Here is a 72,089-nt window from a genome sequence, read left to right as displayed (position 1 = left end):
CTTGTGCGACGTCACGATGGCACTGCTATACAGCCGAGCTAAATACCGAGCTCGAAACCCAAATTGATGGTTAAGGATTATTGACTGGGACTATTGGATAGGATGAGGTTTTAAGGGGAGGGTGTTTTTCAAGAATTTTGCCTTGAACGGATAATACCTCCAAACTAGTCATGGCCATAGGAATGAATTTAAGACATTTCACTGTCACAGAAATTTCTGTCAATAACAATAATGGATTTAAATAAAATGTGAAAATCGTAACGACTTTTATTAAACTGAATGCAGTAATTACATCAGAGCCTTGTTCTATTTATTACTGTGTGCGAGTATGGCCTTAAATTTCAATAAAAATTATAAAATTATAGGGAGCAAAAATTATTAGTTGGAAAGTTGTAAAGAATACAATTTCTTTAGAAAGACAAAACATTTTAAGCATCTAATAGCAAAAACTTTCATTCATCCAAATAAAATAATTTCAAAGTATGTATAATGTATCACCATAATTTCTTTTCGTATTTTTAAGTTTGAAATTTACAAGAAAGAGAGAATTTGTTATATTCTGATTCCGTGAATTTTTTTTTTTTTAAATCGCCGATTAATATTCAGAAGAATTCAAGTTTAAATCTCAGAATATGTTTTTTTCAATTAAAACTTTTATTCGTATAGCTGAATTGAGCATTAAACGAAATGCCGGTACTTTAATCCCGTAATAGATGTGCCTCCCTGCCTGGCAAATATTTCAGTACATGAAATGGACGCTTCCAGTTAAATAGGGTGCGAGAGAGAGAGAGAGAGTGCGAGAGAGAGAGAGAGAGTGAGGGAGAGGGAGACGGAGAGAGAGGGAGAGGGAGAGGGAGAGGGAGAGGGAGAGAGAGAGAAAGAGAGAGAGAGAGAGAGAGAGAGAGAGAGAGAGAGAGAGAGAGAGAGTGAATGTAAAAAGAGGAATTATAATGGAAACTTGTGAATATTTTTAAATATTCCAAACCAGTTTAGTATCAGTGAGATGGACATTGCAACCTTGGTACTCAATGACTTCGGAGGTCGTTTTTTCCATGTGTTTTTTTTTCATTTTTAGTCTTTTTTTATAATACCCATCGGAAAATACTGCAGACGGTAATGCAGTTAGCGGGTGGACAGGACGGATTCAAAACGGTTGCTCGGAAATAAATTAAATTAGCCAGCAATTGAATATGATGCAACCGAAAGCGGGGCCAGGGCGGAAATTAGTTTTAAACTGAGGACGGCCGAGTACCAGTTGGTTCAGCCTGTATCCGACAGATAGCTCGTAATGTCACCAAAGAAATTTTTTTCAGGAAACGTTCAATTTGGTTTCAGTTGTCTGCGATTTAATTCGTATCCTGGTCTGCCTGCTACTCCTTTAACTTTGGCCCAGACGCGTCTCGCCATTTTAACACATTAAGTTTCGTGTGGAATTAAAAAAATTGAGGCTTCAGTAATTTTTGAATTCCCTCTCCCATACACAAAGAAATAAAATAAAGAGTTAATTTAAATGAAGCTAAATTACCTACCCAGCCGTATAAGAATAGATGAACACTGTTTGAATGCTTGATTAATCAGAGGATATTCGTCGAACAATTCACAAGAAAAAACATCATTGTTTTGAAAATGTTAAATTTTCATTATTACAATTTATACAGTTTTTAATAAAAAAGATAAGCATCCAAGATTTTGGCTGATAGTGTTTTAAATTAAAATATATCTATTGCGGTAGGGTAATATGGAGAATTACACCACCCTAATTGAGTTAAAAGTAAGAAATTATGTATTTAGGAGTGAGTGCGTCAAGGTTTAAAAACTATATGAGTTGGAAGCTGAAATATCGTAGCCTCCCGAGCTTAACCACGGTGGCAGTACGGATAAGATCGAGGTCTATCAGATAAGATTGAAGAATGATCAATAATAGAAATCTAGAAAATATAAAAAAAGATAAAAGAAGTGGAGAGGGGAAATAGAAAGAGGGAAAAAGAAGAGAGAGTGAAAGAAAAAGAGGGAGAGAAAGAAAGAGAGAGAAAATGATAAATAGAATGAGAGAATGTGATAGGGGAAGAGGGCGACAAAGGGGGAGAAGAGACAAGATGATTAGAACGGCAAACTACAAGTCAAAAATGGTTTAACTTTAAACTAGTTACTACTTATAAATGATGTTCCTTAAAAAAAAGAAAGAAAGAAAAAAACTATGACCCAAATACGATAAATAGCAAGTACGAATAAAAACTTAATCATATACTGGTATTCTCAATACTGTTTACTAACAATAACTAAAAGTCAATGTAAAATGAAATGAACTGTTTAAATATTATTATTTTATAACACTAATTATAATTAAATTATATTATAATTATAATATAATTATTTAATAGTATTATAACTATTTATTAACTATTTAATTCATTTTTACATCTGGACCAATTTTTTGCAAGCCGATTGTGTTCTCGAAAATTTTATTTGAACGTAGTATTTATCGTTTTACATCAATGTATGATGATATCTAGATATAATACAGCAAAACCAGATGAAGTAGATAGGAAGTGAAATCATTCATTAATCAACACGTTGAAGCTTTTTAATATTTTGGAATACAAATTTATTTATTGATTTATATAAGGTCAACTTTGCACATATATGTGCACTTACATAAATCTATGTAGAGAATTAAGTTTATGATTTATGATTATTTGAAGATCGTGAGATGCTGTCTGGTGGTTCACAAAAACATTTTCTTTATCACGCCAACGTTTCGATCTTTCTTGAGATCATCTTCAGGTCTAGGATTTATAAACATTATTTAAATATACAAATACATGTAGGATGTGAAAAAATGAATTTATACAATGATAGAAATTTTAGACTCTATCAAAGTATTTATACTCACCCAAAGTGTTTGTTTTCTGTGTAGATGTGTCATTATTGTGTGTCGTTTTGTGAGTGCAAGTGAGATATTGATGTTTTATTTTTTTATATACGTTGGATTTTGAAGGAAGTGGGATAGAAATTCATTTTTATATGAGGAGTCGGCTTCTTTGAGATGAAAGGAGCCGACAATGGGAAAAAATGGATAATGGTTTGGCCAGATTATCCTTTCAGGATTAAGTAAACGGGGTTAATTAGGGAAAGGAAAGACAAATTGATGAAGATTTACACTATGTAAAAATGTTTAATGTGTGGAATCTAATGATTGTTTTATATGTTGTATTATATGTTTTGTGTGATGTGATGATGATATATGTAAGTTATCGATTTGATTAATGATATTAGCGTAGTGTGGCTGAGTTTACATCTCTCCGTTGTCTAATTGATGCTGTGCTTATCTCTGTTGATGTAAACCATTTCTAAAAAGTTACGTGTATGTTTGGTTTATTCTGTGTGTTTTATTTTTGGATTGTTGAAGTCAAAATTGTGTTGGTGTTCAAAATTGTGGGTAGCCAGTGCTGTAGGTTTTTTGCAATCATAGATATGTTGCGTTACCCTTTATCAAGATAATGGTATGTAATTCCGATGTAAGTTGCCGGATTTTAAACAATTGATTTTGTAAATTACATCAGACTTATTTGTGGGATCTTTAATTTGGGAAAAAAGTGTGTGAATTGTTTTATAGTTTTTGAAGGCTATTTTAAAGTTATCGGAAAAGAGAAATGTGTTTAATCTATGTGATAGGCCGTGAATGAATGGCATGGATATGTATGTTGGTTGTCAGTAGTTGATACATTTGGTGTAGTACTAGTAGTAGATGATTTATGATTTATCCCCTAATTGTATTTTGGCAGTCCGGGGTACTCGTTCTTATCCTTTTTATCTTATATCTTCCTGGCCTAAACACTTTTCTATACTATTTTATAATTTTTTATTGCATAAAGGTCTGTAAACACTAAAAGTTCGAAGTGGGTTTTTGCCAGTACTATTAAAAGTAGTAATATTGCATGCAATAATTTGTTTTAGCAGTCAAAAGTCACTAGTGTAAAGAAATTTCATTATGGAATTTCGCTCATTATAAAAGACAGTTTTTAAGAAATTAGTTCATAAAGTTGTGAAAATTGTAATTAAATACATATTTTTAGTTTAAATTTGCATTATAGTTAAATTCAAATTGTTGCTCTTTTATTAAATTTGATATTCTTGTATGTTCTGGTCAGATTTCGAACTTGATTGTTTCAGTTATACTGTGTTTTTAAAGACTTGTGCATAAATCAAAACATGGCCAAATGGATTGGTACAACTCGTTCTGTGTAATATATAATGTATGGAGTTTAGTGACCGTTAGTTAATGATTAGTCGGAGATCGTGAGTGCGGTCTGATGTGACGTAGGTTCAGAAAAACATTTTCTTTATAACGCCAACGTTTCGATCTTTATTGAGATCATCTTCAGGGCCTGGGATTTATAAACAATGTTTGCATTTTACAAAAAAGAATTGTATAAATTCATAATTTTTTTCCACATCCTACATGTATTTGTAAAATTCAAACAATGTTTATAAATCCCAGGCCCTGAAGATGATCTCAACAAAGATTGAAACGTTGGCAGGATAAAGAAAATGTTTTTCTAAAACCTACGTCCCACCAGACCGCATCTCACGATCTCCGAATAGTAATATAAAATAACTAAATGATTTAGATTTATCAAAAGTATTTTAATCAAATAAGGAAGATAGAAGTAGTATACTACTACACTGAAAAAATTCTTAGTAATGTATGATTCCATAATTCTTTACTTTAAAAAATCTCACAGTAAGGTAAAAACTAATTTAAAAAGTACAAAGTAGAATTTAAATTCTTGTTACAGGTTAATTTTACGGAATGATGACAATATTATCGGTTATAATAACAAAACAAAAAGTTGGCTTAACAATAATTTATCTTATCTCTTTGTTTGAACAATTATCATTAATCAAAATGATACTAGTACTTAATAATGCAATTTTGTAATTGTTTCTGATATACAATAACATTCATAATTGAATTCACGTCTACGGCTATTATTAATTTTCAATTTTCTTTCTTATTATCTATTATTTAATGTCCATTCGTACGGAGAGATGTGATTTTGAGACTTCAGAGTCCAAATTAGTGGCGAACGTCGGGTGATCAATTAACCATTGCGTTTAATAAAGGCGAGGCTCAGTTCCTTTAGAGTTTAGGTAATGAGAAGGATAATTAATGATGTGAACACCATTTATCACGAGCTCAGATGTAGTGATTAGAATTAGTAACATTTCTCTCAAACCGGGAGAGACTCATTACTCGCAATTATTACAAAAGCCGGTAAGTAACCGTTGTTAAGTTATTCCCCCACCACCTTAATTTATTTAGTTCTCGGTGGCTGTATGTTGCTGTTATTTGTATGTTTCCTTGTACTGTTAATACGCCAAATGAAAGGCACTTCCCCATCTTTATATTCATACTATCTTTATTATGTTTCATTTTACAAGAAAAAGTCATTATAAGATTTGGAAAAACCAAATTTATTTACAGAAAAACCATACAATGGTACTTCAAACTTCAAATTTAAAAGCATTTTTTACGATTAATTTGAAAAATAAAGAGGTTTTCGTCGAATTTAGCGTAATTGAACAGTATGTAGCAATGATCGTTTAATAATTAATTAAAAACCATAATACTAAAAAAAAGAAGGGAAAATGTGAAAGGGGCAGAATACTGATTATCCATTTTCGTGTAAAGGTGGAAGGGAAGTAATCAAGGTATCTTTTGGTTTAGTTGTTCTCCTCTATTCACGAGCCTCTTTAAATTAAAACTTCTTGTCCTCGAGTGTATTTAGCGTGTTTAGAGTACTAACTAGAACCGTGTTGATAAGATAGGGGCGGGGTAAAGAGAAGACGGACATTCATTAGTTTGTCCAGGTAGGCAGCACAGCTGAGTTTAGATTAAAGCAGAGACTCGTCCGCTTTGTACATTCCTTGCCCTAATTGCCCTACAGGCGGGTGAATAATTTAATTCATCTTATCTGCAGCGGGTTTGAGAGGATCGCTAATTGCAGAAGAGCCCGTACATCTGTTCGTTAATTAGTTAGATTGACCGACGAGGCAGCACTAGGATCCATTAGCCGTTCCCTTTAACCCCTAATCGCATTTTTATAGCAACTCCAATGCTAAATCAGGTGAAACACACTCGGATTACCGGCGCTTTATCCTCCAAAGCTCCGAAACTTCTATCGTAGTCTAAACTGACCTAATGTAATTAGCGCTCCACAATTCTCTAGTGTTCTATTAATTTTGTATTTGATATATTTTAGTAATGTGATTTTCATGCTAAAATAATCATCATAGTCGTACAAGATGTCGAAGGCTAATAGGACACGCTCAATTTTAAGGACTATATCGGAATTTCTGTATGGATAAATGAATGATGTGTTTCAGGTTTAGAGTTTACAATGCTTTCAAAAAACATTTTTGGTCAGAAAGCATTTTGTAAATTTAAAGTTACATGCATAAAAGTTTGTGGTCTATTGAACCAATCTGAAGACTGTACCATAATTGCATCGTACGATATACATTTAATAAAAAGTACAGTAAAGAACCACTTTCAGAATTGTCCAAATTTATCGTAAATAAAATTCCCAGTGCTATGCCAATATTGTGCATATTTCAGTCGGATCTCTACCATTTTTTCACTTGTAAGAAACATATGAACTACAAAGAAAGTTGTGCGATGTTTTTCATCGTAAACAGAATTATCAAGTCAAGTTACACAATGGGTAGATGAAAGTTTAAAATCTATAGACCCCTTTTATTTTAAATTTTTTTTGATTATTAATAAAGCATATAATAATTATGTATATAATCCTTTTCAATTAATTAATCTTTAATTAAGTTTTTAGATGAGATAAAAAAGTCAGTGTCACAAGCGGGATTCGAACCCACGACTTTCTGCTATTTAGCGTATTTACGCCGCTCCTCTACCACTTGAGCTATCGTGACTTCGATCCACTCGGACACCAATTTCCCATCTCAACCCCACTTTTGAATTTTCCATTCTTTTTGCCGTTTTTCGAATCCCGCTCGTGACACTGACTTTTTTTATCTCAACTAAAACCTTAATTAAAGATTAATTAATTGAAAAGAATTTATTTGGCCAATCGGACCACGAAACCTAATAGATGTATTATATAATATTAATGCCCCACTTTAACCCCCTCCCACATGAATCAGTATTTCTAAATTAAACAAAATCGGTTTTTATAATTGTCGCATCTAAGTTCGCTCTAAACAAAACAACCCAATTTTAACCCCTCCCTCCAAGAATAAATGTTTCCCACAGTGTTACCCAAAATACTGGTTGGAGGGAAAACGGTGCCAATCTAAAGAATTAATAAATATTTTGGTCAAACGTCAAGTGGTAAATTAATGTGGCAATTTATAGCCTTTTTCGGGCATGTATAATACAAAATATAAAATAACGTGATTTTGAGAATATAATTTTTTAATATACAATATAGGTAATAAACTCTTATCAAGGCTCTCAGTATATCGATGAAATGTTATTTCTGGCTCCATTCAAAGAAATATCAATGTTGTTGTTATTGTTAACAATGGAACATAATGGTCAACCTTAATAAATCAAAGGGATGGTAGATTGAGCTCAAAAGAAAAACTATACTTCAAGGAACAGCTAGTGGACGTTGCAAAGTAACAGAAATAGTTTTAATAACTCCGCAGTTTTCTCTTCATAACCATTTCAAACAGACAGTCTCTGTGGTAAAATTTGCCCTGAACAGACTTTGGTCAGAATTCACATCTGCATCATATGACTGCTTGGTTATGCTGGTCAAATTTGGAGCTTTTAAGGAGCTTTTAATTTGGACTAGGCCAGTCCGTCGAAAAACTCCTGAGGTTTTTATTAAAAAAATTTGTCCTTAACTTCCGTGTCTTCAAGATACATAGTTTACCAGAACTTATCGTCATCAGAGCTGAGCTTGAATATAAGGCCTAGAACGCACTGGGATTCTTTGAATCTCCGGAGAGTCTCGGCTGCGTGTAGCTTGAGTCCGGGCTGCCCCGACTCAATGTTGCGATGAATCTGGTGTGCTGCGGGCTAGCATTTTCAGACTCTTTTGAATCCCATCCGATATGGGATTCATTGAATCAATGTTGCGCAACATTTGGCAGTGCGGACGTGAATCGGAACAAGCGCTCTTGCTTGATTTATTTAGTTGACTTTGTAGTGTTTTCTTGAAGATTTTGACAGTGTCTTACCTAAAGTTTTCAATATGTTATTTCGAAACATACTTGATTCTTTGTGATTTGGGTTAATTTGGTTTATTATTGGGTTTTATTTTTACCTTTTTATCTACACTTTTATTACTTACTTACAGCAATATATAATTTCCAAACATAAAAATATTTGATTATTTGCTTGCAATTCTTTACTTACCTTGATATATTCTCTCAAACGATGAATGCACACTTCTGGAACGAAATCTGATATTGATTGTTTTGAAATCCTGAAGGTGTACATGAGGCTTGTATACGAGTTTCTACTCGCTAGGAACCGGGGAGTGGCAGCTAATCTGTTGGCCGGAGAGATAGCTTCCCGAAAGTTGGTATCTTTTTTGGAAATTTGACCGCCAACTTTCATTAAAATGGTTTCGAAATCGGTTGGGGACATCTCAAAAAATTTCTGGACCCTAGGCCATCATTTAATCGCAACGTGTCCAAAAGATTTTTCCCGTGCTGATTCCCGCCGAAAAATATTTGTCGAACCCACTATCTTTTTGGGCGTTTTTTAATGCACCTCCGATTGGATTCACTACGTACAATGCCAAAACGAGCAAGGGAAATCCTGAAAGAGCTAGTTCCTCCGTCATTTTCGCAGGCACTGATGTATGTGAACTGAATCTTGGTCTGGACACGATTCTTTGTCGCGGAGCAGAGTCGAGGCTGCGTCGCAACAATGAATCTACGCAGCCCCGACTCTACCCCGCAACATGAATCGACTCAAAGAATCCCAGTGCGTACTAGGCTTAAGATTGAAGTGTGATCTCCTTGGTTAATCCTTCTTCTTATCAGAGCTTTGTTACAGATTTGTTAATTTCAACCACCTCGATGTTTACCTAGATAAATTTGAACCACGAAGGTTCACTCTTTAATTTTGACGTGAAACCGAATTCGAATTATCTCACATGACCATTCATTAGATTTTTGCAGTGAGAGGTTAGCAAATTCCTTTCAACAGTAGCCCTACTTTAAGAAGAGATACATTTAGATAACGCCCACGCTAATGAAAATATGTTTAGTTGATGGTAAGCTCCTCTTTCTAAAGTTCGCGTGGCAGTACTCCCAGCTCGCAGCAAAGGCTAGTAAAGGATCTAGTTCTGAACGCACCCTCATAATAGAGCCTATGACGCTTCCCAAGATGCGTTTTCCAGGTCGAAAAATAGTCCATACAACTATAAAACAGTCTCGAGCAAATCACCCCTCCGAATATTTTTAGTAGGGTCTCGGCAGGCCACAGGTATTTCTGCAATGGACTTCGACGGCTTCGATGCCATCTCAGATTTTCGTCAAAAATGAAGCTAAGGTACTATAACCCTCTCCAATGTACCCCTTCGATGCCAATCCTAATGCAGAGTTGAGGAGGGCTGTAGGCCTTATTCAATCTGTAAAGTGGACGTTTACAGTTTTTAACAGGGAGAAGATCCAGGATCCTTAAGGCGCATGCACTCACAACATTTATCATTCTACCGATCTCTCCTATATTTTACCAGAGAGGCCAAATCAGAGGTTGATGTCAGAGTTCTCATTATGTATTGTTTTAATTATTATAGTAAATACAAAATATGTAAACTAATTATTGTTAAATTAGGTTTTAATAAGAAATCGTAAATGTGTTAATTAACGTTTTCGAAAAATTAAATGTAGAAACAATAGATTTCCGATTATTCATATTGGTATGGAAATACAACAATGCTGTTGTTGTGAAAGTAAACAAATGAATAATGTTGTAGGTTTGTTCGAAACATTTTCTACTAAGTAATCAGAGCAACGGGGTAACGAAATATATATATGTATATTGTTGATTTATCTGCAGTGCTATCTGAATGTAAAATGAATATGGAATTCGACGTTGATTTTCATAAACGGTTGTTGGCGTTACTTGTGTCCTAAATATGTTATTGTCGGGGAAAACGTAGACACGGCGTGTGCGACCCTTCCGTCATAACGCGTCTGCGATGATGTTTAGTATCTCCCGTCCCGTACTTTGCCTTCTAACCTTGAACAGTAGCAAATCGTTAATATCCTCCGTTAATAGAAACAAATAGAGTAGAACCATCGTTTTTTCTCCATAAATTGATAATTTAAAAACCTAATAACTGTTCAACCGTAAAGGTTTTCTTTAGGTTCAACAACAATTATAATTTGTATGCTGTGTGTATTGTGAATTATGCCTACATTGTTAAAAATAAGTAGAGCAATTTATTGTTGACATTACTTGTGTCCTAAATATGTTATTGTCGGGAAAACGTAGACACGTCGTTGCGACCCTTCCGTCATAACGCGTCTGCGATGATGTTTAGTCTCTCCCGTCCCGTACTTTGCCTTCTAACCTTGAACAGTAGCAAATCGTTAATATCCACCGTTAATAGAAACAAATAGAGTAGAACCACCGTTTTTCTCAGTAAATTGATAATTTAAAAACCTATTAACTGTTGAACCGTAAAGGTTTTCTTTAGGTTCAACAACAATTTTAATTTGTATGCTGCGTGCATTGTGAATTATGCCTCTATTGTTAAAAATAAGTAGAGCAATTTTTGTCAAACAAAACGGCTTAACTTCTAACTACCCTTTGGCTGCCGCGGACGGGGCGTCAATCAACTGTATAACACTTTTTTAAAATTAACTCAAATAAAATTCCAAGGGACATACCCACATTCAAACCCAGAACCTCTAGCTTGGCAAATATCAATCAAAGCAACAATGATTCCTATTTCTCTCAACATCTCATAATAAGGGTAAATTGAAACAAAAGAAACAAAAATTATTGGATTTAAAAAAAAATAAGGAGAGTACGGGAGAGAAGATAAAGATATAGATAGATAGATAGAGAATTAGAGAGGAGAGAGCGATAGATAGATTAGATAGATAGATAGCTAGATAGATAGAGAGAGAGTGAGTGAGAGTGAGTGAGTGAGTGAGAGTGAGTGAGAGAGAGAGAGAGAGAGAGAGATAATGAGCGAGGGACGGAGTGAGAGAGAAAGGGGTCGAGAGGGGGTGAGGGGGAGAGAGAGAGAGAAAGAGAACAGACACAAATACAGAGACGCAGTATCGGTAACTAATATGGTCGAACGACACGATAGTCAAAACAGTCAAGAGAGTATTAAGAGTATTGAGCAAAGCGTTCAGTCAATTAAATTTGTTTAAATGTCAATTAAGAAAAACTGTTATTATGATCCGCATTTTATTATTTCTGCCGAACTTCGTTTTAATTTGCAAGGATTTAATAACGCTCGGCGATAAGGTTTTGATTGAGACTAAGGGATGTAAGAGGCCGGCCCGTTAACCCCAGAAATATGTCATTTGGAGAGGGGTGGAGTAGGGCACAATTAGGGGGTCGTTAGGTCATCCCCTAATCCTAGTGGACGGCGGAGCATTCAATTAAAAGACCGTCCATTGATAAGAGGGCCTCGAGTTTCTTTACTGCTAATCCCACAGGGCCTGGGGTATAGCAATTAGCGATTAATTGGAAATAACAGCGTCAATTAGGTTGGCCCCTGCTATTTACCTGTTTTAATCTAGCACTCCACCCTCCGCTTCACCCCCCGCAGAACCCCGCTATCCTAATGAACCTTACACGGCAAATTGCTTTCTCGCTCATTTCGCCTCCCTCAAAGCGAGTTTCCTTTCAACCAATTCGCCGTCTTTTTCTGCACTTTATACTTACCGTAATAGCTTGATCAATGAGCTAATTGATTAAAGCTAAAGCTATCAAATTAATTTTGTGATTAAAATAAGCTAAAAGATAAACATTGTTTTGTCAGCGCATTCACTTGTTTTTATATAAATTGAAAAAGTAATAATTTTGTAATTAGAGAAGGGGGATAGTAGGTTCTAATGCACGAAATATCATTCTTTGTAAATCCAATTTTCTAACCTAGGAATTAGCTCAGAATTAGAAACATTAATACTATGCGTGACGTTTTAAAGAGTTTGATTTATTTTCAACAATCTATCACAAATAGTTTTATTGAAATGTATTGTACTGTGCATTTTTCAAATAGCTTCACATCTCCAGTTACCTCTTATTCAATATGCCTCTGCCCAGACTGTTGTTTTTTTGTGCTGCTTTTTATTTTTCACCTCCTCAAGAAATAATGCAGCTCAAAGGCAAAATATTCTTTTTCCATTGTCACTCCTGTCACATTTTGTTTACAACACCAAGAGAACTGACACAATCCATTTAAAAAAAAACGGACTAAAAAGTGAACAGTGGCTACACGCTCAGCCACAGTTAGATTGTTAAGTTTATTATTTTGGATGATTGATCTGTATTTACAATGATATATAAATGAGTGTGTATGGGCATTGATAAAAAAAGCTTGAAAAATTGATTTAATAAACATGCATGCCGCAATATGCTCACCGAATGCAGGACCGCTGGATTCGAACCCGGGACTTTCACCTTACAGTGATGAGCGCCATGACAACACCTAAACCGTTGAGCCCCTTCACTTGTTGTTTATTTATTCAATCTCTACCACTACAAAACCAGTTATGTATAGTTAACTGACAAGTAATGATTTTGAGTTTTGTTATACATTGGTGCAGCAGTACTGACATCTTGTACAAAAAAGTTTAGACGGGAATTTTTTTAAAAATAAGTCTTGTCTATTCCACTAATGGGATCCAGTTGTTTTTTTGCAAATGTTCACAAAGGTCTGATATTTTGGCAGTAAGCGCAATTAATTATTGTATTACCGGCTCTCAAAACGAACAGAGGCTTGTTGGGTGAATGCTTTCGGGGTATTAATAATGAGCGTTCGCCTGGACAGTTATTTAATACTTTTACTTTATACTCCTATAACACTGGGTTTAAACTGCAATTCTAACATTTTCTGGAGTTTTTACAAATAACACGTATGCGGATCTGTACAACCAAAAACGGTCTCATATTGCTTGATGAAAACGTTTGCCCAATGTTTAAAGAGGTATAAAAATGGACGTCCTTTTACTTGATGTTTTTCACTTCATATTTTTTAAAATTTTGATGAGGTTTTAAGAAATTAAAAAAGGTGAGGTTTCCGCTTAAGGGCTGTGAGTGGATGAATCTTTGTTTTGGTTCTATCGGTCTTTGTTTCCGGTCATTTTGATTTCGCTCATCTTCTATCAACCAAAACAGCAAACATAGGTAGACCTAAATGACTACTAACAACTAAACTATAAATAAAACAAATTGACAACGAAAATTTACTCAAATCTGTTTTTCGAGAGTTGGTTTCCACGTTGGCACGTTGTTTCTATACAGGTAGAAATACTGAATATTCTGATAAAGTAATTTATATTAATTCTTTAGCTGAATTGTCATCTAATTCTCCAGTATAATGTAAAATTACCAAAGGATATTCAGTAGCATTTCAAAAAAGTTATAACCAATCTTAATTTAGCGCTGAAAATCCTTTTACAGTGAATTTTATCCGATGTTAAATTGATTAATAAATTAAATAAACAAAAATTGTTCTTCCGTAATGATTTGATTATGTTAGTTTTAATAGAAAATGAGGCGCACGGTGGAAATCAATATTTTATATATTTACGTAAATACTTAATTAAATAGTGGTTTAAATATTTTGCTTTTTGTATACAAATTTTTCAAAGAAAAACAGTTTTTCGCCTTTTTCATCTACTAGCTGAGGCGTTTACAATAACATAATTCTATTACATTTACATTTGTCTCTCCTATTTTACTTTGTTTGCGACAGATGCCGCTAAGGGATTTAAAGGTCCCAAATCAGGGGGTCGAAACATTTTGCATTGCCTTCGGGTTATTTTAATCTCCTTGTAATGTTTGTTAAGAAAACATGAAAATCGTTAACAAACTTTACTATGGTAGAGGAAGGAGCGTAAACTCTTTCCAGGGCGGGGGAAAACCGCGAAGAGGTGTACTTCTGTTTGGTTTTCTTCTTCCATGTTTAATAACCGGGGAGAACCAAAGAATCAACGCTTTCAACAAGTTACTTAAACAATTTACAATATTAACTAAAGCCGGTGGTTAAACATGCAAACTTCTTCCGAGCCGGTTTCATCTTTTATTCAACAATATAGGGATTTTCTTATAAGGAAATTACTTAAATTTGAACAGTTTTTGGACTCATTAAATAAAATAAAAAGGACCGCCGGTCTAATGAAATGTTTATAAACACAGATTAAAAGTTAAAAAATGGAACTTATTTAAAATGTAAAACATGCTTAAGAATGAAAATAAGACCTAACTGAAGTCATGGTTGTGAATGAAACATTAATAACGCACATTGGTTAAAAATTTTACTTATTTTTTAAAACGTTTTGCGCAGATGTGCATATACAGGGTGATACAGGGTTAAATGATACTGCCATGATGAACTAAATAAAATCACTGTAATAGAAAAGAGGGATTTTCTGGAGAGAGAAGGTTATGTTTGTGGATTTTTGGAGGTGTTGTAGATGGTTTCTAGTGGAAACAACAGAACTAGAGTTACTTGAGAGAATCGCTGTATTATCTGCAAAGGACAAGGTGGTGGATGAAGCTGAGATGGGAGGCCATCTGTGTATAACTGGTTAAGTTTTAGGGCCACAATCTGCCTTTAATTATTCGGAAAAACCCGGGTACCAAACGTGATTAATAGTTTAAGTTACAACAAAAAACCTCAGAACAGTACGGCCCAACTCAAGGAAGAAGATGATCCGCAGGCAAAGACACTGTTGAACTGGCAGATCAAACACCAAATTGCTGGTAAGATATTATTTTCTTCAGTTTTAAATTTTAACTTTAAAATAACGGCTAAACTCAATTTCATCAATGGATAAAGTAGGCTTTGAATAACATTTGTTTTAAAAACATTGAAACTTCTAAATTTATGTAATTTGTTAACATACCAAAGAATGTTATTTACTTTTACTTCTAATTTTTCTCCTCGAAGGTGGGATAATAGGTCATCTCAAAAAAATAACAACCGGCTTTTTTTCAATCCCCAACGTTTCGGATTTATTTTAATCCTTCTGTATACAGAACAAAGATTTTTTACATTTTTAGACCAATATGGTTATCATTGTTTCTTTTACAACTTACGTACATGTATTTGTGTAATTTAAAAAATGTTTATAAATCCCTGGCCCTGAAGATGATCTCAATAAAGATCGAAACGTTGGCATAATAAAGAAACTGTTTTTCTAAAACCTGTGTCAATCAGACCGCATCTCACGATCTCCGAATAACCCTAAATTTAATTACTGCAGATCGAGCTTCATTTGATTCGAGATGTAAGGTCTAATGAAAGCCAGAAGGTGAAAAAGCGAAGACAGATAATGGAATAGGAGATTGTTTTCCTTGATAAGTTGTAAGTAAATATGATCTGTGATATGGTGTGAACACTGCGGTCAGGTAAGTAGCAAAAGCATTATTTTACTCTGACTCGGGCCAACGGCCGTCGACCTGACGAACGAGGGTGGATTTTTGTGGTCGTTAATGTTGAATCAATACTGAAGGTAATATATTAATAAAATATGTATAAATATACGCTAAAAAATCGTTGAAATAGAATTCGAATGAAGCTTAAAAATAATGCTTTAAAATAAAATTAGTATAGTTTTGTTGATTATGATGGGGGTTCTACTACAAAAAATCATGTCTAAAAGAATAAAAGCAATTTTCTTTTAAAAACCTTTTTTAGAGAGAAAATGTTTTTTTTAAATAATAAAATGTACAACTTTACTTGTTTATCAGACGTAAAGCTTGCTTAAAACATTCTCGCCTTAAGAGGAGGATAATTTTTTAACAGAAAAAGCCCTGCCATTTAGTTGAACTAAACAAGGCAAGAAAATATATTAAATTACTCCTTACAGTTTTAACTTCCACGGCATGTTTATTAATGTATTTAGCCCCTGGGTTCCAACGTTAATTAGTAAAATTGATTTTTAAGGAAATTTAATCTTGTTGTGGGGGTAGAAACTCGAGCCCATCCACGATACAACTCATGTGCAGACAGATTTGATTCCACCTGAACTTTATTTTTTTCTAACTCTGCTCCAACCCTTCTCCAATTAATTGACTCGCGATAATTAAGCAAACCCTGTTAGGGAGAAGGCCCCGGGGGTGAGTTATAACGATTGCCCCCCCAGCCTCCCCGCTAACGAGCCCCTCCTTCCAGTCGCCCTTTTGTCTGATTAGATAAAGGCGTGCTTAAAACAACAACGGATCTGAGCACTAATGAAAAGCATAACCCGTTTCATTGACGACCGTCGTGTACCAACCTTTTACAATAGAGGAGGTAACGTTTACCACTGGGCCGAAATCACGACGCTTCCTCCCTTATTGTCTTAATCCTAAGAAATAATTAAAATTTAACTACAAGGTAAAATATAAATAAAAATACTTTCAATTTAAGTATGTATTTTGGTTGATGATGTTAAAAGTCATCGTGGAAATGACGTTCTATATTCTTCCCGTTTCAGTTTTAAAGGAGTTTCATAAAGGAAAATCACGGTGTCATACGACTCTACCGATAATATCGATAGAAATTTGAAAAATCTACTTCTTTCTTAGCACGCAACCAAATAAGGAAAATAATAGGCCTTCGTATTTACCATTTAATTACCATCCCAAAAAATGGTAACTGAGACTTCCGACTTTGTCATGAAACAGGAGAGGCATCGGGACGTGTATGACTGCAAAACTTAAACCCGGACACGGTGGTACAGCCCTTCGGAAAAATGATGCTAACGATGGATATGCGAAGACGAACCTCGGAAAGTGCTCTACTATTTTAAGGACGGTGTACATTCTAAGTGTATGGATTTAAAGAAGCGTCAATGGTTTGGTTATTTTGTTATGTTATTTTATGCTTGGCACGTAATTCATTTTATTATTTATTTTATTTTCTCTATACAGAGTGCCATAGAACCAATGACGCTATACAAAAAACAAAAAATACGTATTAAATATTTTTTAGTGTAGTTTCAAATTTTTAAGCTTTTTTGGAAAAAAATTATGCAAGATAATAAAGGCCCAGGTCAACTTCAAAATTTCTAATACGACCCTATTCATCCTGACACAACACTTTAAAGGATTCTTTACGCAGAAAACAATAGTGCAATCGGATTATAAATTATCAAAAAATGACAAAGTTATGGCAAAAAGTTTGATACAACGCATTTCGTTTGTTTAGTTATTAATCCCAATAATTTGCTTCTTCACTAAAATAAACATTAACTCCCTTTATTCTTTACATTTGTCATCGTTGAAGTTGAACTGGGCCTGAAGTACCCTGTATAATTTTTTTCAAAAAAGGTAAATATTTGAAACTAGAGTAAGAAATATTAATCACACACACATTTTTTTTTAAAGCGTCATTGGTTCAAGAGAATTTCAGCCGGGCCATCTAAACAGGACAATCCTATAGATCTGACCTTACCTCTTCAGATTTGTCTCAGAAGAGATATCAATATGCAATAAGTTATAGACACTTTTGTACCTTACGTGACGAAAAATTTAAGATTTTTATGAAATATGATGGCCTACCAGGTAAATGAGCAGATGGCCACTAGTTAACCGTTTATTTGAAGATAATGTTCTGAAATATAAAACTTATTTAATTTTGGAAGTGTTTCTAGACGAACTGATTCTATTATTATAGAGTGCAGTTATTGTAAAAGGCAAAGAATATTACTGTTGAGTAATTTCTTAATATGAGAATATTATGAAACAGATATACTAGGTTAGGTGGAGAAAGGCTTACCGTAAGAAATTCGGGAATGCAGCTTGCAAAATATGAAGCCCGTTAAGGTCATTCAGATCTTAGCCGTATTGTAATAATAAATAATCTTTCCGCATAATCATATTCATCAGAAGTATGAATTCAACAAATAGAAAATATTTTATAAATGAAAATATTCTAAGCACATATTTATTATTATAACAATAAAAAATATGAGATACTAAAATTGATTGATTACCTTGAAGGGTAGTTAAGGTATGAAAATCATTATTAGGAATTATGTTATTATTAAAAAATAATTACTCGGTTATTTGTTCATAATTTGATAAATGATTATTAATTAGTTCCATTAATTTTGGTTGGGTTTTTGTTTATTTATCATTAATGATGAGGGTTCATAACGATCGGTAATTAAATTAGCGTATTTGAATAAATTTCCAAATAATCGTTCGTGACATCGGCTGCAAAAAGCTTTCCGTAATAACCGTATAATGTCAAAAACCACCGGAAAAAGAAAGACATAACAATGGTGATGTCGCTTTTATTATTGTTCCTGTGAACATAAAAATGCCATTAAAATGTCAAAGACGTTATCAGTTTTCTGATTGGAATAAATCCTTACAAACGTCTAATTGCTTTATTTATTAATTCACACGTTCGATCCTAACAAACGTGTAAATAAATGAACGGAGACTTGGACCGAATGGCCTACCTTGTAATACGCAATCCGGTTTATACGTATTACACTACTATTTAATTAAAAATTCGAGACAAAGTAACAAGTTTTAAATGAAATAAAGTTCTCCTATTTTACTCGATAATTTTCTTTTCTTTTACAATATTTTTTCATCTATTGTCATTCTCCTTTGCTCCCCCGCCAAAGTTTTATTTGGTTTGTCTCATTTTCCTATTGTCTTCCTTGGAATTTTTGATATTATATTTCATTTCAGGATAATACTCCTCTCACTCACTTACTCTCTCTTTTTCCCTTCAAATTTCGACTTGTCTCTCCCTATTTATTTATCTCTATATCTATCTCTCATCTCTTACGTCCATTTGATATATAGTTTTTTCTCTTTAACATTTTTAATTACACACATTTAACATTTTTAAGTTTTTTTACAATAAATATGTAGATAAATAGATACATGTCACGTACTTTTGGCTTATTTTCATTTTCTATTGTCTTTTCCCTTCTTTCTTTTATTTATATTTTTTGCCCTCTCTCTCTCTGTCTCTATTCCTCTATTCAATATATGTTTTTTTTCTTGTTATACAAGTTGAATTTCTACCTCTTCCTGTTTCTTCTCTTTTCCCTTTTTTCTGTTTGATCCATTTTGTTTCCTATCTCATTCATGTCACATTCATCATATATATTTTTTTAATTTTCTTATATTACTCCATTCTATGTATATATTTTCCCTTTCATTTAAAGACATTAATAATTTTACACCTTCTCTCTACTTTTTTATCCATTCTTTAACCATCCATATTTATTTTGCTAGTTTATTTCAAATATTCTTTCTTCTAGTCTTCATTTCATTTATATTTTTTATTTATGTCACAATTAGTTTCTCCACTTTATTTACTCTCTTGCAGACTAACTTTCCCTCTTTTGCTCTCTTTCTTTCTCATTTTTAGTTTCATTTTATATAGCACTTTTTTCTTTCTTTAATTTTCTAACTTACATTTCGATTTCTTTCCAATCTCTCTCTATCGTCACCTATTTTCCAGATCAAATTAATTGATCTTTGTTTGTTATCACATTTATTCCATCTTCATATATTTATATAAACTGTATTGTACACTTTATCACTATTTTGCTCCTTCGCTCACTTTCTTTCTTGTTATTTATCTTTTTTTTCAAGTATTGAAAATCTTTAATTTAGACAAGTTTTGAAAGGCAATTTTGTCTTACAGACTTCCTGCAAATTAAAATATTTCGAATTTTATTTGCATCTGCGACCAATTTGTATAAATAGTTAAATGCAAAATAAATTTATTATTAAATAGGTAAATCAATTATTCCCAACAGAAAGACGTTTGTACCCTATCGATTCCGGCGACCGTCGATTGAATACCAATAGAATTTCCTCCGTGGTTACTCAGATGGCGAGACAGATGTCAAGAAGGGGATGGACCTCTTGAATTTTTGATAACGGATGAAAACCGAGCAGTAAGACAGGGCTCATCAAACATTGACCACCGTGACATGATAATTGTCAACGCGTCCGGCCCGATCGACACTAAATAATGCAATCGGTCCTCGACCCTGAATAATACAATGACCGTGACCCAAGACTTCCCTCAAGATGCTCATTTACCCCACTTTCCTTATTCATGAAAAGGCCCCTATCATTGGTGTGGCCTGCCTATTGAAAACGATGATTAATAATTAAAATATTTCGAAACAAGACAGTTAAATTACCATCAAAACGAGTAGAATTGATGTTTGTGGAGCTCTGTACATTTTAACTCTTGTGATTGTTTTATTTATATCACAACTTTGCCTTCTTTTAACGAACTAGAGAACGGTAAAAAATCACGCTCTGATGTAATTACATATAAGTACTTACCTTACATAATTTGTTTCAAATTAGTTTAATCCTTTTAAGTAAAATAATGAAGTTTCTTTTTCTATTTCGGATTTGAAGCAAAAACCGCTTATGTGGTGAAAAGAGTCGAACCCTCAACTGCTTTGTAAAGGCCTTCTTACTTTAATGAATTAAACCTGTTAAATACGCTTTTAACCTAAAATTGGCACTATCATCTATTACTGATGGGTCAAATAGTTAGTAAAAAGTCAATAGATGTGCCAATTAAATTTTGTAAAACTTCTTGTACTTTTGATCTTAATGGCCTCTTAATTGCAAGTCTTTAGAACGGCATAGGTAATACAGTTACGCAAGACGTACGGGTCTTGATGGCTTAGTCTACTTGCGATCAATGGTAGGGGCAAAACGGCTGAAATGTAACCATTGTCCATTATGTGAATAAATAGTAAAAGCCATACCCTGTTACAATAATAATACTTCAAAAATTATTATTTTTTTGTACTTCACTCTTAAAACGGGTTTTTATTTTTCCTTTCAAATATTCCCGGTCATTTTCATGATTTATAAATTTGACGATAAATGAAACCTTTTTAAATATATATTTTTTAATGTTAATATTATTAATTTTCAACCCCTTTAAATAAAAATAATGACATTTATTTTATCTAAATATCAACCAAACAACAATAACAATTTTTCACTTGTTATTTTAGTTCATTATCCTGAAGATTTTTAATTATTCATAATTATTAATTCACCATTGATTATCTTTCAACAATATTCGGTCCATTTTAAAGGATTAGAGGTGAAAAAGCACAGAAAAAAATCTCTCACTTGTATTTACAATTGGAATTCGTAAATAAATCTTTGAATAGTCAATGACTTATTTGTTAGTTTTCTATAAAGCTTTTTTATCACGTTCCGGTGGTTTGATTTTTTTAAGTTTCAAATTTGTTTGAGTAATGGTTTTAATTAATACAAATTTAGCTAGAATCATAGCATTGCTGGAAGATGGAATAAGTTAAGCGTATCATTTTAGAGCAACTGTCCGCAGGGACTTTCATCGCTACTAAAAAAGTGGTAGTAACTCAAGAAGGCATGGGTCAGGTCGCCATTGAGTCACATCTCAAAGAAATGATCATTCATTTGTTTGGGGTGTACTCCGTAATCGTCATTCTACCGCTGTTCAGATCAAGCAACGACTTCAACAAGTTAGAAATGTTAATTTAAGTTTACGCCCTGAAAGGTGAAGATTTTCGGAAGCTGCATTACGTGCGGGAAGGCGTGCCACTGGTCCAGAATTTCTGACAATGCATAAAACAGCTTGGCTAATTTTTGCAAGAAATCACATCAATTGGTTGGACTAAAATCTTGTTTTCGCATGGGTCGAGGCTTAAGTTGAGGTGTTCTGACGGCGGAGAGAGGATTTGGAGAAGAACAAGAGAGCCATATATCCCCGAAACATTGTCAATCTGGAGAAGCCATGGTGGTGTTATGATTTCTAAGGAAGTTTCCACAAACTTGGAATTCACCGAGGATTCACTAACAGCTGCGCGATACATTGAAGATTTGTTATCAGAAGATGTTGTTCCATATATGCAACTAATCGGCGGCGGTTTTATTTTTATCAACGAAAATGCTAGGCCCTGTACAGCTAGGATTGTTGATGAGTACTTGGATCTTTCAATGCTGTGAGTGGCCAACTTCAGTTGTTCCGACTTAAGCTCTATAGAAGACCTTTGGAACGAGTTGTCAAAAGGGGTAAAAGGTCCCTCGGCAATGCCAGACAATTTGCAGGAATTAAAAATGGCGCTGTTGGATGAGTATGGAAAATTCCACTGCACTACATTCAAAACCGCATTAAATCGATGCCATGTCGAATGCACGTGATGGTGCAAAAGGAGGAAATATTCCGTGGTGAGTTGAATATTTTTTCGTTGTTTCCACAGCAACAATTTTGGTAAAATGGTTTTATTTAGTTTAATTTTTTATTTAGCTATATCTTATATTTTTCGTTACCAATATCCAGTAAACAATAAAAGATAAAAATTATATAATAAAAAAAGAGGGTGTCTACTTTTTTTGCCGTTTGTTGGCCGTTTACTTTTGTAAAACATGATGTACTTTGGTCTTAAGGTGGGTCCAGGCATGTGGGATTCGCTGAAGGCCGAGCAAAGTTTCTCCAAATCCTGATTAGCGATTTGTGGAGATAAATGCTCGGTTATTCGCCGAGCAACAGTATTCGATGCTCGCCGTGCTCGGCTTATTGTCGATTTTCTTGTCCTCGTCAAAATGCACGAATATTCGTGAAGTAACCGTACTCAAAGCATCCACACATTCAGGAATCAACTGTACATACGTTTAACCTACTGTCAACTGTTATCAAAATGAACAGTAAGCGTATACTTTTATATAATGCTATTTATTTTTCATTAATAAGCGATTCTTAACTTAAAGATGTATTAATGTACACAATAACCACATAGCATTGATTTTTGATTAGGAATGGATTGGCCAAACTCAACAGTTTTGGAGTTAACGAAAGAACTAATTTGAAGCTTCCTTACGAATCAAACAATTCGGAACGAACCTTTCAATGCATGGAAACGCACCGAAAGTAGGATTGAGCATCAATACTCTGTGATTCATTTACAAAAAAAAAGGTTTCAGTAATGGCATCCTTTAAAATCTGCCTTAAAATATCAAGGAGAGCGTCAAAAGTGTAGTGATAACATCTGTCTTCTCCTTTTCTTACGCGTTTTTAAAAATTAGCTTGTAGCATCTGCACAAAACAGTAACCGCAGCTGCTGCAATTACAGTTGTCCATCACGATTGGTAGTAAGTTGAGAACTCGCACAGCACTTGGTAAATATGTATTCCCTGTTTCCGCAATAACTAGGACGTTAAATAAACCCCCTCATGTGTGCATACAAAGGAACGCTATTTGGCGAATGCCAAGACGAGCATCTCAAGACAAACATTAGGCAGCCGGCATTCGACGAATACCGCATGTCTGGAGCCACCTTTAATGACATCTAATGGTACAAGTCTGTAAATCGGAATAGTCTATACAGTTTTGCAGGACCGCTGGGTCTTAACGGTTTAGTCTACTTGCGATGACCAAACGTGCAAAACGGCTGAAAATTAACGACTGTCCATTACTTGAATAAATAGTAAAAGTCACACCCTGTTAATAATACTTAAACAATTATTGTTTTTGGAACTTCACTCTCAAAACGGGTTATTATTTTTCATTTCAAATACTCCATAAGTCATTTTCATGATTTTTTAATGTTAAAATGTATCTACATATCAACCAAACAACAATAACAATTTTTCACTTATTTTAGTTTATTAGCCACCCTGAACATTTTTAATTATTCAGAATTATTAAGATTATCTTACAACAATATTCGACCCGTTTCCAAGTCTCTCAATTGTATTTACAATTGAATTTTGTAAATAAATCATTGAATAGTTGATCTTTTCTTTGATAATTTTCTGTATACTTCTTTCTAACCCTTTGTTGGTTTGTGTTTTTTTTATAGGATTTTGAATTATTTTTAAAAGAAACTTAAGAATTCGTTAGAATTTTTGAACTTAAACAATTGAGCTTTGTGAAGAAATTTTATTGGTATTGCGATCTAAGTCTATTAAGATAATCTTGAGGTTTCATAAAATCTTATGATGACAATTAAAACATAAATAGTCGACAGTCAGACATAAAATAGACAATTAACACCCACTTTCATGCATCTATTTATGATGCATTCTCAATAAAATAATGAAGTTCTAAAAGTATTGTTGTTTTGACCTGTTGTATGTTTTTTGTAAGTAATATTATTATTCAAATATCGTACATATTAAAAATGTAAGATTTAATGTTACTCCTTAAACTATTCAATTGGTACGCGGGCAAAATTGTTAAGTTTAAAAAAATACAACTTACATTTTTGAAACGTAGTTAAAATAAAATTCGATTATGAAGCATTCTTGTAATAAATTGAACTCTACAACTTTCGAATAGACAGATAAACAGCTAAAGAAAGAAAATAGAAAGAGAGAGAGAGAGAGAGAGAGAGAGAGAGAGAGATAAAGAGAGCCAGAGAATTAGTGAGAGTAAACAAAGGAGTGCATATGGGTTACAAAGAGAGGAAAAAGAATAGTATGAGAGAGAAAAAGAGCACGTGATGGAAAAAGGAGAGAGAATGGGAGGGAGAGAAAGATAGAGAGTTAAAGCGAGTTTGTGTGTATGAGAGAAAGAGAGAGAGAGAGAGAGAGAGAGAGAGAGAGAGAGTGTGTAAGAGAGAGAGTGAGTGAGAGAGGGGGGGGGAGAGAGTGAGAGAGAGAGAGAGAGGGAGAGGGAGAGAGAGAGATACAGATAGAGAGGCAGAGAGATAAAGTGGCAGAGAGAGTATGGGAATGAGGGAGTGTGTAATTCCATATAACAATATCAACCAAGGTTAAAACTAATTTCATTAAAGCTTTTATAATTTGCACGTTTGACGCAAAACGATCTAAGATTGTTTTGATGCCGGCTGTCACAGCCAGGTATGGTTTACAAGGTTCGTGGGATGGAAGAGACATTTAAAAGCTATTACCCGATCCGAAGTGGATAATTCTGTAAACCCGAAGGCTCAGCCGCTCTGCAGATGGGACCTATCGGATACCAATTAGTCTCAGACTCTGGGATTAATATGCGCCCATTGATGGAGTTTTAATTGTATTATATTAAACCAGCAGATGTGTGTCCGATTTATAGAAGGGGATTCCTATCTCACCCATTCTCCCGCTAAAGCCTCGGCACGTAGAAATACTAACACGCATCGATATATATATATATAAAACGATTCACTCATCAGTCTCCATTCTCGAAAGTGGGTTTAATATATCTTGTATGGTGACCCTTACATTCGAAAAATGGGATTGATCAAGTCGTTCAACTTGTTGGAAAACTTTGGAACTTAGCTTCTAAATAACATATGAGAAAACGATGTTATTGATGTATTTTTTTAAAATACAGAATAAACATAACTTTAAAAATGCAAATAAATAAGCACTGATTATTCGGAGATCTTGACGGTCTGGTGTGACGTAGGTTTTAGAAAAACATTTTCTTTATCGTGCCAACGTTTCGATCTTTATTGAGATCATCTTCAGGGCCTGAGATTTATAAACATTGTTTAAATTTTACAAATACTTGTAGGATGTAAAATTTTGTAAAATTTAAACAATGTTTATAAGTCCCAGGCCCTGAAGATGATCTCAATAAAGATCGAACCATTGGCATGATAAAGAAAATGTTTTTCTACTTGTTTTTGGGACTTATAAACATTGTTTAACTTTTACAAAATTTTATATCCTACAAGTTTTTGTAAAATTTAAACAATGTTTATAAATCTCAGGCCCTGAAGATGATCTCAATAAAGATCGAAACGTTGGCACGATAAAGAAAATGTTTCTCTAAAGCGTACATCACGACCTCATCTCACGATCTCTGAATAATTGACTTACGGTCATTAAACACAACACATAAATAAAGACAATACACAGTCAAACTATGTAGGTTGAGTTGGGGAGTTGGTGTCCGAGCGGATCGAAGTCACGATAGCTCAAGTGGTAGAGCAGCGGCGTATTTAGCCGAAGGTTGCGGGCTCGAATCCCGCTCGTGGCATTAGCTTTTTCATTTCAACTAAAAACCTTACATAAAAAGATTAATTAATTGAAATAAATAATTTGGTCAATAGACTACTAAATATAATGGATATTAGGAGACTTATAAAAGACCGGCTTTGGACGAAGGGTGACTAAGATATTTTCGACCCTAAATGCGTTTGTGGGACGTTTGATAGAAGTACATCGGGCCTCTAATCGCGTCACTCCCGTCTCAAGTGCTCCATTGTTTCGACACCATCGGGATTGCCTCGTCTCACAGAAAGGCATTCATTAGGCAAACTTACCACCACGCCTTGTCCGATCTTGCGATACATTAGCTGATAGATTAATCAAACCATTGTGTCCCGCAGAAATGCCGTCGGAGAAACTTGATCCAGACTGTCAATAGCCTTTCAGTGATTGCTGATACAGCAAAAACAGGATTGATTTGTGTTTTTTGTCCATTTTTTATATCCCTTAATCTAATTCATTAAGGGGGTTCAGTACGAAAAAAAATTGCCATTGTTTACATTAAAATTAAACTTAAAATTAAAATGTTTTTATGAGTAATAGAAATGCCTGAAATTTTTAACTGTTAAGTGGCCGACACTCGGAAAACGTGTACAAACCCTTCACGAGCTGAGCACTGAATCTGGCATAGCGTCCTTACACTTTGTTCTGGATACATTTCATGATAATATGTTCTTTCTAAAGCACTTTATTTGGAGACTTTTTTAATTTTAAAACGGTCTAGCAAACCCTGATTTAAAAATAATATTAACAGGGAATATTATACGACAATTTGGTCTAAAATCATGGGTAATCTATAATTAACTGCGAATGTGAAATGTTTCGAAGAGGTTTGTTTATTTTATCTCTTTCTAGCCGATCAAAAAAATATTGTGGGATACATTCCGATATGTTTCAAATATTTATTATTTTATCGATAGGTAACTCAGAGGTACGAAATAATCCCCAAATAGAAAACAATGCGGAACTTCACACTTTTCATATCCTAAAATTTAAGGTTTTTATCTAAATAACCATTATCTCAGAATAAAGTTAAACAATGTTTAAAATTATGTCAGAGAGTATATGGTTTAGTTTTTAAAAATAACAATCCATTGATAAAATAAAGAAAAAATGACATGGTAATTTCATTGAACTTAAAAAAAATCTGCGTGCAATTGTAGTAGTTTTACTTAAATAAAAGAGAGGCAAAATTTGGTTAAATTCTGATTATTTTCTGAAATAATGGGTCTTGGGTTAGATAGGAATCACTAGGGTTTCGAAAATGCCTCCTACCCCATTTATTCTATTTTTTTACATCGATATGTATTTTTAACAAATCAATGTACAGACATGAAAAAATGATGGAAGTGTTAAGATGTTTCGAAATAAAACAGTTCATATTACTTCGGCTTTTCAATACCTGGAAACACATACTGCGACTATTGTCCTTTTTAAATGTAACCCTATTATATTGGCGTCTTTAAATTTTGTTATAGATTGTATTTATAAACAAAAGGGGCCGAAAGTATTTGGCCAAATTATTTTTTCTTTTCTATTTAATTTTTTCTATTAGGACTTGAAGTTTAATAATCTAAATTGAACAAAAAAATCTTTCTGGATCAACCAATAAAATTTGACTTTAATCAATTAATAATGTAACATTTCACTGAACTAACTTTTAGCAGTAATAACTGTTTGGTATTTACATTATGAACTTTATGAGTGGCTAATTTAGTGAAAAATAATAAAGACTATAGCATAGTAGAATGAATGAATTATGCAAAAGAAGTTGAGATGACAAGTTATTGTCGTGAATATATATATGCTTTATCATTAAGCTATTGCAAGGTTTGGTCCCCCAAGACATCGACTTCTTCTTTTGTCCGCCAGTATTTCAAATCTTGGCATTATATAGCTGCCCAAAGTATGTGCCCCCTAGGCAGTGCAACCTTCTTGTTTATTGTACCTTTTTAGTTTCCTAGTTCTGTGTGATCGATTCAATCTTTCTTGTCATAAGTATTAGGTGATTGACTTCGCTGCTACAATTAAATTCCTCCCCGAAGATGATATGGGTGGTAGTTACTTCCTCCTTATTGCTTACACTACAAATGGGATCATCGTTGAATATGTCCATGTTATGTAGATGTTTTCTCAGATGCTAGTGTCCGGTTAATTGTCCTATCAATCCTCTGAGTCTGACCATCTCCAATTGCAGCAGTGGTATAAATTCTTAAAGCTTTTCACCTCTTTTATAGGTGCTTGAGCTGTTTCATACCTCCTTGTGCGAGTTAACATCAGCTCCGATGATTAGCCGTAAGCTTTTTGGCGTACAGTATTGTGTCACTTCCTCGGTTTTCTTTGGTGATGGAAGCCCCGATGAGTCATAAGGCATGTAATTCGAAGCTATGTCATGTAGATATCAAAACGCCGTGACAACTTCCTTCATTTAGTTTAGTCTAATTACTGTTTGGTCCATAGAACAGAGTTCGTAAAAACATTGTAGTTCATTTTTAACTGAAATGCATGTTCTTAGGTTTTGTTGCGTGTGGCAATATATGACTATTCTTCCCTTACCTCCCAGCCCAACTATTCTTCGTTTTACTAGCCAGTGTTCCTAGATAAAAGCTACATCGATTTTTTTCTCCTTGAACACACGACAAAGCGTAAATGTTACAACTTTACTCTGCTGTATATTTGCTTGAAACATCTTCAAAATCAGTTTTTCCTGTCTTTTGATGATCCTTAGGATTATCTTAGCAAAACCAAGATCAAGTTGTTGATCACCACAAGAGTTAGAATTTTGCTTTCTACTCTCTGCTTGACGACCCTCCATTGCCCGGTGTTAATATCTGGGTTTCGGGATTTCGTGAACCCAAGAAGAGTGTAGTCAGGATCGGCACCGATATGGCCAATGTCTCCATAGCAGTTTTTAAGGATTAACGTTATTAAGAAATTTTTAAGTTTACAATCTTCCATGTCCTCAGATAGAAAGAAAACTATTTCAAAAATATAGCAATAAAAAACATCAAACATTTAATCACGCTAATCTTGTAAGAAAAAGCATGGACAAATTAACAGAACAAATTAAAAAATTCCTCGAGTCTAATAACTTAGTAAGAATGCTTACCTACGTGTATTTTGTTTCTTTTGTCCCGCTCTTTTTATAACAAGTCTTGTGATCCATCACGCATTTGCGTGGTCAGATAACTCGGCATGGCGACTTCGAACATGGTATAGGTCGTTCATGTAACAAAAAAAAGACGGGAAAGTAAAATAAATGGCAAACAAGATCCCCGAATGTTTTGTTGCTCCCCGAACAAATATTCATTTTTGTCATTTTAATCTTCAGATAAAGTTTTGCTCACATTGAATGACTATTTTTTTAAATAGCAATATTAAAAAACCAACATTATGTACATACAAATCATTGTTTTTAACTTTGACTGAGCAATCTATCTGCAAAGCAAACCCGTTCTTAAATTTCTAAAGGTGAATGCTTTAAGGTTTTAGGGTTTTCTTGAAACAACGAGGTCTAATTAAATACGGGAAGTCAAGGTTTGTTAAAGGGAAGGGGCTATCCTTCAAAGGTGGTCGGCATTAGCGGGAACCTAGGGTGTTATTAACCCGCATAACCAGCACTTTGCCCAGCTACAAATGACCAGGGGGTTTACCAGAGGGGCGTAGTCCTCGTTAGTAGAGGATTAGCGAGGGACGTGACCCGACTCACCCCCACTCACCCCCAATTGAATATTTTTACAATTCCGCTCACACCCCAACCCCCTCGACACCGTCATCCACAAACCCCTCCCTGCTCATGCACCCTCATCTCTTCGACTGTACCACGAAATATTTCTATAGACGACCATTAAATACCGGTTCGTTACACGAACTTTTTGAATAGGGCCCTAATTTTGTGATTTGGATATTCTTCTCAATTTTTTTTTTTTTTTTTTTTTTTTTTGTGGCCGGTTCCGATTGGCGATTATTTTGACATAATATCAAAGCGACCGACATTTCAATCATCCCATCGCTAAACACTGTTTGTTACTTACAATTTACTAATTTCCTGGCGTCTACGATGTAATTTTTCTCACTATAAAATCATTTCAGACATTTCGTGCTATTCTTATAAAAGCTCGATCTGTGATTTATGATCAAATGGAGACTTAATTGTCAGTGCTTTTGACTTTTTATCGTATAAACGACCCTCGCTCTTCATCATACTCTTATTTCTTTTTTCAACATAATTATATATANTTTTAGAAAAACATTTTCTTTATCGTGCCAACGTTTCGATCTTTACTGAGATCATCTTCAGGGCCTGGGATTTATAAACATTGTTTAAATTTTACAAATACAAGTAGGATGTGAAAAAAAAATGAATTTATAATGCTGAAAATTTTAGATTCAATCAATGTTTTTTGTACTCACTCAAAGTGTTTATTTTCTGTGTAGATGTGTCATTAGTGTGTGCCCTGTTGAGAGTACCAGTCAGATAATAATGTTTTATGTTTATATACGTTGGATTTTTATAAACGCAGGCCCTGAAGATGATCTCAATAAAGATCGAAACGTTGGCACGATAAAGAAAATATTTTTCTAAAACCTACGTCACACCAGTCACCAGACCGCATCTCATGATCTCCGAATAATCATTGACTAACGGTCACTAAATACCACACATAAATCACATTATATCAACTGTTGTGGAATTCAAAAATGGAGATCTAACAAGTAAGAAATAAAATGGTATTTCGATGTTCAAAGGAAAGAAACAATGAATTATTATAAAAATATTGATGTAAAACTTAGGTCCCTCTCCTTATCGAAACATTTCCGAAGAAAAATAGACGGAAGCTAAAGCCGTTTATCTGCCTGGGATAATTTTATTAACATAAAAAATGAGCGTTTACGTTTCGGCATAAAGACCATGCTTTTCTACAGTGCTGTTATCAAAGACAAAAAAAGCCGGATACTCGTATTTTATTGTACCCAGATAAACCCTATAATATAAGAAAGTTTAAAAAGTTTAAAACTTGTTCTTCCATATTCTAAGAATTTGGCCATTTTGTACAAACTAAAAATACCAAAAAAAATCTCTAAATTCTTTTTCATGTTTAGTTTACTGCTCGATTGCTGCATAAATTACGAGACAAACAAAACCAGACGAATTTCATTCGGAAGAAATTCATGAATATTACTGAAAATTGTGTGAATATGAAGGTTTGAAAGAAAATTCATCAAAATACCATAAAATAAAAAATGTTTACAATCAATTAGTGATAGAATAAATTTGTAACGTTTTCCAAGCGGTTTGGTGAATTTTCTTTCAAACTATCATATTTAAACATTTTTATTAAAAATCACGAATTTCTCATTTCATTTAATTTGGATTACATTAAAGAAAGTATATGGTAATTAATATAACGATAACAATATATATAGGTGTGTGTGGTGATTAGTGACCGTTAATCGATAATTATTCAGAAATCATGAGATGCGGTCTGGAGTGATGTAGGTTTCAGAAAAACATTTTCTTTATCGTGCCAACGTTTCGATCTTTATTGAGATCATCTTCAGGGCCTGGGATTTATAAACATTGTTTACATTTAACAAATACATTTAGGATGTGGAAAAAAGTGAATTTATATAATATAATATGTGAATATAAAAAAATATATTTTGCATTGTATAAATTCACTTTTTTCCACATCATAAATGTATTTGTTAAATGTAAACAATGTTTGTAAACTCAGGCCCTGAAGTTGATCTCAATAAATATCGAAATGTTGGCACGATAAAGAAAATGTTTTTCTGAAACCTTCATCACACCAGACCGCATCTCACGATTTCTGAATAATTATATATATAGGTTGGAATAAACAACAAACTCCAGTGTCCTGTTTTTTCTTGGAGTGTACAATTTATTATTTAACGATTTAAAAACATTATTTAATTTCATAATTCTACTTATAGAGTTTATTTGGCAACCTAATCGCAGATTAGCATATATTTATAATGGTTTGCTACGTGTACAGTACAACATGTTCCTTGTACTATGAGAAAAAATACAATTAAAAATAATTGTATTAGAGTACAGCTCTACTCTTCCGTCAATTAAATAAATTGATAACTGACGACATTTCGCCACCAATTCCGAGGTGGAATTCAAATAAGGTAACCTCTTTGTTGTAACAAAAATGAATAAGATAATAAGGCTCAAGCAGTAGAGTTAGGATGGATCGAGATGTTGGTGTGAAACTTTAGGAATCTGCAATCACAAATGACGGAATCAGGTGTTGACAAAAGGAATGTTGAGGTCGTAGTGGAAATTGAAGTAGTAACGAGCTTTTACGATATGTCTGAGGACTTCTGATGGGAAGAATTGGAAGCGCAGGATGTTGGATGGCTTGGCAGAACCCCACAGTTCCACTCCGTTTGTCCGGTCGTAGTAAAGCCTAGGTTTTTCATTCACGATTACGCTAATATTTTTTCCAATTCTTCTGCAGCTTCGTCAGTCCGTGGCGTCAATCGCAGCAAAGACATTTTACTGATAAGGGCCGGGGTGCACCATGGCTGTTTACATAGGTCAATTCCATTTAGGTATATTTACAGAAGGGCAAAATATAAAGATTCAGCTCAATGCGGTTTAACATGTGCTCGTTGCAGTCTGCAAATATCAACATCGCTGATCCAGAATTAGGTCCAGTCCAACTTAGGATATTTTTATTTTAAATATGTTTATGTTGTTCCAGCAGCAGTGAATATATAAACGCTGAATTATTCAATCAGGTGATTTTGGAGGGTTTGGTTATATGATAATTAAATTATTAATGATGCACTGAATCCGTTTAACTGCACTGTCGACGGGTCGTTAGGAACGTATTATTGAAGTATTGCATCTCAATAGGAGAAATAATTCAACTTGAATTGCATATTGCTGACATTAAGAATAGTAAGTATTTAAAAATAATTCCGACAGTTAGAGTACGAGATGGGGCAAAAATATATCTGTGCTAATTCAATTTGAAATCGGTGAAATGAAAAGTAATCTCGGCCCCTCTCTTCTAATACCTGACTACAATCGCTCTTGAGAACATTTAATAAGTTTATAACTCGCGGTCTCTGCCTGTATTTTTTAATTCCATTGAAATCTTTCCAAAAGGGCTGCGGCGAGGGTGGCGTTTTAAACTGATGCGTTCCGAGGGCAAGGAATTTTTAATCTAACCGTCATTTAATCAACATTTACTACAATAAGAGCGAGAGAGGTCGAGAGAATGAGAGAGGAGACGATTCGATCTAATCTACAGCAGGAAGTAACTTAGGTGCAATTACAAAACCCGGAATTACATTTCCCCCTACTCCAGAATTCCCGAATACAATACGTTTATAATAAATTCTACATAATTGTTTTTCCAATGCTTTCCCATTACAGTTCGCCAGGGCGGGAGGGCGAGCGGTGGCGGCCCGTTACTCAAAACCCGAGAGCCTCATGTTAATTTAAATTATAATTGCTTTCTCCTAGTTATATTGCCTGTGGGATTGCTCGCGAGGACTATATTGTTTCGCAGAATTATGGCTAATCTCCTACCCGGTTGCCCTCCTACAATCTTATTTGTATGATTAGCCTATAATGGGAAAGACAAAACGACACCTGTACCGGCAAAAATTTTATAATTCAGTCAATAAAGCCTTACAGACTTACAAACAGCTCAATCATGATTAAGCAATTCAATGTGGTTAGAAATTCGGAGCGCTCTCAGCTACTAGAGATTGCAAGAAAAGAAGCTACGCTAAATTTACATAACGTGCACTAAATTCATAAAAATTGGTGCCCTTGTAATTTGCTTCTTTATCAAAAGTCGTTCAAATTTGTAACTTTACGTACCTTTACGTGCAGGTTTATGAAGAAATTCCCCCAAAAATAGGTAAATTACATGAAATGTAAAATCCCCTTTAAAAAAATAATGAGAAGCTACCATTTTTGGATTTAGAACTAATAAAAACTGAAAAACAAAAAATTACAAATAACGTATATAAAAAACCCAAATATTCAAAACTTACATTCAACTATTTTTCCATTCGAAGCATCCATTAACACAATGATATAACATTGTAACACATATGGTTAAAAAAATGTATGATTTAAGCGATATACCTTTTCACATATTTGATGTGAGTACAATTAAATAAATATCAACGAAAATTAATTCTAGCTTTTTAATTATTTTTATCAGCCTATGCTTAAATATATGAATACTCAACTAATTAGACACAATTTTTTCTAAATGGAAAATTTGTGTCACAGGCGGGATTCGAACCTACTTCGACTTTCGGCTAGGTAGATCCACTCGGACACTAACTTCCCATCTCGTCTCCACCTTATGAATTTTCCCTCCTTTTTGCCATTTTTCAAATGTCGTGTAATCGGATTGGATTCTCGGTGACAAATGAAATGGCCACAGAGAGTTTTAGTGAAGGTATACTTCATTTAAATTGATTAAATTCACTAGTTTTTGTGGTCCGCTTGACCAATTAATATCTTTCAATTAATTAATGTTTTTAGTTGAGATTAAAAAGTCAGCTTTACGAACGGGATTCGAACCCACGACCTTCGGCTAGATACGCAGCTACTCTACCACTTGAGCTACCGAGACTTCGATCGGCCTAGTCGCAAACTTCCCATTTCGACTCCCCGTTTTATTCCAATTGTAAGCAAATCGTGGCTTCATATAGAAACACTTTTTATTAACGATAGTACTACATTAGCGGGACTGTTACGATTCACAGGTGGCCTGTGACACGAATTTTTCATTTCGAAAAAGTTGTGTATAATTAATTGAGAAAAGTAATTCCCCAAAAATTCTGACTGAAAGAGCTATAAAACAACAGCGGGAGGCATTTTATAATGACAAAAAAAAGTAAAGTAAAAGAAGAAATTACTCAATATGTATACCACCAATTCAAATATACATCCAAATACGTCGAAGAGTTCACAGACAAAATATTAAACATATGTAAACAAAAAGAAATATTTAAAAATATTATTTTCTATTCGTACATTAGCGAAAAGGTGATATTTTGTCTCCCATAAAAGAATATATTGATAAGCTTAAAAATAGTCAATTCGCGTATAAACTACAATATTCATGTCAAAAAACGTAAAACTTCAATTTTTGTACTAAAGAATAAACCAACATAAAAATAACTTAAAACACAAATACAGGTTATGCTAGATTAAACATCATAAATTAATTGAGTTGGGTAACATTTTTATAAACTTGGAAAATAACAACATAAATACTCAACAAGATAAAAAGAAAGTATGCAAACAATTTAACAATTTTAACAATGTATAGGAATAATTTAAATTTGAATTAATAAAAATGTAAAAAGCAGGTAACTTAAAGCTGTAAAAATAATAAAAATGGAATACATTTAATAGTGAATACAAAATTGTAAAATTAATAATAAACTGCAATGAAATCTTTAAAAAAATCTGTCATATTCGCAAATAACGCCACTCATTGCCTATATTAACCCAGGAGGAACATACCTCTTTATGTGTTTCCTGATAGGAAACGAAGTGGATGACCGAGCAATAGTTAACATAATCATATATTTTAGACATTTAAATGTAGGAAAAGTATTCTTTTGGAAAATAGTACGTAATCTTGTATATTTTTTAAAATCTCAAGATTGATGAGGGGAGGCGGATGCCAATCGATCTCAAATATAAATGAAAAAAGCGGATGGGTCTTATTAATTCCGCACATAAAGTAAACATATAAAATAAAATTTGTTAGTTCAATATGTAAACAATAACTTTAACTAGAAGTTTGTTTTAACATAATTAATATCAATCGTAAACAGTCTATATTTTGGGGTACACATTTTTCAAAACAAGGCTTGTCATTAAATCTTTTACAATTTCTAATATATTTGGAGGCATTGACGATATCATTTAAAAAAAAAGGGAAAATTCAACAAATATTTTCGTATTGTTGATAAAATAGTTTTTATTCTATTATAACCATATTGATCATTATAAATTAAAATTGAAGAGGGTAATAAGTATAAGTATAAAAATAAAGTAATAAAAATAAAATATAAACATAGTTAATTGGCAGGAAGATTTTTTACTTAGAAACAGTAATACGGTTTGTCTGGGCTGTTTGTCTTAGAGAGTTCTCTATAACTTGTTTAGAGAAGCTCACAACCTAATAGCAAATAAATGGTTGAGAGTCTGGATAATAGGCTCAGGGCAAACACACGAGGGGAGCCATATAATATAAAGTCAACAGTTATAAGTATAACTGGGCTTGACTTGCTCACATATATAAATCTTGTAACTACCGGCAACTTCATTCGTCTCAATCCGTACGGTTGGGCTATTTCAGCAATTTCGCCCGGACAAGTAGCCATGCTCGACGAGGTTGACATTATTAATCGACATTCCAGATATAAACCCATGAAGTTGTGCCGGGATAAATTTTAACCTCACTTCGACAGAAAAACATTAGGTCCCATTTATAATTCAATAAAGGTTAAAAGGTTTCGGACGGGCTTTTATTTTCGGTCCAACATAACGTAAATTATTTTGACTCGAAATTAAATTTGTACATTTTCTGCATTTATTTTTTATGCTAGTTGCTGTTAAGACCTCGTTTGAATTAGTAAAACCTCTCTAAAAGGGTTTATTTCAAGAAAGACATAGCATTGCTTTCAAATGGGAAATAAAATTTTAAACTTTATGTTAATACTTTCACTTCCAATTATTTTTAACGTAAGAGTATTAAATAATAAAATTTTTGAACTCTACCCTTCATTGCTTGCACATAAGTTGCTAGGGTTAAAATTGACAAAAAGTAAAAAGTACACTTTTATTCACAATCTGTTCCACCAAACGTAAGAACGTAAACAGTAATTGGGATCATTGATATTTAATTATTTAATTTTATCCTAATGTCTTTAATTAACTTTCTTTATTCACGTTCAAACAATGCCGATTTATTTCATTTATTTATTTCTATCTATCTTGCGATTGTTGTTTACATCAAAAAACATTTTTTGATCTGTCCTGTTTTGAAATTTTCAGGCAGGGTAATTAAGATAAACACTGTCCACGTGGTACTCTGAGAGGCAAAAATTGTTGAATCTGAAAGGTGCCACTTTGATGATACAAAATTTTGCCCTCATGAAGTGTAATAATATTTTAAGTATACACTTTCTAGCACATTGAGTGTGGTGTCGTTTCTTCATTAAATCTATATACTAAATATTTTATTGTATAAATTAGATTATAAAGAAATGGAAAAGTTATTTCAAATAATCACTAGTTGTGGTAATGATAGTGATACATGGGATTTTTACTTCCTTATTTTTATAAATATTGTCGAACTGATTATTTTTTTATTATGACTGATTTATGTATAATGATAAATGTAAGAAAACAGCATGATCCTATGAAAATTGTTAATGAAACATAAATTATCATTAACTGCGAAACAGGAGTTTGAATTTCGCAACTGCACTTCATTTTTTCTCTTATTAAGGTCGATTTACAAAACTGCGCACATGAAATTAAATCGTTCATTTGTACGATAATATCATTTACGCAGTGACGGTTTTAACAGTCCGGAATCATAAAAGACCCTGTCTCATTAAAAATTAAAAAATCATTTCCAAGCGTAGCGAACCGGGCACAAAGGAAACACTGGGTAAACACCGAAATTATTTTGTTTATGGTTAATTAAGTCCCGTTTTACTCTACGATGCAAAGGCCCTGTTTATTTTGGGCAGACCTACTGGAACAATAGCATTCTCACTTTAATAAACAACAAACACAAAACATATTCGATGAACAGGGCGGAATTACGCTTGAATAGTTTGTATACTACCTTTGTGGACGCTTGGCTACAGCCGAAAACTTCACCGGACCAAAATGAATCGGGTATCAAAGCACAACGTTCTGGTTCAAATTAAGTATAAATAATTATTATTTCAGGCGAATAACATTGTATTGGTAATACCTAGCGAATTTAAAGGAAATACAAGGCATCAAAATAAACTCTATTTCTAGAGAAATAACGTTTATTTTGATATGTCGTATTCTTTTTTATTCACTAGGCTTATGTTATTGGTTAGTAAGGAGAAAATAAAACTGAAACGTTGAAAATGAAACTGAAATCACGTAAAAATGAACAAATAAAAATTCAAGGATATATAAAGAGAAATTGTAATAAAAGTATTGACATAATTAAATTGTTTTCCAAAGAAACATTGGCTAAGGTTTAGATAATAATATAACAATATTTAACAAAGATACACGTACATATTTCATATTAATAATTAACTGTAATTAATTCTGGGTACTTTTACTGCTCTTTTCTACCATCAGATTTTCAGCCATTTTCTCAGGCAATACACGAAAATAATATTTAACATTAGTTACAGTTATAAGTTGTACATATAAAAAATACACATTTACTAATATACAATATTATAAATTTCTAGGTTAAATTTGATTTTTACTATCTGACCACTGTGATCTTATCGAAGGCTCGTGCAAAAAGCGGAGGGCAAGAGTCAAAATTTAGAATATATACCTATACAGATTGACGTAGAATTCCCACACAAGACTTAAGAGACAACAACTCAACAGAAGACTTGGACAACTACGAAGATTCCAGGACCGAAATCTGACTTTACAAAACCTAAACTAGCCTTTACAAGACTTTCCTGCGATCACTTGGAACATACAGAGTGGAACAGTGGGGTTTTTGCCAAGCCATCGTTATCGTTATTGTTGTTAAAGGATTTAGATAGATGTATTAGTCGACGTGTGTATTATATTGTGCCATTTAAGAGCTATTGTGTCCCCCGTACTGTGCTTAAAGGACACCAGTAAGTTCTAGTTCATCAAGGAAGTTAACGGCTTCCGTAGTTGGATTTCTGCTACGGTTACTTGGTTTAGTTTATGTACCAAAACACTTCCTCCTGCGGGCAAGTGTATGACCACAGTTTGTTAGTAGGTGTGTTGGTGTTTCCTCTGCTTCTTTGCAGAATGTGCACGTGCCCTGTTGGGTTATGCCAATCTTCTTACCTTATCCTCCCGACTTCGTGGGAATCGGATGGATCGGATTGCCAAGAGCGTATAGCCATCGAGGAGCGATGTCTACGCTGCCGGCGTCCCTCGAATGCTTGAGGAATGGTGGACGGGAGCGGGTGTTTGTCGGTGGCGGCCGTCAGAGCTGCCTTTACCGTAGGCATGGTCTCCTCTAGTGGGTGGTTAGAGATTCTACTAAAATCGAAACCGCGGACGGAGCGTGTACGGAGATTTCGACGTTAGCGGACCCCCTACACCGTAGTTTCGGCATGCACATTATGTCGGCAATTTGCTGCGGGATGGTGTGTGCTTCTATACCAAACCTCACGGAGGAAGCAGATTTTCCGTGCGCGGAGTCGCTCGTAACTTAAGAATCTAAAACGTGTGATAAGGCCTAATCGGCCAGGTACGCACGCTAAGGAACTTCAGTGTTACGTGACATTGCGACCCCAGTGGGAACGTATGCCAATCTTCTTCAGATGTCCATTACTTTTACAGTATCCTGTTATGAATCCTATTAGGATTCCTAGTTTTTTCCTGCTTCCTTTAATACATTCTGTTATCGCTTTCCTTCCAATGGTGGTTGGTAGGTTCTTGGATTGTTTATATCCAATAAGTGAGTTCCATTCTTACCTCATTTTCTTTTCATCCTTCGGTCTGAGGTGCTCATTGATAGCGTGCATTTCTATGCCACAGAAGGGCTTGGGTCCTATCAGCGGGATAGCCGCCCCTCTTCTTTCAAGGGCATCCGCTTTCTCGTTGCCTTCTATTCCCACATGTCCTGGAGCCCAGCACAGGATGATTTTGATTTGAGTACCCAATTTGTTAAATTTGATTGTGCAAATCAGCACCATCATTAAGCTAATGATGATGGCTACTTGGCTATCTAACATGATAGCTATATTCTTTTTTTAATTATCTTTATTCAGATTGATTCGGTACATCTTTCAATTGCAGGAACCTCAGCTTGGAAAATTGGTTTAGCACAATAATAAAAATATTTGCTTCTTATTAATTTTTAACCAACTTTTAATTGGAGATAATTATACAATGTTTTAATAATTTTTTTATGATAAATATTTTTTATTTTTAAATTATATAACGTTGATTTCATAAAGCCCGCTATTTCTCCCCACCATTGTGACTAATAGAAAAACATAGAACTAGTGTGAGAGGAGATAGGGCTGACCGGCTTATTCTTGTTGAGAAAAAGGAGAGAAGAAAAACGTGGCTCTTATTAAGTTTAAAATTGATTATAGATAAAGTGATATTAGTTTATGTTTTTAATATTAATTTAGTTAAAGGTACATTGTACACAACACACAAAGTAAGTGTTTTCTGTTTATGCATGCACAAGAATTTTGGTTAATTTTTCCTTTTAGTATTTTTCTTATTCTTATTGTAAGCATTAATCTTTTTATAATTTGTGATTGGGAATTTATTTTTTTAAATATAATTTGTGATTAAGCATTGATCTTTTTTTATAATTTGTTATTACAATATATTTATTTTAGAAGATAAATCTTTTTGTTCTACTTATTCATGATTCACTGAGGTAAGATCCTCCGACTATAAAGAAGTCAAATAATCATCACAATTACTTATATCCATCTTTTATAGAATTTAATATATGTTAAATTCATTTAACACTTTATATTCTCTCTCTCTTCCTTTTTTTCGGTGTTTAGTTTATGTACACACGAGTAACATTGTTCCAACAATATTTTATTAATTATCTTTTACTTTTATACTTTATAAAATGCCAAGGTTTCAACTTTTTCGTTTGCATTTTACAAGTGTACTTAGCGTGTTTATTTTAACGAATTAGCGAGTAATTGTCTTGCTTAGCATGAAAAGATTTCACCCTATTTGCTAAATCTGCTTATATTAAGTAAGTACTTGTTTAAATATATCAGATTGAATATGATCGAAATACATTTAAGCAGGATGGGAATTGTGAAAAAATAAATTAATAAATATAAAATAAAAATAATATAGAATCATAAATATTACATATATAAACTTATGTACACTATGTATAAAAGTGAACCTAAACAGATCAGGAATTTCAAGTTTACTGTATAAAAATCTAAATGTATGTATTGCCTCTTTGATGGGAAACCTCAACTCTTAAAATTATGGTCCTATATTAGAAAATATTATGTTGATTTACTCCTTTAGTTGATTGTTGTATTCCAGTACTGGAAAATACTGGCCAATCGACGGAAATTGGCCTGTATTCAAATACTACGTATTTTGTTAAAACTTTTATATTTGGAATGGTTTTTTTGTCGACTTATTATACCGGTAAATCTTTATATTTATTTTTCCAATACAAAAATAAACTTATTTGATGTTTTCTCATTACTAAAACTACGGTACTGACGTTGTTCTGTCTAGAATCTTTCGAATGCTGAAGGCCTAGGTGTGAACTCGGAGAATGCGTTTAAATAGAAAAAATCCCAGTGGCGTTCCTCTACCGAGTTGCGGAATGTCTGTACCACTGCAAGTTTTGTAACCGCCCAGAGTTGGTTAAATAGTTAGTTGCTCGTTGTTTTCCCCTAGTTAACAGCGGGAGCCATCAATTTGTGCGTCGGCCCCCTCCCAAGTAATATTGCCCATTGCGAGCAAACACACATCAACTGTGTACTCACACACAGAGCGTTGCCTGGCCGGGAAGAAACATCATTAAGGAATTTCAATATTGACCGGACCCCTCACACCACGGCCTTCTCTTTCTCTCCTGATCACTATCACTTTAATTAGCTTCCTAATTAAAAACGTTTCCTAAAGTTGAGCACGGGTCGATCCTAAAATCGGCCAATCATCTAATGAGATTCAAGATATACCGATAGCCAATCCGACTAAATCAATTATTTACTCGGCTAATTGTTTCTACAATAGTAGGAATTGGTTTTTTGACCCTGCGATGTTGTTTAAAGTATCTGGAAATATTTTCGTTTACCACACCAAGTCTTCGCTTTGTATCGAGAGTGTCAGACTGTATGAACATGATTTTTGTTACCAACTAATAAATGTTTTCATTAAAAATATGACAAGAACGATGTTTTTTGTTGCTGCTCTCATTTGGTTTGTTATCACGTGTTTTAACCTTGCAAAGAATATTTCACTAAGAAAAGTTCTAAAAAATATAAAAGTGAAAGTTTTCTTGGGATACTTACAAAATAAGGCTAATGGAAAAGTCATTGCACGAGCAGCAATTGAGTATTTCCAAAAGAAAACAAACATAGGTTTTGGCATTTGTTATTCATTGAGCTGCTACGGGTATCGGAAGCGCGAATTTTTCAACAGAAGTGTTGTTATCTTGTGTAAAATTTACCGTAGTTTGTACAATAAACGCAGATTTGTATTTTAATGACGCTAAACTTGAGGAATTAATATTTTATGTAAAAAAATCTGCATTTGACTAAAATATTACGACAAATAAATAAGGGAGAGAGGAATCGTAAAGAGAAAGGGAAAGAGAGCGAGAGCAAGAGAGAGAGAGAGAGAGTGAGAGAGAGAGAGAGAGTGGANGAGAGAGAGAGAGAGAGAGAGAGAGAGAGAGAGAGAGAGAGAGAGAGAGTAAGAATGGGAGGGACAGAGAAAGAAAAGATGGGTAGATGAAGAAATATTTGATATTATCTATTGGCTTGAATAGATAATTAGATAGATAGCGAAAGAGAGAGAGTGAGAGGGGGAGATAGTAGAGAAAGAAGTAAAGACTGAGAGATAAAGGCTAAGAGAGGCAGGGAGAGGGAGAGAGAAAGAAGAATGAGAGTCAGTAAAAAAGAGAGGGCATATTAATTACAGAGAAAAGGAAGAAAAAAAGGGTAAAAATAACAGTCACAGAGAGAAGTAGAACACGTGATAGAAAACAAAGAAAGAGTGAGAGGGACAGAAAGAAAAAAGATAAATAAGTTGTTCGAAAGATTTAAAAAGTAAAGCGATAGAGTTTCCTTTTCCAGTCTTAGTACATATTGTAAGATCAGAGTCTATCAGTAAAAAATAGTTTGTTTAGCAATATGATGAGGGCAGTTAGTGGTTAATTAATGTCAATGAAATGAAGCCGTTGGAAATTCCCAATTTCTTTGACCAATAACAACTATTGCAGGGGTTAAACCAGAAAGGCCCGAACGTTTATTAATTTCACAACTCTAACGGCTTCCTTGCTCGTTTAGTAGCGGCATGCAGCCAGAGGAGGGACTATAAGGTAAGGTAAATTCATTGAAAAATAATAAGAGAAAGGTGCCATTAATGATTGTATGAGTATAGGTGCCGGGCGTGGAGTCCTTCTTATTGAACTAATTTCCCTTGAGCCGAGCTCCCACCGCTCAGTTATTCATTTGCAAAGGCTGACAACCCAGTAGGGACTCTAAGTAGTCTGATCGCTTCAGTTTTCCCAATCGCCGCGTCCCATCATTAGAGGGATCATTACAATGCTCCGAGAAGATAATAATAATTGAGCATAGCAAGTGGGGAAGAAGAGTGTAGCTTACACGGAACAGTTTCCATTTATAAAAGAAATTTCACAGCTAAATTTACTAGAAACAACAGACTTTTTTTTAACTATTACGATATTTTTTATGTTTGAACAACGATTAGACCGCCTTTTCTAGTAATCTATTATCTGAGGGAGAAACTATTAAATTTAGAGAGCAAAACAGAGATCTCTTGAATGACGTAGAATACCATTCCCCTGAATATACAACTAAATTTACATCACAGTGCTTTATTAAGTTTGACTTTTTTATTACAGAACTTATTAACTATATAACTATAAATATTTGTTTATGGCTATTATCAATATAGTTTGTAATTGTAAGAATGTAGGACACATTTTATTTTATATTATTTAAAAAACAAAACGTATATTGTAAATGTTGAGGATTATTGCATTTTAAGTTTTCCCATTTTATCACCAATTTTTTTCTTTTGAAAAAAGTCATCCATATCAATTTATGGAAATAAAAAAAATAATAATCAAAGTTCATAACGTTTCGACGATTTCATCGCGGTAGGAAAAAAAGTCGTGCGGACGGGGCCGGTAATCGGCAGATCTTTTTCACAATTCTTCCTCAGGGCGCAAATATCTCACCAATTCCTGGGAATATTTCATGAATATATTTCAATATACTTACAGGTTTAGGGCGGGTTGTCGTACCCAATAGGTATCAAATAAATTCAATGAAGGGACCCCGTTCGAAGGGCCAAATGGGATATTAAAGATTGATGTCGGTCCTATTGGTCCGCTGGGCCTTTCGGGTATAAGGTCACTTATTAGTACTTGGGACGACATCTTACATCCATACTGTAATAAAAATAAATTAAATTACCTTCCAAACCAATTAAATTACATTTCTCTTAAATGGATATGCATTAACATAAACATTCATTCTTATGAGCGTATGTATAAAATTTCTTTTATGTAACTAAAAAAATAAAATCCAAAGCTACACTAAATAATAATAATAATAATATAATAATAATAGTAATAATAATAATAATAATAATAATTTTAAACGAATTTAAACTCCAGTATTAAATCATATCTATACAACCATGCTCTTTTACAATAATTACATAACATGTCCCAACATTTTCCATTGAGAATTTCTATAACTTCTTCATTCGAAAGATTATACTTCCCAAAAACCGATTTTTTGATTTCTGCCAAGATTGGACATACACCCACAAATTCCAAAATAGATTCCTCTTCTTTTCTATTACAGAGCGAGCATAAGTTAAATACCACTTTGAATGAGTATTTATTTAGATGGATTAACTCACATGTAGCTTTAAAAATCCAACTAATTTGATCAGTTCTTAAGTCACAATTTACATATTTGTTTACAGAATTCAGTTTCCTATATAAACTACATAAGTGGACTTTCTGTATATACTTGTTTTTTAGGGTTAGCCTCACCTTCTCAAGGATTTTTTCTACTTTACAATCTGTGCTTATCAACTCTGTTACAGTTATTCCATATTCCGTTTCCAACTTTTTATATACTTAACCAATACAAATTTTTAAGCTTAATTTGATTTACGAAGTAATTGGGGTACTGTTTTGATGGTAGATTGAGACATTTACGCAAATAATGTATATGTAATTTTAAGGAATATACAAAAACCAGGAACACCTCTAGCTCTAAATATAAAAAATGACTATGTGCATGCGATGGTAAATTAAGCATTTTTGTTCAAAAAATACCTCTGCACTTGCTCTACACGTTCCAGCTGCTCACACCCCATGTATGGGCTCCATAACAAAGTGACGTGAAGATATTTTATTATTTGACATTATGCCATGGAGGGAGCCAATGATAAATTTACACTTTGTCTTTTTTTCCTCAAAATGTTTCTGGAAGGACCCCCTTGAAGACATTGTTATACCTAAATATTTGTAATTTCCTACCACCTCTATTTTTTTGTTTCCAAGCCACCATTTCTCATTTTCAGCCGCTCTTCCACCATTTCTGAAAACTACTATTTTGGATTTATCCATGTTTACAATTAAATTCCATTTTAAACAATATCTTTCAAATTAGTTGATCATGTTTTGCAAAGTTAATTTATCCGAAGCCAATACGACAATGTCCAAAGCTACACTAAAAAATCTATAATTAAATTAGAAGGATTTTACAGTTAGATAAATATTAATAGGGATCTAATGCTATGTATTTTATGGTTACAATCCAGATAAGACTGAATTTATATTTTTCTTTTTTTTCAATTTTATATGAGTCTTTGTTCATTTTGAAAATTGAAAATCTTTGACGAAAGTCGTCAAAATGACCATCCATCCAGAAAGATGCCCTAAGCATGTACCGATTAATGTTCATGGTAACACTTATCGTAATTCATTTGAAAATTTGTTTTCCTCTTATAAACTGTAAGGTAAATGTCCAAACTAACCGTACTTTCATCTATTGAGTGGCCTTCAATGGGAAGGCGTTGACATTTTTCATTTACTGCATTCAAAACGGGCCTTTTACACATGTGACAGCAAACTTGGTGTTTACAAACGAACAGGTTCCAGATGACGTAGTTAAAACGATCCATTGACATTGCATCTAAAAATAAAGAAGAGTGTGTACCAGTTGATTGCTTCCAATACATCACTTTTCTTTCGTCATCGTTCTCCACTGTTCACCAATATCATCTTGTCGTCGGCATCATCCCGTTCTCCCTAGAGAAGAAGAAATGTCGAACAGGCTTTCGATCTAGTCTGAAAACTCGAACATCTTACACTCTACAGGCTTTCTATCCTTAAGTCCTATCTGGCCGAATGAACTTTTACTATGGATCGAATCCTTTCACTCTCCTTTGTACATGGTGCATCTCATGGTAGCATCCTCGGTCTGTTGTTGTACTCAGCATATAAGTGAAAACGGGGAAAATCTCGGTCAACCCACTAGTTTTACATTAAAAAAATATTATAAATATGTTTACAACTGCAAAACACGGATTGCAGCAACAGAAAACTAGAACAATTTTTCTACTGAATCATAGTATTGACAACTTAGTATATCAATCATGGAACATAAGGCAATGTCTAGAAAATAAGTGACCGGCAATAACCCATTCTCCTCTAGTGCTGACATCCTTTACTATCCCTACACCACTATCCTAAAATACGCTGATTACACTGCAATTCTATCTTCAACTTCGACTTTGATATGGCTCAACGACCATTCAGACCGAGCTATATTCCATTGAATAAAGGTTATAATGCATTGAGCATCAACAATTGTCATATCAATCTGATTGGTTGAAGCGCCGAACCTGTCCGGAATGGAGAGAACCGCGGCAGTCTCTCTTAGATGTTTCCTGAGGTCGGAAGATTCTTAAATTGAAGAAAATTTGAGGAAATGAGCCTTCACTGAATTCATCGTCTTCTCAGACTACAGTTTGTCGACTTAGCATCATATCTTTTTTTTTCAACGCCAGTGAGCCTATGTTTTATTTTTGTTTTTTATTAATGAATGCGTTTGGTAATTTTGTTTCTTATTTAAAAATCATGTGCTGAAGCACGGCAGACACTACCTTTGATTGATTTGGTATCCCCATATGCAACCTAAAGGGGCTGAACTGAACCGACGATATTACGACGATTAGTTAAAATATTATTAGACAACAGATCTAAACTCTTTCTCGCCAACTAACATTCATGTACAAATCAACTCTGCAACCAATGCGGACATGTGGCATACATGACATGCTCAGCCAAACCTTCCAATCTCCGCAGAGTCTCTGACCATACAATCATGAATCCTTACATCCATCGTCAAGTTTTTTGTTTCCCACTCACGAAAGTATTATAACTAGTGAAAAAAAGAGTCACCACCTAAACTTTGATTTCGTGCACCACAAGATTTTCAGTACCGTTATAGCTCGTAGCGTGCTCGTTTTTTCTCTCCACATGGTGTTTAGAGTTATAGTAACTATCTTACAAATTTCTATAGCATTACGAAAATTGACAACAAAATGTAGTTTCATAATACGAGCCCTAGCCCAACCAAGATTATTAATGCAGTTTCTATTCAGATTTGTATTCAAAACCTAATAGGGTCAAGTTAAAAGTCAAGGATAATTTTACCAAAAAAAGACTGAAGATCGGTAAACAACGTAGTAACTGGAAGGTTTGCTATAACAAAATGGATATAAATAATTGGAGGGACAAGGGTCTTGTTATCTATTGGCCCTTTCTACGCTCGGGTGAGCACTCACACGCCACTTATTCAGAGATCACAACAAAACCCTGTATGTTTACCTTTCCTCGTCTTTAAGGAGGCTTGTGCGCATTAGTGAATACCAAATTTTGTAATTCCTTCATACTGATGCACCTTGTTAACCTGCGTCTTTTTGATTATTCCCGTATCCAACTGGGTTCCGGTTGAATTCCGACGATTTTATCCCCTCTGTTGATGAAGGGCGTTCTAATTTGAACATAAGAGAGGACCGATTATATAGGATGTGAACTTTTTCCTATCTTCTTAACGCGATAAACCTTTTTGAAGTGATATAGTTTAGTTTCAACCATTTTTATAGGGTAAAATTGGACAGAAGAGCGAGAACCTTAAAAAAATGACAAAGTCGTCACCACATAATCAATTCAGTTTTTTAAAAATTAATATGGCTTTAACTACCTAGGCTGATGTAACTTATACTGATCACTTGCTTGTACAATTTTGATAAATTCTGTTCAATGATGTTAATATAAAAAAACAAGTAGGTTTTACTTAAGGTAAAATTTGAAATGTGACTGTTATAAATACTTTAACTGTAGTCAGAAAGTTATCGAAATTTATTATTTTATCAAATTTATGTAAAAAATAATTATTCGGAGATCGTGAGATGCGCTCTGGTACTGGTGTGACATAGGTTTTAGAAAAACATTTTTTTTATTGTGCCAACGTTTCAATTTTAATTGAGATCATCTTCAGGGCCTGGGATTTACAAACATTGTTCAAATTTAACAAATACATGTAGGATGTGGGAAAAAAGAATTTATGCAATGCAAAAAAAATTTTTATATCATTTTATGTAAAAACATATTTCGTGCAAAATATCGTTTTAACTAACGTACGAAACAAACTATTTAATATTTATTATTTATTTTATAGAGCACCAAAGGACTAAATTTATTATCTAAAATCAACGTGTAAAAACGTTCTTGAGTTGTTTGGCCACTGGACAATGTTTTATTATAAAGTTATTCGAGTTGAAGTGGTCTTCTGTGGCATTTATCTTGTCTTAATTTTTTGAACAATATTCAATTATTAATTTTATCATTTTGTATGTACAAATTTATGTTGAGAAAAATAGTTAAGGGTCCGTATCGATGATGTGGGTTTGTGGTAGTTGATCTATACAGGTAAAAAGATAGGAGATCGATAGAACTATTTTTCCCAGCATCCCACAGTTAAACAAAATGAACACAACAAATCTAATCAATCGGGTTTAAGTAATTTTAGTTGCAGTAGAAAAATGTCAGAGTTTGGTAGAGACGTAATTGTGACAATTATTATCGCAGCATTTTTTTGGGCCCATGGGTAAGAAGAATCCGCTGGTATTTCGTGTTATCTTTAATAGGGATATTTGTGAATAAATTAGTAACATGACATTAAAACACAGTTGTTAGGTATATGATGTTCCTCAATTCTTTTATCAATTCTAAAGAATTGTTAATACCGAATGTAGGTTTGAAATTGGTGTGAGTTTTAATTGTTTTATCAATTGTAATCGCGGTTTTTTCGCGGGGAGAATTATGAAGTACTCTACTGGTCTTACAGGTTTGGTTTCCTTGTGAATTTTGACCGTACCGTATAACATTTATCGCTTTTGCCTGTTTGGAACGTCGCGTTGGCGGGGGATCGGCCGGATGATGAACAAGATGATAATCTTGAAATTGGATCGTTGAAAACATGTAACTGTGAGTAGGAACTATCTTTTTAAAGAGAGTAGACGATTCTCATAATGCCTTCTGATGGCTGGGCTAGAGGGCACCCTTACATTACGGACAGTTTGGAGTGGACTACCTATCAAGCGAGCCGGCCGTTAAGTGCAGTAAGATCAATCGAAACGATCGTGTCCAAGTGTCCGGTGTTTGTTTTTGTTTTTGAGTATATAAGGTAATAATTGCATTATGTCAATGCGTTCAAGCGTGTAGGGACATATCATTCGCCAAATACGTAGGTAAATGAAAACCAATATCCCACTGTCATTTTAACAATTCAATTTGGTGATATCTAATGGGTCTCACTTAGCTACCAATGCTTTAGCTGATATTGGCCTTGTAAGTGTATAATTTGTCAAATGATATCGTGAATAATATCTATGATTGGCGTTGTCGTTAGTCTAAATAGATGGATATCTTATAAAGGAAATTATTATAATTGATATGAATATTTTATTAATTCGACAATTAACAATTATTTCTAATTGTTAAAAATAGAACCATGACTATTTTTGCTAAAAATTGCTTATGAGTTATATAGTTAGCGAGCATTAAACTATCATAATTGCTCAATGCTATTAATTTGAATGAAATTACAATAAAACGTTACGTTTAACAACCTTTTCTTCTCATTGTATTTTACAAAATTGGTCATTAATTATAATATGAACAATACTTTATGACTAATAAATATAATAATCTGATATTAACTACTAAAAGGAATTTGAAAATATACTTTTTTTACATACATTTCAAAACTCCTTATTACCAAGTGAGATTTATAATCATAACCTAATTTCTATAATAATTACCTAATATACCAAATTTCTATAATCATTACCTAATTCCTAATTCCTTTATTAATAAGCCACGAAATTGTTATAGTCTGAACACTGTTTGACAAATCATTCACTATGACGTCCTTTGCTTACTGACACTGACTTTATTGTAAAAAAAAAGTACCGTAAATTAATAGTAGGTTACCGCAAAAGACTATTTTTACATTAGTTAAGAAAACAATTATTTAATCCTGTGCACGCTTTCTGTTTTCAGTAGTAGAAGCATCGACCAGTCAATGCTCTCTCAAACTTAGCAAAAGTAATCTGGGAAATAAACTACGAAGCCCTTAAATTAATGATGGTGCAGTAATTTCGAAGATTACCTACGCTACGCCTGTGTGGGCAGATTCAGTTATAAATAATAAGAAAATAATGGCAAAACTGTAGCGAGTTCAAAGAATCATGGCTATAAGGATAATTAAAGGATATCATACTATTTCATATGAAGCGGCTTGTGTTGTTGCAAATATAATGCCTAAACGAATAAAGATAGCTCAACTTAAAAAATTACTCATTATTTGGAGATCGTGCGATGCGGTCTGGTGTGACGTAGGTTTTAGAAAAACATTTTCTTTGTAGTGCCAACGTTTTGGTCTTTATTGAGATCATCTTCAGGGCTCAAAGTGTTTGTTTTCTATGTAGATATGTCATTCTTGTGTGTCGTGTTGAGGGTGTCAAATTAGTTAAAAAATTACACGAAATAGTGAATAATAGTAATGATGAGGTTGAAGGCACAACATATGATAGGAATGATATGGTAGCAATTCAAAGAGTGGGAACACCCGGCAAATGCTATTGTCATCCAGTATCTAAATATTACCGAAATGGCCGATGGTGATTTATGTCTAAATATACTGATGGAAGCAAGTCAGAGGATGGTGTAGGTAGTGCTTTTGTCTGTTTCCAGAATGGCTCGAAAATTTATGAAGCAAAATACAGACTGCATCAAGCATGTGCTAATAATCAAGCTGAACTTTTCGCCATTCTAAAGAGCTTGCAATGGGTTATGAATATAAAAGCAGAAGGGAATATTGCCAAATTTATCATTGTAAATGATAGTCAAGTGTCTTTAGAAACAATTATTAAACTTGAACATCATGTTTTTTTGCCTGTGCAAATATGAAAAACCATTCAAAATCTAGTGAAACAATGTTAATGTACTACTAGGCTGTCTCATTGCGGAATAGAGGGAAATCAAGAAGCTGACAGACTGGCCAAATTAGCATCTACTGACTAGTGTTTAAATTTGACATACACCACACTTCCAAAGTCATCAATTATAGATAAGCTTTCCGAAGAGAGTCTAGAAGAAAGGGAAAATATTTGATCATGTCCAAATAATGGAAGGCAGACAAAAACGTTCTTTCCCAAAGTCGCCGATAGATTCCAGCATCACATCCACCTATGCGCACCACTAACCCAAATCTTACCTGAACACGGCCCAAACAAAAGCTATATTTTCCGATTTCATCTAAAGGAATCCTCATCCTGCACTTCAAATCTCACCGGAAGAACAAAGCATAAAACATCTAATATATGAATGCCCACTAATAGAACAACTGCGTAGTGTTTGGATAAGGAAGAGCCTACTACAAGACAAGAAGCGGCCACTTGATGAGAAGGACCTCATGAAAATAGAATATTACGAACATTTTGACACATTCGTCAAAACAATAGATTTTAATGTGATTTAGTTAAATGTTATGTTATTTGCTTATTTAGTTTTTAATTAGTTTTTTATTTATTAACGTTATCATTATTATTTGACAGTATTCAGTAATTATCTTTATGGTATATATATTTTATACTTATGGATATTGTGTTACATGTAATATTTTGTAATATATTGAAGCATGTAGAAAAAAAAGAAAAAAAAGCATCGACCACTTTTTCACTTATAAACACTCTGGAATAAGGTATGTTAATAATCAATATAACTAGATAGAACTGACAAAATAACCTTAATTATGTATAGTGTTAAATATGTACACAGATTGATATATTTAAGTTGTTACAGGCGATCTCAAATTTCCTTGAAGTCCGTCTTAGTCCTAACATTGCAAAGGAGCGTAGCGGTATTGCAACCCGTATCACGAAGGTCTCCTCTCAAGATCAGATTATCAAAGACCTCTTTTTAAAATTAATAAGACCTTCATAAATTGAACTTCAGCCAATAGTATCTGTTTGAATGTCACAATTATTATTTTCCATTTTAGTATATAGAACCTCTTGTATTCTTCTTCTGAGTAATTGAGACTCTTTGTCAATTATTTCAATGTTGAAATGAGTTAACTTGTCGAATGTTATTTTACTCTTATACATATCTCAGATAGGTCCCCATTGGGTGTGGTATAAACACGTCATCTTTTACTTTAATTTACGAAAAGCGTGAAAATCTCATTGGTTATACTAGGGGAGAGTCAGTAATACAACTTGAATACGAGATCGCCATGAAAGACAATGATTGGTTTGTCCCAAGGCGTTGGAGAGAATCCAATCGAAGAAGGAGATTGAAGACAAAAGTGTAATCATACGCGGTCAGGAAATGTCAACAGCCGGAAGCCAAAAACTTTCTCTCTTTAACTAAAAAAACAAAAGGGATGTTATAAACACCCTAACTCCTGAATAATTCATTTTTTGTTTGCGTTATTGCGTCAATAGAGTCATAGAGGATAAGGGATTTTGTATTGGCGAACGCCAATTTCAATGGCATAGCTATTCTATGTAATGATTTTCCTATATGGACATTATTTGGTGATGTTTGCTCCCTGCCATGGACGTATTAAACTAGCGTTCGTCCGTTCTCGCTGTATATTATTGCGTTATACACTTCATTATCAATTTATGTCTCTCAAAGTTATGTGTAATGATCAAACAATTTACACTATTACTGTTACATTCATTTTTAGAAACATTCTTTTGTTCTTTTAAAATTTATCATCAGCTTGGTAATATTGGTTAGACCTAATTATAGAAATCAATTTTTCACCCCTCCAATTTATTTTAATTACCTTTATATATTATATGAATTTATTATATTTTTGTCACTTTACGATTAAGACTTTTCCCCTTTGTTTTTTATTATAAGTATTTTACTGTTATTTTTAACATATTTTTGTGTGGGCTAGCATATAGCTAATAACGTTTAAATACTGCTTTATTCCCTTTTACTTTATTATTATTTCTTTATTTTTATTTTTCCTCTTAACAACGAGCTCCGATAGACGGAATGTAATCCATGCCTGTACTATGCTTTGTAAATAATCATACAGCTATATTCATGGAAATTAAAAGCATTAGAAAAAAAATAGATATTGACAATTAACAAATATCTTAAATAATGCTTTAATGGAAATGCTTTATTACTTATATTTATTTTATTACTGTACTACTAAGAATATTATAAAACTAAGTTCAAATAAACCTTTACTGTTGCTCCAATTGTGTCCTTAATAGTAACTGCAGAGGCGTGTCATGCCTTGGCCCCATGCAGAGAGCGTGTAGGCAGCCGCCGGATTTAAGAAGAGTTCTCGAACACGGTAGCGAGTTTCAGGGTCCCCTGTTCCGCTTTTTAGTGGAATTGGGAATTTTTATTGTATATAGCCTTCAAAATATGTGTTTTGTTTCAATTAATTAAGGCGTTTAGTTAAAAAAGTCAGTGTCACGAGCGGGATTCGAACCCACGACCTTCGGCTAGATACGCCGCTACTCTACCACTTGAGCTATCGTGACTTCGATTTTTTTATCTCAACTAAAAACCATAATTAATTGAAACATATTAATTGGTCAAGCGGATCACGAAAACTAGTGAATTATGTGTTTTGTGTTTTTGTGCCTTGTGAATGTATTTATTGGTGTGAATGGGGAGGGACAGATGGTGAAGTGACCAAGCTTCATGCTGAAATGTCCAAGCTGTCGGATGCCCTGTCAAAAAAAATATCAATATTTATTGATTAATAAATGCAAGGTAAATATATATAAAATATTTAATTATATAATATAATATGCAAAAATCTAAATTATTTATTCTTTCAAATTTTATCAAATATTCAATAGATTAGTCAACAAGTAGTATAAAATATGTACTTTAAATTTGACTAACATGTTATTTATAATTACCTGTTTATCTTACTCATACAGCATAATATTTTGACACACACACACACACACACACACACACACACACACACACACACAATCTTTTTTCAATAAATCATAACGATTGATATAAACAAACCGGTCACTTGTATTTATTTGCTTACTTTCCGTAATAACTAGAAGTAAAGTTTAATAGTTTTCTTTAATAACTTGTTGTTAACCTTTAGAGTCACTAATCCTTTTACACTGTTTATATTAAATCAAAGAAAATCGATTCAAATACATCCTTTCCAGAGCCAACTTGTCAAGTGAGTTAATTTTTGTTTTTACTTTTTTAATATTATTTTTTTTGATGAAACAATAACTTTGGGCAAAAATTAATTATTATGCATGCTTTGAAGTCGAGAAGATTTCGCCCGGGCAGATGCTTTGGTCAACAACGGACCCTAGTGTCCATTACATAGTCTCGATCGAAGAGAGGTTGTGGTGGACCGCAATGTACGACGGCAAGAGACGATCGTTTTATTGCTCTTAACGCATTCCGGAACTATCATTTAACGGCTTCCTTGTTAGGTTGTCAACTCCAAACGGTCTAGTGTAACTGTGAGCGCTAAAACAGTCATCAAAAGGCTTCGAGAGAATAGGCTAGTCTCTAGACTTCCCGCATCAGGTTCTCTACAACTGGAGAGGCATCGGGTAGAAAGGCGACTATTCGCAAATAAATATCTCGCTTGGGCAGTTGAACGACTTCTTCACAGGTGCTGCCTGTTTGGTTTGTGACAATCAGATGGTCGAAAATACGTGAAGAACGCTTTGCTTCATGTGCTATAATTGACATTGGTTTATCAAAGACAGTCAGTTATGGGGGTGAATCCGGCCCATTCCCGTACCGAACTGATTATCATACATAATGAATCTTTAACTGCTCTAAGGTACGTTGAAAAAGTTCTCTGGAAACTGTAGTCCCATTCCCTCCATTTATTGGGGAAAAATTCATGTTAATGAATGATAATGCTCGATCGCATTTAGCTCGAGTAGTCACTCATTACAAGTAGAATGTTCCGATTACCAGAATGAATGGGCCAACACACTCTTCTGACATGAGTCTCAAAGGATACTTATTGGGGGAGATGATAAAGAGACGGGTTAGTCGTCGTTAGCCCGCTCCCAACAAGCATTGCATAGCCCCAAACCGCTCTTGTTGAAGAATGAGATTATGTTTCACAAGATAGAAATCCGGTCGTTTATTTATCTGACGCCTAGGAGAATTAAGGCTCTCCGAGAGGCCAGAGGAGGTAATTCGCGATATTACGAGAAAACCAAGTAATAAATGTTAGTTAAATTTTAATCTACCACAAATAAGTATGTTGTAATTAATATACCGATAAACAATGCATATAGATTGAAATAAACAAGAAAATACGAGTGACCGGTTTTTAGTCTTTGTGTGTATTAAACTTAGTTTATTGGTTGACCAATTTTTTGGTTTTGAATGGTACGGGCATTGTAAAGGTTGGGTAGACTAGTGGTTTATTAAACTAATTTCTGGCCTGTAGGGGGCGTGAGTTACAAAGCCAAATCCTGTTAACCAAGACAGGACCACTCCACGTTTGGCGGTAATAAAAATTGAATTAACATTACGAATAACCCTTAGCCTGAGACCCGGCTTTGTGAAAAAAAAAACATGCGAGAGTAAAGGACGGCGAGTCCCTTTGTATTCGGCAAGGTTTAATTAGTGTGGACAGAGGCAAAAATTGTGAAACCGAACGTGCATACGTCTGCTCATTAGGGATCTCTTGGGGATTTTTCATAAGGCGCGAGGCGAACACAAACGACGGCTTTTATTCATAATTCTTCAACTTCTCCCGCGACCATCCGGCCACCGGTATCATCTTACATAGGGGCATGTTTTTTTATTAGTCCCGTAACTAAATATCTACATTTGTCATATTTGTTTTACTAAGTGAACAAATTGTATGTTGAATATGCTTGGTATAAAAACAATCCAGTTAAAACATTTAAACACAACAAGCGGTAAATAAAGAAATCTCTCTCTCTCTCTCTCTCTCTCTATATATATATATATATNAGATAGAGAGAGAGAGAGAGAGAGAGAGAGAGAGATTTCTTTGAAAACCTTGATGATATATATATCAGCAAGGTTTTCATCCTGGAATCATTGGATCAAACCGTCCTTATGGGCTTAAGGGCGGACTTGCTGGAAAATCACGTTTTATCTGTTATAATAGTTAGGGGCACCATTCTCTACATCCCAGAATCATACGCGGGCTTTGGCCGAAAGAAAAAAGTCCGGTCGTTTCGGTTTTTCTGTTTTGGTACTGACGGCGTTGTGTATGTGTTGTGTGTGTGGTTGTGTGTTTGTTTAATTGTCCCAGGTACAGTAAGCCCTCTGCACATGGGGAGTAAATTTCTACATTTTGTGTCAGTTTTTGTTTATTTTGTTGTTGTATTTATTTCTGTTGAACCAATGACGCTATTAAAAAAACATGTTTAATATATATTCGTTTAGTTTAATTTTTACCTTCCTTTAAAGAAAAATTGTACAGAGTACCTCAGGCCCATTTCTAGTTCAAAATTTCAAATACGACCCTACACAGCCTGGTACATCCTTTTAAAGAATTTTTTACGCTGAAAATAATGGTCAATCGGATTTTAAAAATGATTACACTAAAGAAATAAAAATCACTTTATATATCTATCTATTCATCTGTATATTTAATTATCAATTTTACTTTCATGTTTCTATGCGACAATAATTTCAATTGCGTTGTTTTAATAGTTCCACCGACAAATTAAAAAAAAGTTTTTACTTAGAAAATATGTTGTATATTTTTTATCTATTATATATAATATTTCTTTCATAAAAATTCACATGTGAGCATACTGTCTTTCTTGTTAACAAAAGTAACGAAAGAAAGCTAATTACGAGATGAAGGTAAATAAAACTCCCATGGATCCTTGTATAAAGTGGAAATAAATATAAATGTCAAGCTATTAAAAGTTGTGAAACTCTATCCACAGGAGGGAAAGGGAGTGAGAGCGGTTCTGCGAGAGTTCTTGATGTCGAGAGGGAGGAAAGAGAGAAACATAAAGTATTTAACAAGTCATGATGTTAAGTGATAAAAGTGAAAGGTGAAACGAGCGGTTGGGGTGAGGGAGCTCTTCTTGAAATATGACCTTGTTGCCCAAGTGCAGTTAATTTGGGGACAGCTTGAGAATTATTCAGTACCTTTACATTTATTGGAATCGTGGCCTGGGGTCGGGGCTCAATCCATTTCTAGTTGGGGGTCAGGGGCGACATCCAATCTTTAATAAGTGACGCCGGAGTGGGCCGATCCAATCACCTTAAGGGAACATCGAGGAAAAATCATTTCCATTTTATTGCACGTGTTCCATCCTTCCATAGGATCGTGCAAATAAATGGTCATTCCGATGGGGTTGTTGGAAATGAGAATGCAATTATGAATAGAATTAATACATAATCGAATGAGGAAAACCTGATTCTAATAGTTTTATAAACACCGTGAAGTGCCAATATGATCTACGCCGTAGCCGATTGGTTAAAGTGTGTGAATCTCGGTTAGTAGCTCCCGCGGTCTTGGGTTCGATTCCTCGCCTCTGAACCTTTTTTCTGGCGCATAACGAGCCGCATGAAAGATACTGCACTCATCAATGGAGGTCCGGGGATGGAAAGTTAGTTTATGCAATGGAATAACCCTGCTCATTCAATTCACACACGTGTTGCGTGCTCCTAAAAGTAGAACCAGAAAAAAATACAATGAGCTGAAAAGTTGCAGTGCTCGGGGGAACTCCTCCAGTTCCTAATATCCACAATAAAAACAATAAAATAAAATAAAATTCCTGTATTTTACGATTTTTTAAAATATAAAATAAGTCGCCTCTTGAAGACCTTATAACGATTAATTAAAATTAGAATCCTTGTAAATTTCTCTAAAATGTTTTCATTATTTTCCTAATATAGCTGGTTCCGTCAAATGAATATTTTTTAACTTACAATTAACCTTTTTCAATTCCAAATTAACCCTTTCTTTAATGAAGATAATATGAAAAGTAAGCATGATAGAAAAATTCCTATATATTTGCAAAACATTTTTAAACATAAAATAATTGGGCTGTTAAAAGACCATAAATGTTAATTAAAATCAAAATTAAAAATTATCTTTCAATTAATTAAGGTTTTTAGTTAAGGTAAAAAAGTCAGGGGCACGAGCGGGATTCGTACCCACAACCTTCGGCTTGATGCGCCGCTACTCCACCACTTGACTATCGTGACCTCGATCCGGTCGGACACTAACTTCCCACCTCAACCTCACCTTTTGAATTTTCCCTCCTTTTTGCCATTTTTCAAATGTCGTGTAATCTATTTGATTCTCGGCGACAAATTAAATGGCCCGGAGAGCTTTAGTGAAGTACTAGTATTTTAACTTATTAAATTCACTAGTTTTCGTGGTCCGCTTGAGCAATTAATATCTTTCAATTAATTAACGTTTTTAGTTGAGCGGGATTCGATCCCACGACCTTCGGGCAGATACGCCGCTACTCTACTACTTGAGCTATCGTGACTTCCATCCTCTCGGGCACTAACTTCCCACCTCAACCCCACCTCTTGAATCCCGCTCGTGACACTGACTTTTTTATCTCAACTAAAAACCTTAATTAATTTAAAGATTGGTCAAGCGGACAACGAAAACTAGTGAATTTAATAAGTTAAAAAAGGTTAATGTGAAGTTAAAAAGGGTTAATTTGCAGGTAATTTTTTTGTTGCTTCATCTTAAGCAAGAGTAAAAAGGGAAGCCATAATTAACGTTTTAATTATTATATTTTTTACTTGCCTCAGATTATTTTAATTTTGGATTGACCTCGAAAAAATATCATTATTTATTTAGTGAACTGAAGAAGTGATAGTAATGTTTCTTGTTTTATAATTTTGTTTAGGCTTTTCCTGAAATATTTTCGAGTTAATCTTTTGCTAACTTGTACTTTCGAACATTGAGCATCGTTGTTTCATTTTTGCCAAGATTTCAGACTTTCCGTTTTACCCAATACAAACGGATTTGACCATCGGCTAAAAACTTCCAAACTAATTGTATAATGCCTGATTAAAAGGAGTTTCAATAGGGGATTAAATGTGTAAATCAGGACAGAGTTTAAATTCAGGGAGGCCGCAGGAAAGGACCACCTGACTTTAGGAGAACTTGGTTCCATTCCTAATGAGCCGGGTTCATCAACAATGTTTATTTTTACGCAAAACCCAAGAGCGGTCAATTAAATACAAGGGTTGGGAAAACCGCAAGGGTTGAAGGGTAGTAGCTAGTTAGGGTTACTTACTTGGGACGTCTGATTGGGCGAGGCCCTCAAGTGGGCGCTCGGTTTTTGCCTCATGCAAAACCAATGTTATTAGTACAATCGCTAATTAACGTTGTACTGTTGAAAAGCGGTCAAGGGCTGCAGGCTTGTACTCAGCTAGCCCCTATGAAAAGAAAATAATAATGATCCTTCGCCGAACTAACCCTGTTCGTTCGGACTCGCAAATTAACCGCAGGTCGATACAGGTTTTTGCCTGCTGCAACCCCTTTACATGCTAACACGAATTCTGTTTCCTTAGTTTAAGCCTTCCTTCGAAAAAGCCCATTCATTGGCTTGAATGATATTTAAATTATATTTCATAAATGCACATATCTACATCAGATCAACTGTTCTGTATCTATTCATTACACTGAGCATCATTTCTCATATTCCATATCATTAATACTGATAATGGTACTGTCAGAAAACAAAAATATAATTTATTTATGATCTACTTATATAAATCATAAATTATTACATATACAATATTACTTTATTTTAGATTTATTATTTTATATATTGGTTTATAAAAAATATTTTTTTTTTGATAATTTTGACACTCACATCTTCAAGTTTGCAATGTTAAGTAATCTTAAGAATGGTACACATACTAGTTTAAAAAATATACAAAAAAAATTTAAAATCTATCATGCAATTTGTTTAGGTCATTAATGAATTTGAATGAATTAAACTTCATGTTAGGCATTTTTTCTGTTTATCTAGTCTATTCCATAGAATCATGGACTTAACGCGTCCGGCATGCACAGAAAGGTTGCTCAATGTGTCGCACTTAATTAAAGGATATCATTCCTTGGTATCATATAGAAAGCCATTACGAATATCACACAATAAGAAACGTGAGCTTAAGCCCGGCAGCGAGGACTTGGGCCTATTTTGATTTTTGAAAGAAGCTGTTTTATTGTATAAATTGCTAGGTAGAGTGTTTTGTGTTTCCTTTTGTGAGTATGAGAGTGAATGTATTTATTAGCAGGTGTTAGTGTGGAGAGTTTTAGATTGTCGCTATCCTTTTGCGATAAAACCAGTTTTTTTTTTTTAATTGCACCTATTTCAAAGCAGTCTTCAACATGCAAAAATATTTATAATAATTAAGGTGCAGTTGTAGGATGAAGAAGAACAAGACTCCTTCCAAATATATATAATTTATTTTTAAGAAACAGCTTGTTGTCTCTGTTTTGACAAAAAAGGAACACAAGATATTTAAAAAGAAGCAATTCTTTAGTTAAATCTTTCATTTAATTATTCTTTCTATATAAGGTCTTAGTTGGGATAAAAAGTCAGTGTCACGAGCGGGATTCGAACCCACGACCTTCGACTAAATAGCCGCTACTCTACCATTTGAACTATCGTGACTTCGATCCTCTCGGACACCACTCTCCATCTCAATCTACAACCTCTTTTTGCTATTTTCAAATGTTGTGTAATCAGGATTGGATTCTCAGCGACTTACGAAGTGGCCACGGGGAGCTGTTTAGTGAAGTGATACTTCTTTTACTTATTAAATATTAATCTATTTTCGTTTTCGTGGTCATTTGACCAAGTTACTTCTTTTAATTATTCTTTCTAAGTAAGGTCTTGGTTGAGATAAAAAAATCTGTGTCACGAACGCGATTCGAACCCCCGACCTGCGGCTCAATACGCCGCTGCTCTAACCACTATGTCAGAGAGCTAAACTGGCTAGAACAGCGGCGTATTGAGCCGAAGGTCATGGGTTCGAATCCCGCTTGTGACAAAGGACTGTTTTACTGAATATAGTGATATGTCTGGTTTTGTGTTTTGAGATCGAATGTACTTATAGGCATGAATGTGCAGGGTCAGAGGCAGAGTTGGGCAAAATCTAACTAATTCAATCACGATTATGAATTTTGATTGAAGTTTAATCATGATTCAATTAGTCATGAGTAAATTAATCATTATGTGGTTTAGTCATGATTAATTCAATCATGAGGTATGACTAAATCATACAATGATTAATTTAGTAATGACTAATTGAATCATGATTAAACTTCAATCAAAATTCTTAATCATGATTGAAGTAGTTAGATTTTGTCCAACTCTGACTACAATGACTAACTTACCAAAATCCAGCAGACCCCGGATAAAAATTTTGAGATGAGAGTCGTGCTCAAGGCCAACATTCAAAAAGTGTTATCATATACAAAAACCAAAGTTACATAATTATTGTACATGTCTATTTTATTACATTCAAGACCCCTAGATGTTTTTCCATTCCAAATAATGTAGAAATCTCTCCTTTCAAGTGGAATAAATTTTAATTCAAAGGAATACTTTTTCCATTAATCGGTTATGTAAACATTTACTTTTCGAAGCGTAGGTTGTTCTAAGATTTTATTTTATTATTATTATCATTATTTTTTGGATTTTCATAACAACGTAGTTTTACTTATAATAGGAAGATTGATTTTCATTAAATAAGGTGTTGAAGGATTTTCGTTTTGATAAAATAAATTTCTGTTAGAAAATTTTTTAAAGTGATGAAGTTGTGTATTTTTCATTTTTTGAGCACCCATTTGAACATGATTTATCGAAATTTAGTCATGACTAACTATATTGTGACTAAATTAGTCATGCCTCGTATTTAATTACTAATCATGACTAATTTAGCCATCAATCACATATGGTGACTAATGACTAAATTAGTCACTTACTACTAATCATGACTAACGGTCTGAGTGATCAATCATTAATCATTAGACATGACTAATTTTTGCCCAACACTGGTCAGAGGCCTGATGAAGGAATTGTGATTGACTCAGTCAGTTTAGTTATGTAATGTGTGTAAAGGGTGATGGGGAATATCGAGTACTACACCAACCTACTTGAGTGAATGGTATGCAAACAGAAAAGAATGCTTTTAAAATGAGTGTGTGTTGGTTAAAAACTGCCTTCATTGGGAATCTTTCGGCTGCAGGACTAGGTCTGACCCTGGACGGCCGAAACACCGAGGTAAGTTTTTCTCGTGGCTTGTCTACATCTTTAAAAATTGTAGTTAGGCAGCGAATATTTGGGTCACCTATTTCGATTTTGGTGGAAACTGAAAACGCTTTCTCATAAATTAACAAATATGTCCATAAAACGCATCTTTTCGATAAATCTTGTAAATGTAAGAATCGGAATTACCTTTAAGCCATTAAAAAAATGGTTTATAAAGAAAGAATCCATTACAAACGTTGTATTTCATTGCACAAACTGACGAGGACCTGTCATTTAAAAAACAATTTATTTACGATTGTCAAGTAATTTAGATTTCTGTCAATAGCTTCTTGCCTTTAACAGAACCACAATAATAAATGGCAGAGGCATTCCAACAGTCTTGTCACAGTATTCACTTCGGCAAGAATGGTTCTGACGCTATGGACAAATAATTGCCTTCCTGCTGAAAGATACGAACGACCTTTGAATCGACTTGATCGGCCGGAAGAAATATCGATCCTTGATTGCCTTTACCGGCTCAATTAAAGAGTTAATTGTATTGGGGACTGTCGAGTACTAACGCTCTTAATTAAATGAAGCAAGTTATTTTCTAAAGCAGATGAGTTATTTTTATTCTAAAACAAACAAGCTTATGAACTAATCATGACAATTCACGATTAATTATTTAAAAAAAAGTATTTGTGTTTGTGTGGGTGAGAAGAGATGAGAAGATAGATAGATGGATGGACAGATATATAGATAGTGGGATAGATAGACTGACATATAATATAGATAGATAGATGGAAGATATATATATATATATATATATATATATAAATAAANGAGAGAGAGAGAGAGAGAGAGAGAGAGAGAGAGAGAGAGAGAGAGGAGAGAGACTTTTACGAAAAACCGCCCGACGCAACATTGTTGCTATTCTTTTGAAAAGTTGTTTAATAATATTACCTCTTATAGGTTTTATTCAACCTTATTATTGGAATACAAATGACCTTATTGGTACTACCAAGGGAACCACTTAGCCGGAAACCATAAACGGTTTATTAGGCGATTTATTTAGGTTTTTTCCTACCCATCGGAATCATTCTAACATAAATGTTACCATATACATTTTTATATTCTAGACTCTGATAAAAAGCAGCCAAATGGAGTTTGGCGTAGAACCTTTTACAATTCTAATGGGATATATATGCAAAAACCGGATGCATTAGTTAAATAACCGGCTTTCATCTTTACAGCATCTATAAACCAGGAACAGCGAATGCACTCTCCGAATGCGAGAGCCGCTAATGCATTCCATGGTTTTAGTCTATTCGTGTAAAAAATGAAGAAATGTTCAGCTTCATAGGTTTTTTTTAGTAAATTCCCAACTTGACATTTAATATTATTATTAAATATGTTATTTTATCATCAAATTATTACTAATTATTTTTTTAAATTGCAAGATAATAGGAAATAAAACTAACTATAGCTCTATTATCCTTTCATTATAGAATGTGCATTATTTCAATAATTCTAATAACTAATAATAATTATCAAAATCGTATAATTTGGTATAAGCTGCAGAAAAGATTTGTATTGCCCTTACCCATCGCCACTGTTTTTCTGGAGGTCTCGCCTAAATGACCATCAAAACGTTTGGTCCGGTTCACTTGCTCATAAACACTATTTTATTACAATAATTTGATTACCTTGAAATCAGAGGTATTTCATTGCTTTCATCGTAGTCAAAGGGTGAAAATAGATTCCAGCTTGAATTCCATGATGTTTTACATGAGGTGCCATAGGAGTCTGTCCTTGGCCCTATACTGTTCCTTGTTTATGTTGCTACATCAGGTTTGAACGGGTTCAGCTTTTGCTAATGTCATCTCTGGCCAACATTCGGGTAATATTTGGGACGGCATAGAAGAAGGGATAAATGATGATATTATTTTTAGAGACTGGTTTTCATAACTGTCTGTCGTTAAGTGCAAACTCAAAACATGGTGATTCACACCAAGTCCCACAGAAATTATAAAAATTAATCTTTAATTTCGGTAGAAATGTGTGGTGTTTAGTAACCGTTAATTAATGATTATTTGGAGATCATGAGATGCGGTCTGGTGTGATGTAGGTTAGAAAAATATTTTCTTTATCGTGCCAACGTTTCCATCTTCATTGAGATTATATTCAGGGCTTGGGATTTATAATCATTGCTTAAATTATAGAAATTGGATACATATAACATAGGCATATAAATTGGTGCGGTTCCTCGGTTATGACACGATATGGAGCTCTTGCACGATTTCTTAACAATCGTTCTAATTTACCTCTCAAAAATAAAAGGCTGCTTTGCAACACCATAGTTAAGAATTTACGGACTAGAAGTGTGGGGTTCAGCTTAACACCCGGCGCAATCGAACTGCTCAGACCTTAATCCTACGAAAAATACTAGATGCTCCATTTTATGTATCAACCCTAACTACACATACAGACTTATACAGGGTGAATTGCTACTCGTGCTACAAACTTCTCCAGTAGATTCTTCACCCTAAAATGAACAAAAAAGTTCATATTGTCCATGGTCCGATTCTCAACCATTTCAGAGTAATTTCGCTTTTTATCGATTTTGAAAGATATCACGTCCTGGCGTCGGAAAATCGTGATATCTTTTAATCTAAACATTTCTCTTAAAATCTATAAGCACCGTTGAAATCCCCGTTAATTTTTAGAGAGAATCAAAATCATAATTCCATTGAAATTTTTTAATTTAATTTAATGCCCATTTAGTATGTAATGCTTAAGAAGTTTACAAACAGCTAGAAGGTCAAGGAAGAAAGACCCAAACGTTTTGCCACCTTCATCTTCTTATTGAAAAATTAACGGGGATTTCAACGGTGCTTATAGATTTTAAGAGAAATGTTTAGATTAAAAGATATCACGATTTTCCGACGCCAGGACGTGATATCTTTCAAAATCGATAAAAAGCGAAATTACTCTGAAATGGTTGAGAATCGGACCATGGTCAATATGAACTTTTTTGTTCATTTTAGGGTCAAGAATCTACTGGTGAAGTTTGTAGCACGAGTAGCAAGTCACTCTCAAACATTAGCAATCCTTGAACCACCATTTTTTCTCTTTTTGTCATCAACATCTTGGTCTCACAACCACTAAATAAGAAAATGACGAGTGCGTTGGAAGCGTTATTAAATCAGGTAGTTTTCCTCAAATTTGCTGCCTTCTGAGACTAAAATTAGAAACTCTGGATTACTTTATACACTTTCCGATTTACACAATTTTCCACTCTTTTTGTAGTTCTGGCTGAAATAAAACACAAAAAATTAGCCCAAACATTTTGCCACCGTCATCTTCTTATTGAAAAATTAACGGGAATTTCAACGGTGCTATTAGATTTTCAGAGAAATGTTTAGATTAAAAGATATCACGATTTTCCGACGCCAGGACGTGATATCTTTCAAAATCGATAAAAAGCGAAATTACTCTGAAATGGTTGAGAATCGGACCATGGACAATATGAACTTTTTTGTTCATGTTAGGGTGAAGAATCTACTGGAGAAGTTTGTAGCACGAGTAGCAATTCACCCTGTATATATCCCTTTCGTACAAGATGAAATCCGATCCCGTTATCACAAATTTCACAAAACTCTCCCAACTACCGAAAATCTGCACATCAGAAACCTCGCATCCAGACCCCTCGAACCCCCCTCGCTGTCTGAAGAGTCTTGAAAGATTTCTAACAGTGATTGAAGCAAGGTGTATCGTTCTAGGGACCTTTCTTTCTTTATGAAAAGTTAGTTCTTTAGGACAATTTAAACAATCGATTTAGTAAATTACATCAGACTTATTGGTGAGGGACCATTTGGAAAAAAGGGTGTGAATAGTTTTATAGTTTTTGAAGGATATTTTAAATTTATCAGAAGAGAGAAATGTGTTTAATTATGTGATAGGCCATGAATGAATGGCATGGATATGTACGTTGGTTTGTCTGTATTTGATAGAATTGATGTAGTATTATTAGTAATAGTAGATGGTGTTTGTGTTGAGTTGTAGTTGTAGATTATTCGGTTGATGATACGTTTAGGGTAATGATTGTTATCTAGGATATGTTTGTATATCTTCATGTTCGTATGCTGTAAAGATTAAATCATTCAAGAAACACTTAACCAAAAAGAAAAAAGAAATTGACATACACTCCCTACAAATCACCTCAAAACAATTCTCCAACGCCCCCGAAACTCTATGGATCTATGAAAACTCATAAACCTGAACACCTCTAAGACCAATAATTTCATTTGTAAATTCCCCCAAATACAACATAACAAAATATCTAACCAATATTCTTCTTAAAGAAGCCGACTCCTCATAGAAAAATGAATTTCTATCCCTACTTCCTTCTCCACCGCTAAACACAACCAAATCCAAACGATTTATTTCTGCATTTAATAACTATATAAATATACATATTTGTTTTCAAATTCAATTTTTGTTCATATTATCAACAAATAAAATTATATTTAGTTTGAAAATAATACTAAAAGGTATAGTTTTGATTATTTTTCTGTGTTTTTGTTATATAATTTATCAGCAATAAATTCACTTGTGTGATGTACTTATATTATGGCAAAAGTGTTGCTTAAAGACTTTAAAAAATTGTGACATTTTTAATGTAATTTTTTAAACATTGCGAATAGATGAAATAAAATTAGACTATTTAAAAATTAATACACTCTAATTTGTTCACAACACTTATTACAAAAAAGATATACACTTATTATTGTTATCAATATTAACTGTTTTTTTAACATTTGCCTCCTAATAAATCATAAGGAGAGGAATATTTAATAAAGAGGGTAAAAATACCATTTTAAGCAATGTTATTTTTGTTTTGTTTTGTAATAGTGTTTGCCAAGGGATGAGCCCGAACTTGCTTGGGAGTAATAAATACAAACTGGATCTTTTAATTAAACTCTTGTACCACGTTATGAGATATTTAATATCACGGGAATTAAATGATTACTCCAATACCTTTGTTAATTTCCCCAAGATATGGAAGAAAAGTCTCTTCTAAAGATTTTCATTAAATTTTCCGACCGACAGGTGATTTCTTGTAGGCCTAATATAAAATGTAATTTTAACTTTAGCTATAAAGGGGTCCCATGTATTTCACTACAGCTTTTTCACCCTACTCCCGTTCTAACTTTACAATTACTAGAAAACCTGGCTTTTATTGTGCATGTGAAGAAAGTGAAATGAATAAACTTTTTGAGTTCAAAATTTTACAGTCAATTTCTATAACGTACTTTATAATAGAGGAAAACAAACTTTGGACGGTTTTATAACTCGTCGGGGACTTTATTTATTTTACGAATGTACTAAGAGCCAAAACTTATTAATTTATCGTGGAAAAATAATTAACAATAATGTTTAATTGCGAAGACAGAAGGGTAGAATTATACAGTTTTGATATATAGCAACATTCAAGTTCTGAACTTCAAATGACGTCACTGTTTAAATTGGTGATGCATTAAATATTATTAAATACTATTTACAACTAATGCAGCCGTTGTTTTAACAAACATGAAGCACAAAATTACTACAATACCGTCTATTCAGTAAAGCTTAGACTAAGAAATAAATCATAATCTATTATTATAACTGTGATACTAATATAGTTTCTTCCAAGACTGGAACCTTTCTTTGAATACAAACTACTAGCTTCTCCTAAAGAAAAAAAGTCCCTAGGACGATCATCTTTATTCAATCACCGTTAGAAATATTTCCAAAAAATCATTCATTTATTGTACTGAATATTGTGTTAAATCACATGTTCTTACTTGCGCATTTCTCTCTTCTTACAAAGTATCTTAAATTGTTCCAATTCCTAAACTTAATAACAATCACACTTTGAAAACTATCGCCCTTTGTTTCACATTAGTTTCTTCATCTATCCAATTAAATTACAATATACAAGATCACCTAGAACAAAAAATATATATTAAGTCAGGGTTAAGTTTCAGGGGTTCCAGAAGGAAAGAAGGTTTTGCAGAATATCGGAGGTAATCTGGTAATTTCCAGATGATTTTCTATATGGGAATTTGTATATGTAATACTTAACTTCAGAAGGACGGAACGCAACAACTCACAAACTTTTAAACCACATATCGTTCTGCTTACCCATCAGCCTTGTTACTGTAATGTCCCAAATTCTCGAAAAAAACGAAAAAAAACTTACCCATACTCGATTCACATAAAATAATTTCTCGTTATCAATTCATCTCTTATCCCCATAATTAATTTTCAATTCATATTTTATTCAACAGTGCAAAGAATATTTCTTGGGTGCGTTCTTAGATGGAGCCGAGGCTTTTGACAACGTCTGGCACTCCTTTAAGAATGTATACTCTTCCTACCAACTCCTTATTACTTGTTTTTGGAAACATATTTAAGTGATTACTGTTTCAGAGAGAGATGCGACAACTAGTATTTTGATATCAGATCAAATCAAATATCACAAGAACACCTTGAGCTTACCAAACCCTGGTATAAAACTTGGAGGACAAACCAGAATGAAGAATATACCCAGTACATTTACATTGAAAAAACGGTTTTGCCCTCAACTATACATACAAGATACAAGAAGCTACCTAATTCCACTCAAGTCAGCTACTTAGGACTATACATAGACCGAAGACTGAGATTGAATCCCCGCACAAAACTTAAGAGACAACTAGTTACACAATACTTCGGCCAATACGAAAATTTTAGGCATGAAATCTAACCTTCGAAATTAAACTGAATTGTGGTAATCCAGTATCCAGTGCAACTATTCCTTCCAATCAAAAGTCCACAGTCATTGCATAAGTTCCTTACTACGTCATCAACCTCTCCATCCACAACGACCTCAATATTTCTTTTGCCAACGAACTGATCCGTTACCGCTCTCAAAAGTTATTACTCGATCCATCGTGACCCCTACTGTCAAGTCCTCTCTACACTTTTCCATCCCTAGAACCCTTCACGTCTCCTTAAAGAACGTCTCCTTAAAGGACGATGGCCCCAAGACCTACAGGCCTTAAATCTTACAAATTTTACTCGAAGAACGAGGGAAGACAATCAGCGAATTGATGTAGATCTACATGTGACAGAACCAGTTTGAAGGTGCGATCTGCTGGAACGTCTTGCAGTGGAAAACGAGCTTGGTTTTCTCTCTTTGCAGCAGTAACCGTAAATGAAATGCATATCAGCAAGATGTTCATTAGGAAAAAAAGACATGATTTAAATCACCAACCTGAGTACGTTATCAGCTGATAACATTATGCAAACTGATTGAATTGAACAATAAAGAATTATCAAGAACTGACACGAAATTCAAGAGCCATGTATTTCCTGGAAAAATTGAGCGTGCCCCCTTCATCGACTCCAGTTTTTTTCCAACAAAATGCAAAATTTTTGGACCTTCCAGAAGCACATTTCAAAAAGGTGGGTAATCCTCTGGAAGCTAATTGAATGGGGAATTTGCAAAGCTCCAGGAGTTTGTAATCATTAACAGTTACCAGTACAACATTTTTAAAAAATTCCAAATTTCAAAATTTTTGTTTTTTGTGCAATTTTTGTGCAGAATTTTTTCATCAATTCTGCAATGTAAATAAGTTCACTAATTTTCGTGGTCCGCTTGACCAATTAATATCTTTCAATTAATTAAGGTTTTTAGTTGAGATAAAAAATGGCAAAAAGGAGGGAAAATTCAAAAGGTTGAGATGGGAAATTAGTGTCCGAGTGGATCGAAGTCACGATAGCTCAAGTGGTAGAGCAGCGGCGTATTTAGCCGAAGATTGGGTTCGAATCCCGCTCGTGACACTGACTTTTTTATCTCAACTAAAAACCTTAATTAATTGAAATGTAAATAAGTTTTCTTAGAACACATTTAGCATTCTTTCAGGTGGTACACACCAGATTTTTTTACAGTTAGTAATTCTGAAGTTTCTAAGCAATTTAGTGGACCTAAGTCGAAAAATAAACAAAACGAAAACCTGAAATTACTTCTTTACCGATGAGATTTAGACAGGGGTCGCATATGTACTCTGTTGCATATGGTGGGTAAAAACACCTCCTGAAATTTTCGACACTTATACCCTGTACACAGGCCACAAATAAATATTTGTTAAAAATATGCCATACTTATTATTAATACAAAGGGAATTCAACGTAAAAGTTTCTATTATTTTTGGATTCAAGCTTGAATATTTAAAACTTATCTTTCTATCCGTCAGAGGTTGTAGATGTAGTCAGCCTAAGGCTAATTACTCTCGACAAGATGCATGTAATACGTCGAAGAGTTATTAAAGCACTTCAGTGGCTTCACATTGTACCTGATCAATAGAGACCAGAGATGATTACCTGGACACAATACCCCCCACTCTCAGCAACTATAAATTAGTTACGAAGAAAAACTGTATCTTGAGAAGGGGCGAGACTCTGTTTTCTCGTGAAGCCCTATTGCTTCTTAGCCACCTCAGAATCAATTACACGCTGAAAACTAATTTGATAACATAAGTCCACCCCATCCCCAACCACATTGTCATTAATACAGTAGAAATCTATTGTTTTGTCTTTCATTGTCGACTTGTCTTTGGAAAAATCATATTTGCTTACTCAAAGACATCATTTGTCTATCTTGAAAACACTTGTCAGCAATTAGAAAAATAATACTCTTTCTATTTTTACCTCATTCTGGATTTGAGAAAACCGTTGTAGTAATATTGTTGGTATTTTTAAGTGTTTCCTATCGTTTAATATTTCCACTACCCCTTTCCTAAATTAAACTTTCATTAATTGGTAAACGCCATTCAGTTTGAAACCATTTGCTCCCTCTCTCTCTCTCTCCCTCTCTCTCTCCCTCTCTCACTCTCTCTCACTCTCTCTCTCTCTCTCTCTCTTTTCTCTCTCTCTCTCTATAAACGTAGTTTAATGGTAAATTGTGCCTTCACAAGTTAAATAGTTTGTTATTTCGGAAGCTGTTGCATCATGCAAGGTCTTCATTAGTCAAATAACTGATTTAGTTGAGTACTG

This window comes from Cimex lectularius, unplaced genomic scaffold (assembly GCF_000648675.2).
Source record: "Cimex lectularius strain Harlan isolate CLEC.00 unplaced genomic scaffold, Clec_2.1 scaffold197, whole genome shotgun sequence".
NCBI lineage: Eukaryota > Metazoa > Arthropoda > Insecta > Hemiptera > Cimicidae > Cimex > Cimex lectularius.
The sequence above is the reverse complement of the archived record's forward strand: the minus strand, read 5'-3'. Positions refer to the sequence as shown.